The sequence below is a fragment of the Nansenia antarctica genome, assembly GCF_963989245.1.
Source record: "Nansenia antarctica genome assembly, chromosome: 5".
NCBI classification, from domain to species: Eukaryota; Metazoa; Chordata; class Actinopteri; order Argentiniformes; family Microstomatidae; genus Nansenia; species Nansenia antarctica.
In genome coordinates this window covers 26,252,198-26,324,286 of record NC_137690.1, presented here as the reverse complement: position 1 = coordinate 26,324,286, position 72,089 = coordinate 26,252,198, and the positions used below count along the sequence as shown (strand labels likewise).

The 72,089-nt window shown below is 42.8% G+C and overlaps 2 protein-coding genes across 2 annotated transcripts in view; both read left to right on the top strand.

Annotated features, from left to right (window-relative positions):
- The first annotated feature begins 28,366 nt into the window (after positions 1 to 28,366).
- On the top strand, positions 28,367 to 55,928 carry kank1a (KN motif and ankyrin repeat domains 1a). Its single transcript, XM_080532280.1, has 11 exons — positions 28,367 to 28,460; positions 40,698 to 43,352; positions 48,239 to 48,433; positions 49,466 to 49,574; positions 50,117 to 50,332; positions 50,468 to 50,555; positions 52,175 to 52,394; positions 53,555 to 53,697; positions 54,177 to 54,377; positions 54,603 to 54,701; positions 54,851 to 55,928. The coding sequence occupies exons 1-11, from the start codon at positions 28,424 to 28,426 to the stop codon at positions 54,911 to 54,913; spliced, it is 4,026 nt and encodes a 1,341-aa protein (XP_080388406.1). The 5' UTR covers positions 28,367 to 28,423; the 3' UTR covers positions 54,914 to 55,928.
- A 9,139-nt stretch (positions 55,929 to 65,067) lies between these two features.
- The window catches only part of dmrt1 (doublesex and mab-3 related transcription factor 1), a gene marked incomplete at both ends in the record, with an annotated part of 27,537 nt that continues 20,515 nt past the window's right edge, over positions 65,068 to 72,089 (top strand). Inside the window, 3 exons of the mRNA XM_080531522.1 lie at positions 65,068 to 65,283; positions 66,963 to 67,134; positions 71,153 to 71,316. Of these exons, the coding sequence (XP_080387648.1) occupies positions 65,068 to 65,283; positions 66,963 to 67,134; positions 71,153 to 71,316 (552 nt within the window). The remainder of the gene's footprint in view (positions 65,284 to 66,962; positions 67,135 to 71,152; positions 71,317 to 72,089) is intronic.

Here is a 72,089-nt window from a genome sequence, read left to right as displayed (position 1 = left end):
GGTGTATATTGTATTGAGCTTAGACCTGGATGGTGGTCCCTATTGTACTGCAGACACTATTCTTGAATTTGGAGATTTTCCCAGTGGTCAATGGGGTCTGTTTTATCTTGGAATGCGCTCTGCCTTCTTTTAATAAAGGATGAAAGGCTATGTCAAGCAACAAATATGAGATATTTCACTGGGTTTTTATGGAATTCTTGGAGTTCCATTATAGTGAATTTGGCATACCCAAATCAATTTGTCCACACTGTGGTATAACTCCACAGACTATTGTCCTTTAGTGCTTCTAGATGGCCAAAGCAAGCTGATAATCATCCCCAGCATCTAATTGGCTAATAACCCCATGCAGCTCCCAGGTGGGCGATACACATTGGTGATGGACGGGTTGAGGTAGTCATAACAACGCCATGTGCTTTAGAATAAATGTTCTCAACAGGGCTCTTAGAAAATGGCCCAGTGTGGTTTTTACTTGCACACTTCTCAAGTTCCATATCTAAACTCTATACTATAGGCTTATTTCAATAACATTCAGATATTTTACAGAGTGAAAATTCTTGTGTTGGGCCTAATTCAGAATCTTTTTCCAAGCTGTGGGGCAACCCCATGACTTGTGTGGCCAATCAAAATGTAGGGTGTCTTTCACCATCTTTATATTGTACTGTAACTAGCTCAGCTTACTTTCAGTCTCGACATTGGTCAACAACATGCGTCCCATGGGTTATTAGTTCCACTAAAACAGTATGGCGCTCAGCGGTTAAAACCAATGCAGCGACCGCCTGCTGTTGGATGGTGCATACATGTTAGTTTACAGGCACCTTGTGTTGGGTACACACGTGTCATCTCCCTTAAGCCCCTGTGGACATATGGTGGTGGTTTCCAAATTCACGCCTTGCTAAGAGAAGCCCCCTTCGCATGGTGATCAAAGGCTAGCCTCCACTGAAGGGGACATGTCACCTCTTTCTCACTCCCCTTTCTGCCATCTCTCTCTCTCTGCCTGTAAAGATGGCTCCATCATGGCTCCCTGTTTGTTTAGAGGAAATTACTTCCACTTTGCTGCTCAATCTGAACTGTTTGCACATCTAATGTGGCCTTGCTGTGGCTGCAGCTCGCTAATCCTCTACAGTGGAGGAGAAGGGTTCACTTTGGTCTGCATGTGGGAGGGGAGCTGGAGGGTGGGAGTTCAAATGAAGTCTAGCCTGATGTATCTTAAACTTGAATTGTACAGATGGAGGAAGTGGGGAAATTTATGGAAATGGCAATTTATGGAAAACACCACATAGGCCTACCAGCTTCTAACTATTAAGCTACGCTTTTTATGAGTTGTTGGCAGTCTGGATAAGAGTTCCTTTGATTAGAGTCCTCATTTGGTCTTATGTTATAAACAAAGTGTGACTGATCTAGCTATCCAGTGGGACCTCTCGGTTATAAATAAAGGATTTAGTTGATAACGATCTGTTCACGTTTGCATGTCTTCTCCAGTCTTTAATTTATGACACTAAGAATAGCCCCCCCCCACACACACACACACATCTTTCATGTTGCCATCTGTCTAAATAAGACTTGAATGACAGCGATATTTCATGGTGAGAATTTTCAATGTAAAGTATTTACAGTAGCTTGAGCCTTTCAACATATGGACTCCTAAACATCAAACCACTACTGTCTGGAAGACTTCATGAAAGTAAGAAAAACATCTCAAGCCTCCATGATACTCCTGAATGAATTTCAGTTCATCGGGAGAAACGGCAGCCTTGCTCTACAGTTTTCAAATGAACCAGGAAGCGCTTATTTCCATGATCAAAGCTCTGGCAGGACATTTAACAATCTTGTTAAATCTCAGCTTGCTGGATTTGCAAGATTTATAAAGTTTACAAATGGGATCTAAGATGGATTCAAAAAACAATTGTGCTGCTTCAATGGGGTGTTTCAAAATGCTCTTCGAATGTCTGATAAACTAGAACTAGATAACATAAAATTGTCTTTCATGTTGCATTAAAATAAACCTCAAGCAACTTATCCTGTTGTCACATACTATATATGAAATATACTATAGATGGGATGGATATGCCACACTGAGTGTTACGTTTTCATTTCAAACTGGATACCACTGAACTTGGCTCAGGGCTTACCTAGCTCTGTTCTGGTAGCACTCGTTGGTTTCAAACTTCGATGTTTGATGATATTGCATTGGGTAATTGGAGGCTAAGAAGTGCTGAGATTCAAATATCCTGAAATTCGAGGCTACTCATTTTAAAGGGTTTAATTTACTCAAAATGATTTACTCAAGGGTTTAATATTATTGCAATATGGGAGAAACTACTGCAATTAGAAAGAGACTTGAATTTAAAGAGATGCTACAGCATGTTATGCTACATTTCTTTTCATTATCATTGCTGTTTACAACTTGCAGATGGAGATAGACAAACCAGAGGGCTTAACAAAGCTAGTGAAATGCATTTATAGTTGAAGTTGGACATTTACATACAACGTAGCCCAATATATTTAGACTCAGTTTTTCACAATTCCTGACATTTAATCCTAGTAGGCTAATAAACGTGGTACTTTCAGGTGTTTGGAAATTGCTCCCAAAGATGAACCAGACTTGTGGAGGTCCACAATGTTTTTCCTGAGATATTGGCTGATTTCTTTAGATTTCCCCATGATCTGAAGTGAAGAATCACTGGGTTTGAAGGTAGGCCTTAAAAGACATCCACAGGCACACTTCCAATTGACTCAAATTATATCAATTAGCCTATTGGAAGCATCTAATGCCATGACCATTTTCTGAAAATGTCCAAGTTGTTTAAAGACAGTCAACTTAGTGTATGTAAACTTCTGACCCACTGGAATTGTGATAGGGAATTATAGCCTAAGTGAAATAATCTGTCTGTAAACAATTGTTGGAAAAATGACTTGTGTCATGCACAAAGTAGGCCTAGATAGTCCTAATCAACTTGCCAAAACTATAGTTTGTTAACATGAAATCTGGAGTGGTTAAACATTAAACTGTACATCATTTTCCCCCTCATAGGCTGGGTCAGGTCACCATGCTCCATTTCAGGCATGTACCAAGATGCTCAAAACCCTTGACAAGTTTGACACTGTAACTTATAAATAGTTGGGCTAAAAATGCTTCAATACCTTTAAAAAAATGTGTTTTAAATGTTTTACATCCACATTCCGTAGCGTGCCAGTGAGCTTTTGAGACACAATTGTAGCTGATCGGGATCAAGTTTTCAGCATCCCAGACAGGCCTAAGAAAAGCATGGGACCCCAGTGTCATTGTCAGAGCATTTGTGGGCGGTCAAACAAAGTGTTTTAAGAGGTCCATTGTATGTACTTTGTTAAGAAGGCTGGTTTTGGGAGCTTTTCTTAGAATCTCTGGAAAGCTGAGACGTTCCAGTAGTGTGGTAGGTTTTTGTGATGTACCTACTTAGACATCTCATGTAGCCCAGATACTGCAGGGCCCACCAACGTCCAACGAGCTCAAGGATGTTTTTAGACCGTTGTCCCTGAGAATTTGACTTAAAGATACAACTTGCTACTTTTTCATATTGAAATAGAATTATGGGCCTATATGTTGTCCATAATAAACAATATGTAGCTATCATAGAATGATTGTCCTTGACAAATACACATCACCTGAAATCTTGTCCGTGTCCATTCATGTTTAGGCTACATCTTGCAGGTCATGCACCCTGTCACTCTGGGCCGTATAAACCAATCACAGTCGACGAAGATGCTGGACAGCAGCTTTTTCTCATCCAAGATGGTGGATTGTGGTTGTTAAATTAGATTTGTCAACGGTTACTGAAAAATCTATACGATTACTGAAAGAAACCAACCGGTTTCAAATATATTTTGCTTTACAAACAATCGCTGGCTAGCCTGTCAGTAGCTTGGAGTTTTCAAGTTTGTGTTTGTTATTTTGCCACAGGTGACAATTTTTATCCTATATCAATATCCAATATCTAGGCCATCTCAATCTAGAATAGAACATAGTCATCTCCATATAAAACAGATCGAATTTGTGTTAAATGTTCCTGAATGTTTTGTGATTGTGTGTGTCCCTGAAATGTAAGGTCCTACACCCCCCTCAAATAATATGGTCTTGTGCTCTTTGTATCTTAGGGGCTTGGGGTGAGCAAGCTTTTGTCCACCCAGAGGGCTTGATAGCCTCTTTCCTTTGAAGTCTAAAGCCATAGAACTTAGAGTGAAGTCCATGTCAGGGACATCTGTCCAAGTAGAGGACAGGATTACATTCTCTGTCATCCCGAAACACCAAGACACTGCGAGCTCTTTCCAATGACTGCTGTTGTGCGATGCACAGTGAGATACAGTTCTTCTCTGACAATATTTAACTTTAAGATAAGTGGCCTATCCCCTTTTATTTTTCTTCGCATTCACTGGTAAGCTTTGAGTCACCGGCCACAGCTTTAGGTTGTCATTTGGCTCGTGTCACACCTGTCCATTCTCACCTATCCTTTCCCTCGTAGGGAAATGTCAAAACAAAAAAATGATAAAAGCATGTTTCGACTTTCATGTCATCAAAAAATACATTGAAACTGGGCTAGCATTGCAATGTTTTTAGGTCAACATTTTTTGTTTTGCTTCATAACAAGTTTGCTTTTTATGAAGATGAATGTGTTTTTGCAGTTGTTTTCCAGTTGCAGTGACCTAGTTTTCTTAACCTGAGGAAAGGAGCCGTATGCACTGTGTACGTGTTTAAACTCGTGGTCGGTTCTTGTCGGGGAGCAAACTGACTGTGGGGGAAAGAATGACTGAAGGCCCCTCGTTTTGCCGCTGGGATTACCCCCCCCCCCTGCTTAAGCACCAACATTGGCAATGTCAGGACCTCTCACAGAGACTTTTTGTTTCTCTGTAATGTTAAACCTTTTCTTCCATAGGCCATACTTCTGAGGGTTAAATCACATGCCATTCGTTTTGTAACAATCAAGGCCAACTCTTTGGATGCCACTCGCTTTTGACTATTATGAGGGGAAATACATTCTGCAATATTTGATCTGTGCTGTTATTCATATTATCTTGTGGTTTTAATGTGTTAATATTTTCATATTTGCTTTCATCTTTAAAATGTATACAACTACATTGGCATTACATAAATGAATTGTTGAAACCTTGTTTATAATGCTTGGTGGTAGGGTTAAGGTTAGGCTATGGAGTTTAAAATGGACAAACCTGCCAAAAGTAGCAATCCACCAAATGACCTTCTGAGTGAGCTGTCTTGTCCTGAGGGTCAATGTCAGAGCAGACAAAACATGGTAGCTTGTTTACAAACACCTGAGATGTGTTTTTTTAAGTAAAACACATGTATGATTATAACATTCATACGCTTTAGCCTCTGTTTCATATTGTAGCCTGCATTCAGACATCAAACAAAATGAACCAGTCCCGAAACTGCTATTTGGTAGTTTTCGGGACTTGAAGCTTCTGGGTTTGGTAATGTGCCTCTGTGAAGGAGGAGCACTCCATTCTTGGACAGCTGTCACCTTCCCACACAGGAGGTACACTGCAGGCTTTGTAGGCCTCTGCCTGAGTATCAGAACCACCAACCAGACCCAGGAAAATAAAACACCTTTTTATGAAAAGATGCCCCCCGGGAAACTTGGGAGAATCCTGCTTGATGGCTCAAGAGGAGTGCCAAAACGCAGAGGAAGTCGAGGTAGCGAACCCAATTAGTCTTCACCACCAGACTAGATCATTCCTGATCCATGTCAAAGGGTTGAATAGATGCAGAGAAATAAAGCGTCTGAGCATGAAGCTGCACTACATCTCTACCCTGTCATTACATAGCCTAGTTGATTTGAATGAAAAGCGAACTGTCTGGAAATGGCAGTCTAAATGTTAATGCCTCGTAGAGTGAACAGGACAAGGCAGGTCCAAAAAAGGTCTACTGGCAAATGCAACTGTCAGGCTGAACTGATAGTTAAGAGATTATAGGAACACTGATGAATTCACTATGTGGACATGTAAGAACTTAACTAACACAAGAAGAATGTGGTTCTTGAGGAGTCTTGAAGAAGTGTCTTGTATGGTGTCATGGGTGGACACTCCCCAGACCTCCTGCTAACATGGCTGCCGGGAGTGTTTATGACCTGGGGAAACGGGATAACTCGAGAGGCGCTTTGCCCACCCTAGCCACCAGAGCTCTCATGTTACAGTCTCCCCGCCTGCCGGTTGGCCTGGTCGGGTTACGTGTGTGTGTGTCTCTGTCTCTGTCTCTCAATGCCAGGTCAGTGTTCGGTGCTAAGCGGTCACTCTACTGCTGGGTTGTTGGCCCCACTAGTTGCTCTCTAAGAACTGTGCACTCAGCTGAAGTCTAAGATGCATGTGAAAAGTATTTACCATACTGATCCGAGAGAGGGTTGTAAAATGTGACTTGTGGCCAAATAAATCGGGGAAAGGTAGGTCATGTAAAGGAGGTGAAGACGAATCATGCCCCTACTATGCCTCTCCGGCCCGTCTCAGCAGACCTGAGCGGGCGTGGCGGTCAGTCTGTCTGCAGCTGTTGGCAGACCCTGCATTCTGACTGCCCGTCTCTCCATGAGTAATACCCCCTGACCCCCAGGGTGGATATGGCTCTGCAGCACAGCATTGGGAAATGTTCCACATTTTGACTTTGCTCACAAAGCATAAAATCCAATGTCTTAGCCATTTGTTCCAACAAGTACAGATTTCTCGAACGTTCTCTTTGCACCTTGTAGCCTATTTGCTGTTAGTTCTCATGATGTAGACGATGAAGTATGTTGGTATCTGGATTGATGATGGATTGTTGTTTTAAAACACACAGATGAGTTAACAAAAAAAGCTGCGTTAAGCCTATTGATGCTACTTCAATAGGGACAGAACATGCTTTTCACTTGACAGTAGAAAGAAAATGGTACAATCAACATACCTATCAGCCCTCGACTATGGGGACGTGTTATGCATGCAACCTCCTCCACATTGAAACAGAATCAGTCCTATAATTTTTATTACAGATCATATATTTCGTATGTTGCCTTTTATATCAGGGCAGTGGGGTGGCCGGCCCTAACCGCTAGAAGGATCCAACACGGGCTCTTGTATGTAAGGAATTCTCCATAAACATACTATCTTACATCCCTTATCACCTAGAGACCTAGCACTTATCAGACAGGGTCTCAAGAGTGGCTAGTCCTCCAGGTCCCACGTGTCTCCTCTGAGCTGGGTAGAACTGCCTTTAGTCATAGGCTAGTACTCCTCTGGCATAGAATTACCTGCAGGATGCATGACCTGCTGCTTTAGTATCATTGGGACCTTTCAGGAACCTGATGGTGGTCTAGGGGATAGTGAGTTGGACTGGTGATCAGAAGGTCAAATCCCACCTGGGCACACCACCACTAGTGTGCCCTTGAGTAAGACACTGCACTAAGTTACTCCAGGGAGACTGTCCCTATAATTTCTAATTGTTGGTTTGAATAAAAGCGTCTGCTAAATGGTTAAAATGTCAAATGGATTCCTCAGTGGAGGAGTGCTGTTGTTATAATTGATTGTTGTCTGTAAACAAAGACTAAACGGTTCATCAACAGCTTTTCCCCTCATAGCCATCAGGACTCTGAACGCCTCCCTCTAGCCCCCTCCCCACTGTCATAACCGACATGCATACGATTGTCTGTTGTTGTCTATTTATTTTATTTTCTGTCTGATGTCTATTGTGCACTTTTTTGTTTTTGTCATTTGTGTGCTGCAGAGATCAATATGCTGTGCCGAGAACGAATTCCACCGTTTTTGGTCGTGTGGCTAATAAACTATCTATCTATCTAAAAGAAAATTGCATTGCCTGTGTAAATTGTGTCCTTTTAAAATATTGATCTAGGCCTAAATAATAGTGATGTGTATTTTGTAACGAGGGCACCCTTGGTCTCAAAGGGACTAAAACATACCTAAAAAAAATATGCTTATCTTATCTTAGCTAATCATTTTGAGATTAGATTAGATTAGAATGAAGATTTGTGATTTAGTAAGATGACATTCCTTCAATGTCTACATTTAGTTCTGCAACAGTTCCAATTCCAAAGGAGCATAAGAACAATAATTTAATTAAACAAATGTTGCATGTTACACACAGGCTTTACAAATGCCTAATGGCCTAATATACAGAGAATATAATGTATTCCCCTATATCCCAAACAACCAACAGCCAGTGGAAACGTCCTCTATGCTCTTGGCACGTCTCTCATTAGCTTGATGCCTTCTTTGCTGCACTTTCATTTTGTGTACTGTACACACAACCCCTCCTGAAGAAGGTATTTTTCACTAAACTGTTGAACTGGGGCAGTAAATTGCTTCCTCTTGCGGTCAGCTGTGTGTTGTTTACAGTAGAGATTGACTTCCCACAGTGACGCCATTGATCTTTTCCTCACCATTTCCGAGCTTGCCTCAACAGGCCTTGTCTTCTGTCTAGGCTCTACGTTAGGAATGTTTCATATGTGTTGGCCTCTGCAGGGGAGAGATTTCATTAGGGAAACTTCCAGATTGTAATAACATGGAGTGGGACTGAAAATGACACTTGATCTTTCACATGCGTGTGTCCTTTTAAACTTGTGTCTGCACCCAAGATGCTCCCACTGTTCACCAGGATATTTGTAAATGGTTTGTCTTGTGACGTGTTACTTGTGTACTGTCTGCAATGTCATCCAAAGGGAGACTTCGGTCTGTCCATAAACAAAACAACTTGTGTAGCTGTTAGGATTGGATAGGGGTACACACATGGTTGTAGCTCCATCTTGCTCTCTAATGAACTGGATTTTTTTCCCATTTTACTAATATTGACCTAATTCTTCCAGATTGTAGGACGTGCGCGTCATTCACACCCATCCTTACCAGTATGAATCATGTGTGCAGTCATGGTTTGTTTGCTTATGTGAGCACAGGCTTCAGCAGCGATAATGACTCTTGACTCAGGTTTCTGTTTCCATAAACGGACTGGAGGGGGCGGGGTCACGGTCTCCCTGGCAACGGGTGTCTGTGTCCTCACGCTTCCTGTCATAGCCCTCGTCCCAGGGAGCGGCTCTTGACGGAGCACGCTTGGGGTGTATCTCAATAGACTGACCTGGCTTCCTACCTCCTTGATCTGCACTGGGATTTAATTAGCTTTCACCTGTCTGGTCCTGGCCTTTCAGTTAAGGAAAGGACTCAATAAAAGGAAGTCATATTTGATACTGAGATCCATCCATGATGTCCATGTGGCAGACTGACGTGTCACTGTCTGTTGACTGGAAACATCACTGTCTGTGTCTGTGTCTTCCTGTGTGCTTGACAGAAAGGTGAATCCAAGCCGTCCAACCTGTTTAATGCACTAGGTGAGGAGGCTTATGAAATCCACCAATCCAATGTTTTGTTTATTTAAAGTAGCAGACAGGCCTAAATGCAGCATGCATGCCTACGGCTGGGAGGAGTGGAGGAGGGCTGGATGTATTGGTTGTGGTTGCTTGTGGGTTCTATTTAGTTTGTCAATGCTAGGTAATAAGCGTTCTTTGTTGTGAGCATTTGTACAGATTTTCTAATGTTACACCACAAAAAAAAGCTTCTTTTTTTATTTTTTGTTAAATGTCTCACGCTTGTACGTCATATCTCATTAAGTTCAAATATTGATTTCCACTCTTGTGTATAGCCTTTCTTTGCATATGCAGTAACATCTGTCAGAACCGCTCCTCCATTGACCCTCCACTCACATTCAGGATAGGAAGGTTAACACTGGAACCATTTGTTTGTGAGAAGTCTTTGTACTAAATTGTTCCATAACTAAGTCAAAGTACAATAATAATTGTGCCCACACATATTGCATCTCTTCCCTTCCCAGTGGTCCTTGTCTGAAAGCATATTTACCCAGAGTAAACCAATAATGTGGCAGTGCCAGACAGATGGCTTCATTGCAGTCTCCTTACTTGATTAAGTGATTTCCAATCCAAATTACTCAGTGGTGATAAGACATCTATCTATAGGCCTAGCAGTTGCCGTTGTTTTGTTAATGCGTTATGTGTACCACAGTTATACTGTTATAGCCTACAAGGCCTTGTGTGGATCAGATCTAGTCTTTACTTTGTTTATTGTTACCTTGACACTTGATTTCCATTGGAAATGTATTGAAATACCAGTTATTGAGAGTTATAGAGTTACTACTATTCCTGAATTCACAGATTGAATTCATTAACTGGATGTTATGTTGTTTTTAAAGGGATGCCAAGGTTGGGGCTGTGACACTAACTTCATATCCCCTTATTTCTCATAAGTATGTTTTTCATTGACTTTTTTAGATGATAGAGGATACTTAAATTGACAACTTGATCAATCTTGCCAGTGATGAGAGAGTCTCCCTCACACTCTCAGCCATTAGTGGCTTGAAAGAAAAGCCTCCCTCTCTCATTAATTCTCCTGTATTTGGAACTGGGGTGTCCCCATCTCTAGCTTTGTGATCATGACACACCATTACAGCTTTACAGAGATCACTGTGTGGTGTTCACACAACACAACCTACCACTGTTCCCACAGTTCAGTGTCTCCTTGAAAATGGTTGGACATACATTCATATCTGACCAACGTACGGTTAGTATACTGATATAGATTTTTACTGGTATTGATTTAGTTAATGAATAATAAGTGATTAAAACCAGAATCAGTAGCATAATCACCAAGAATACCATAAAATCAGTCAGATTTGAATTACTGAAATTAAATTATCGACATTCACTTATTATACAAGTTATACAGAACCTGAAAGGGTTCTCCTTTAAGGAACCGTTTTGGGGTCCATGCAGAATGCTTTTGGGGTCTATGTGGAACCTTTTTGGGTTCCATATACTGTAGAACCCTTTTCACGGGGGGTTCAACATGGACATGGAACTTAAAATGGTCCCAAAGGGGTTCTTCCAAGGGACAGCCGAAGAACACAGGAAATACCTCATTTCATGCTCCAATAAATGAAGACTCATTGTTGTTGATTACAGTGGGGAAACCAGAGACAGCAAATCACACAAATAGTGTAAGTAACTTCCATTGAAAAGGATTACATGCATGTTGTACACTTCTCCAAGAAGGACATCAAGGGATTTAGGGGACTACACAGAAAACCACAAATGTCATTGATGACATTAGCCTAAATGAAGAGCTTCAAGGGCAGATTTATTTTTCAGTTATCATCCATTTCCCTTTTTAATGTTATCATTTGATACAATATACTCATGTATATTGTATGTTTCTACTTTTGTTTCCCTATTTTAGCTTCGTCATGCACAGAATTACTTTCAAATCCAGAAATGCATTTCTCAATTAGTTATTATTCTATTGCTGTCATTTTGTTGCCAGATGTAAATCCACTTCACTTACTGTATCTCAACAACCAAAACAATCAACAACCAAAAGAGGTACACGTAAAAAATCAAGGCAGATTTTATGGTCATTCCGTTACCGTCTTTGAATCTGCATAGTTCTTGTAGTAAATGTTTTTACTTTTTTTTTTTTATGTTCAGTGGTAACTAACTGTGATGGTGGGAACTAACTGTGATCACAGTAGAGAGCTCTATGGTGACCTCCTCCCTGACAACGAAGAACCTTGGGATGATCCTTGACAACCACTTATCCTGTGCGGTGAACATCACAGCAGCAGAGCGTTCCTGCAGATTCTTCCTCTATAACATCAGAAGGATATGTCCATTTGAAAAGTCACTCCTTATCTTCCATCGTAGACTGAAGCCTCAACCAAGGCTACACCTTAACTCCCTCCTGAGACATCTACATCCCTTCTCCCCCCCTGTACAGTTTTCTCTAATTTTAATCAAATACATCTTCCTTCTAGCATCCAACCTCCCCTGGCTTGAGCATAGATTACTTTTATCTGCTATGACTGGTGGATAGATGATTCACTTACTTAGTCAAATGTATTTGTTGTAAGTCGCTTTGGATAAAGGCATTTGCTGAATGACAATGTAACTGTTAGAAGTAGTCCTTGGGCATAGAGTTATACGGTTTGTTAAAGGTCCCATATTATACTCTTTTTCAACAAGTTACGGTCTTTGAGTTCCCCAAAACATGCCTTTGAAGTTTGTTTACTGAAAATACTACTAGATTAAGCATTCTAGCCTCTCTTTTTCCAGTTCTCGACGGGCTGTTTCTGTCTGTAGCTTTAAATGCAAATTAGCTGCTGCTCCCCATTCCCCACTCCGGAACTGGTTGTGGTTTTCCGGCCGTGCCTCTTTGATACTATGGTAACGGTTAATTTATTCAATCAATTATTGAAGAAGAAAGTGAAACTCATTACACAGAAAATGTTACTTCGAGTGTAACTTCTGTTGTGACATACCAAAAGTTTGTAAATACAGTATGGTGCCAAAAAGCGACATTTACCTAGTGAGTCTCAGTGTTTGTAATACAATGCAAGATTATATGACAGTTGACAGTATTCATATTTATCCTGGAACTGCAATGGAGCTGCAGTAGGGTCACTAATGCTAGTATTACAGTAACGCTAAGTGTATCTGTGGAACAAAAAGGTTGTATTAGCCTGTGCTTCACTTTACACACTGCCCAGCTACTACAGCTTTATGGTCTGAGCAAGTCAGCTGCTGGGTGCTAATCAAAATAACACAACTTTGCCAAGCAAAGGAATTCCTGCAGTTTGACCATTTCTTTTTCACATATGTATCGTTAAACAAAAACCCCTTTCACACATACAAGCTTTCCCAGTAAATTCCATGGAATTTACCTGGTACGGTATATGTGTCAACATGATTTACATGGACATTTTCTCAGGCAATTACCCTGGTCAGGACCTTGTAGAATTCCATGGAATTTAGAGAGCAGGCTTGAGTGTGAACAGAAGCCTGAACATTGCCTGGTCCAGTTACGTATGTCTGATGCAAGACGTTCTCACATGGAAGAAGTTAACCAATCACAGTGAGTAGTTTCTCACTTTTGGTTTGGTTGGCTAGTTAACTCACATCACATCAGCCTAAGTGATGAATTTAATTCATACTACTTCATTTCCAATAATATCATAAACGTTATTGTGGATCCTGCAGCCATGGGCGGAGATACTCAGATGGGGGGCGGTATAATTCGAATGAGACCTCGCTTTACGTAGGATGTGGCGGCAAATCTGAATGGCTTGTTGAATCACATGTTTTCTGAAGTAGGCAACAAAAAAACGGACTGGGTTGTTTTATTTCACAGTTTGTGTGTTAGTAGGCCCATCAGAGACCCAAATGTGTACATTGGTAAAGTGAGTTTTTCAAAATATGTGAACTTTAAGGTTTGTTTGTGTGGCATACGTTTGAAAGTGAAAAATCATTCTGTTGCCAAGGAATTGCCCCACAGTGACTTAAGACTGAATTCTCTCACTCAAGACCTGCTAATTTAAAGATGTATGAGAAATACGTGAACATTTGAAAATTGCAAGAAAAGCCCAACCCCCTACCCTTGTTTAGTGGGCAATCAGGTTCCTCACATCTCTGATCTGAGAGGGAACGTTGTTCGGGTGTCATAATAATGCCACTGTGTGTTTTCCCTGGAATGCTGCTATTGTAGACTCTGTCCACTGGGAAGTTAAAATGACTGTCCACTGGGAAGTTAAAATGACTCTGTCCACTGGGAAGTTAAAATGACTCTGTCCACTGGGAAGCTTGCCCCTCTCTCCCACTGGGACGCTTGCCCCTCTCTCCCACTGGGAAGCTTGCCCCTCTCTCCCCTTCGCTCCACTCTAACACAATACAATGCGGTACATTATGCTGATGAAGGCATGCTACTGTTTTCATAGCCTCCGACCCTGTGACCTCTAGCAGAGGAGGCCAGGGTACTGAATGGGCTGACACGGAAGTCATTCCTTAGTCCACAGTGGTTATAACTTCCTCTCTTTAGCAGGTGTTGAGAGTAGTTCGAAGTAGCCTAAAGCTTTGAATTTCGTAACATGGCTAGGGATTAATTGAGTGTATCCGCACCTGGATTTAACTTGGCCATGAACATTTCAAACCTCTCCAATGCTCAGAATATGCAGGCATGTTGTTGTTTTTTTAAAGGCCGAAATTGCTGATTAGATTACCCTATACCCCCATACTATTAGGACGATAAAAATAGCCTGTATCTTATTTTATCAGTGGGAAACCTCTACCTACTAGTCATATACCTATCCTGGGCCTGCACACTCTGGAAATGACAACACATCTGAAAGTGAACTTAACTTGATGCAACCTTTCAGTTTGGATGCTGGCCCCTGTTGTTGGGCTCTTGACAGGCTGTGTAATGGTACACAATACCTGTGGAACCAGCCAGCTCCATGTCTTTGTGATTGTTCATCCTACTCTGAATTGCTTTGTAGGATTCCTTCTACAGGCTCTGCAGCAAATGCTACTTGGCAGTGAATATTGAATGACATAAAGGCTATCCAAGACCCAAAGCACTCTTCGTTGCAGTTTGTATACTGGTGCCTATGTAACCTGAGGATTTGTCTCTTCATATAATGTCTGTAGTGCGAGTTGTCAACAAATGTTATGTCAGTCAATTCATGATTTTTATTTAAATTCCATTTCAAGAATGGATTCATTGTCTATTTATTTTTATTCTCAAATCTTAGCAAATCTCTTTAATGTATAGATGTAGCCTAACATGATGGAATTCCACCCAACTCTGTGGGTGACTGTTGTTGTCCCCCATACAAAATGAGCAGGGTTTTAGATGTCTAGAAAGGCTCTATATAAATGCAATCAATCAATTAATTAATTAACTAGTAAGGTGTTCTTTTCTTAGCCCTGAGCATTGTTGAATGGTTAGAAGGGTGATGGCATCCTCACTTTCATTGTCTTTACTTCCCTCCAGCTTTGACCTCTGAACCCATGTGGATTAGCCCTCCCCAGTCTCCTTGGCCCTTTGGAGCTCCTGAGAGGTACATCTAGGTATGACACACACACATACACACACACACACACACACACACCCTCTCCTTCTCACGTGGGTGCTGAAATTATGATTATATATCTTTTTTCCCATTCAATTGTGTGTTGCTTGTTTGCGCATAGTTGAAGTTAGCTTCAGTTTATGCCCTCATGGCTTCATCTTAGTCCAGTTCCTCATCTAATACATATTGGGCCAACTGGGGAGTTGCCAAAGTATCACACTGTAACACCTTTTGTTCACTGGCACCTATGAACACGTCTAGTATATATTCTTTTGGTATCATCAAATGCCCAAGATAAACACCACATTCTTCACTGTTTAAAATAATCTTGGGTCTCAGCTGACATTTCCGGCACTCTCCGACAAGACTACTTACTCACCCATCTCTCTTTACCTGGAAGAAATGATCCTGCTCAATGCCAAGGATCCATTTGCTCTTTTGAAGACTTCCTTTCGCTAGTGTACATGGGAAGACAGCGAGCCTCAATGTCAGCCTGCTATCTCTGTGAATGAAAAGCACAGATATCCCTGCTGCCACACTGTCAGACTAGAAGGCCTGTCATCACTTATCGTCACCTTGTCTTACAACAACAACAACTACACACACAAACACATACGCACTGTGATGACCCAGATGCATGGCAGAACATGTCATTCACAGATGTACGTGTCTAACAGCCCATTCCTGAATGGAACCTGGGGTTATTTTCCAGACCCGGGGCACCAAAGCCGCTCTCACAGCTCAACATGTCAGCAGTTTGTTATCACACTCCTTAATCTCATTACAGTGCCTTGCGTAAGTAAAGGAACAGAGAAGCATTTTTGCATCTTTCGGGCTATACAGTCCAAACCATTGCATTTTTAGATCAAACAGTTATGAGATACAAGGTTAAAATAAAGATGATCAGCTTTTATTTGATGTTGTTTGTTTACATATTGGTTTCACCATCAACAAATTACACCTCTTTTTTTATGCATAATCCCTTATTTCAGGGTACCCAAAAGTAATGGGACAGATTTATCAAATGTCCAAATTAAGCACTCATGCTTAATATTTGGTGGACAATCCTTTGCATGCAATAACTGCCTGATGTCTGAGACCCATTGACTGCAACAGACAAATATAAGGGTATATTCTCTGGGGATGCTCTGCCAGGCCTGTACTGCAGCCATCTCCATGGCTTCATTTCTTTTGCCTAAAATCTTATCAGTGCATGTTCAATTGTATTTGAAATCTGAACATTGACTGACTTGGCCAGTCAAGACTTTTCACTTTTCCATCCTGAAAAACTCTTGCTATGGCAATATGTTTTGGGTCATTGTTTTACTGTATGATGTAGCTCGATCCAGTGAATTTGTAGCTATTTGCTTGCACTCAAGCAGACACAATATTCCTGTACACTTCAGAATATGTTTTGTTGCTGCCGTCAGCAGTTACAATCATAAATGAAGACAAGTTAGCCAGTTCTAGTGGCAGCTATACAAGCTCAAACTTAGCACCATGTTTCACAGATGAGGTAGCTTTCTGTGAATCCTGGGCTAATCCTTTTTTCTCCAAACCTCTTTCAATCACTATGGTCCATAATGATATTAATCTGTCCAGAATTTTAAATTCGGTGCATCCCTAGTATGACACGTTTTCTCTTTCAAATCATTGTAAGTATGTTAACTTGTTAAATGTAGGAATTCCACGGATGATTTGACTTGTCAGAAATGTATCCCTTTCAATTCAAGGTCTCCCTCTTCTTACATTGTTCCTACAAAAGAGTTCTCAACCCAAGTGTTCTTTTGTTTCAGTAGAGGAAGCAATTCATATTTCAGTTGTCATTTAGACTTGGACGCTTCGGAATTCATTCTGGTTGGGAATGACGTGACCTGAGGGAGGCTTGGGGGACTGTCAATATGGATAGCGGAGCCCCATGGCCGGAGGGGGGGGGGGGTGGAACGAGGGAGGAGAATAGACCCGTGAACAAGATTTGGCCCGACCCCCGTCCCCACTGTCCACTCCCAGATGGATCCCATAGTGTTCCCCCTCTTCTCCTCTCTCAGGGAATGGTGGAACAAATCATTTAGCAGCCATCCTAATGGGATTAGTCCTCGCTTTCTCTTCCTTCCTTCCCCCCACCCTCCCTCCCTCCCTCTCTCTCACATGCTCTCGGCCCCCCTTTTGGGGCTCTATACCTTTTGAAAAGATGGAAGAGAAGTTGTTTACTATGTAGGGAATAAACTGATTTCCGGATTAAATGTGTGGATTATGAGATGGTGAAGAGTAAATTAGTAGTGTGTTATCCATGCATGGTCCTCCTCAAACTGTTTATGGAGTTGTGTGCTTGAAGGTGGCTGTGTTGCTTGGAGAAAGTATCCTGAAATGGGGAAAATTATTTGAACACCATGAATAGGAGTGGACTGTCACCCAGAAGCAAATCTGTTCCGCTTAATACTGTATCAAGTATCAACACATTTTAACAGCATTTATCTTCTGCATTGATCTAATTGATAATGTATCATTCATTCTTATCATTTTTTTAATGTCGTTTTTTATGAATATGTAAGCTTCACAATTAAATTGGCATGATGCTGTTACCTATAGCATTATTCCTACATCTTACAGTATTATTGTTTTTAGCCTGAGCGTAACACTGGCTTGGCTGATAAAGGCCAATCCGGATTATCTTGTCTGATATATCATGGTCCAATGACAGAGAAGCCACTTAATCATGTCTGGCGGTGATGTCACCTCGTTAAGTCTCCTCTCCATTCTAAACAATGGGCTGGCAAGGATAAGACCATGATAAGTGGCACAGGCCGCAGAAGGGGTTTGGGCCTTGTCTGTCTGGGAGGCTGGGGGATTGGGCTGGGGCTGACAGCTGGGTGAGGAGGTGCACAAATGGAGGTGGAAAATCCGCAGTTAGAGCAGGAGAAGAGTATGAAATGGGAGGGGAAAAAAGCAGTTAGTATGACTGATCATTTAAATAAGTACTGCCCTAGAAGATCTGATGTTAAACAACGTTCATCCAATATCGTCCTCCTTCCATTTTTATCTTTCGCTAGGACATGGGTAGGCTACTGGTTTTGAGATGTAGGTTTCATAATCAGCTGTGTCTGTTGGAACCATTTAATGTCAATGACTTATAATTTGAAAGGTTTTTTCATGGCACTGCTTTTGTTAACCACTGGCCCTTTCAAATTCAAGCTGTGCTTGGTTCGGAGATGGCGATAAACGGAAATCTTTTTTTCTTTTTTTTTTTGTCAGGCTGTGATGCTCATCTTGTGGCTTCACTGTTTCCCCTGAAAGCCGGGGAGGCTGGGAGATTTCACTCGCCCTCACGGTGATGCTAGGGACCCTTTGTTGCACTGATTTGAACCATGGCACAGCTGGGGATATGGCCTCAGGAGGAGACAGCGCAAGGGTTTGGGGAGCGCTGATTGATTTTGAATGCCTGTTCCCAAGCACAGTCTGATGCTCAGTGCAAAAACAAGCCTGCCCAGAGCTAGCTCTCCAAAACACTGTCATTACCATAACGGAGAGCAAAACAAGTCACAGTTGTTTTCAACAGGTTGACAAGCTTCTCAATAGTGTAGGTTGGGTGTCCTGACCTGAGCTTCCTTTGCTCTCTTCCTCTCCTTTCTTGGCTTTCATGATCACAGATCTGAAAAGACTTGAATTTTCTATGATACATTGTAGGACCTTTTTCTGGTACTTTTAACCAGAGGTAACACGGAGGGGGGGGGGGGAAGCCTCTTATGAGCATCGGAATGTCTCAACTCCGGTCCTGTGATACGTTCAGGATGGCACATTTATGTTTCATCCCAGCACTAACCTCATTCAATTAAACAAGGGCTTGATTGTAGGTTTGTAAGTAGCTAAGCATTGTAGGTGTGTAAGTAGCTCAAGCTAGAATACTAATGTGCAACCCCTTGGGGTAGCCCAGGCCCAGACCAGGCCCAGACCAGGCCCAAGCCCAGGCCCAAGCCCAGGACCAGAGGCGAGAAACTGATGTTTGGTCACAAGCTCTCGGGCATTCGGGACATCCTTCACCGGCCGTGTGCCATTTAGTCTCCACAGTGAGTCACTGCAACCCCAGGGGTCTTAGACAAGCCCAATGGCAGGCGCATACATTCTGATGATCCGTCAGTCTCTGGCTCTAATCCAGTGAAGAATGGCCCCTGACTCATTAACACCATTATTGGTCCAGCGGCCTGAGCAGTTTAGGCCAAACAAAAGCCTTCCCTTAACTCTAATCAAGACAGACAAGGTATGCCTATGCTCTGAAATTCCACAAAATGTTCACGGGTTGACATGGTGGATGTGGCAAACATGCCACAGAGGTTGTCGAGATGGACGCCCTTTTTAAAACCATTTCGGAGTGAGGTTTGCTTTCTTTTTTATTTGACTTTTTTTATTTGCTGCATATTTGCAACCTACCTCCCACAAACATAGAAACACGCCACAATGGCCTTTCTAAAAATGTTCACAGTCATGTCAACTGGGTGTAGTTTTTGCATTTACATCCAAAGTGACAGGCGAATTAAACCAGCTTGATTGTCAAGACTTGATTGTCAAGACTAGAGAAGAACATCACTGTTGTTATGTAGCTAGCTTGTCATTCAACGTTGTCTGCTACTGTTAGCCTAGAGGACGCAACCACATAGCTACTCACTCAATCAACCACACTGAGTGAGCTCGGTCAAAGCCCAGTCCTGTGTCTCTTTGCTTTAAACCCCTGCACCCATCTGAAAATGTTAACCCTCCCGCACCCGGCAATCTCTCGTCATTTTAATTAGCTTGTTCCTTGTCTGGCCCTGTGTCAAAGGCGAAAGGCAACAGAGGAGAAGGAGCTGGATCCTATTGGTCAGCCTACAAAAGGTCAGGAAAGTGGGCTTGTTTGGCACAAAAGCAAACATGCAAGCAAGTAAAGGAGGGAATTCTTCCCACAGTGCCTCTTTAACCGAGCTGGCAAGTGAGACGAAGAGTAAGCGTCTAGATGTGAAATGTGTGCCATAGATGGTGTTATTAGATTGGGACTTATCTTTATCTTTAGCATTGTAAGGTTCTTTGTTTGGCAAGTAAATAATCTGCAGTATCTGCATACAGTAACTTTGTTTAGCATTGTTTTGGTCTATACATTTAGGGGGTTTACCCTAACTTGAAATCTGTGTAACTGTTTCATTCAATCTCCCCATTCACCTTACTGCATTTGTGCAAAAGTCAGTTTGGCCCAAATTGTTTACTGAAATTAAGAGTGCCATAGCCTACTGCTCAGTGTGTAGAGCCAACCTGCCATGGGTTTGGGCCAGGGGAGAGCTGTAGAGATGGTGTCCCTGGTAGGAGTGCCCTGACTGGGGGTGGGGTGACATTTGCCTGGCGCCTCAGCCTCCCTGGCTCCACTCAAGAGCAAAACAAATAACCGGCTCCAGCCTGTCCTTGGTCAAGTGCAGGCCGGACAGAGCGGTCAGATAACAAAGCCATCCAGGGGGGAGGGAGAGAGTGAGAGTGAGAGAGAGCACAAGAGAGGGAGAGGGAGTAGAGTGACACAGAGCGCGAGAGAGGAAGAGAGAGGAGAGACGTACTCGTAGCACAAGAGATGGAAAGAGAAGAAAGAGGAGTAGATTGAAAGAGTGGGTGAAAAAAAAGTACGAGAAGGAAAGAGACAAAAGAAGAGAGACGTGAAGCGAAAGAGGCATGCAACAGACTGTCAGTGGTTGTGAGAGAGGCAGAGAGGAATCAGAGGCGTGCGCTCACACAACCCATGGACCCCTCTCCTTCTCCCTGTGTGGAGAGTGTGTTGGACAAGCCTATCCCTCTGTCGTGAGACAGGTTCAGAACTCTGCTGGACTCCACTAGCAGCTTTTGTCCTGCTACCTCTCCTCTGTACCACGGTAAGCTTTACAGCCTTCTGGAGGTTCATGAATAGCCATGGGTATAGATCTCCTATTCAAAAATGTACTGATTGCTTACACAGTAAGGCATTGTGTGATGGACAATTTTGTGTTTCAATACTCTCTTGTCTTTCTGAGATTATACTGTGTTTGAATGAGGTTTAGATGTTCTGTTTACTGTAGCTTCTTGATGGAAGTGGAGTGTTGTTTTGCTTGAGGTTTTGAAAGGGACTAACTTTGCAAACAATAATCAAGTTTTATGAAGTTAAGTTGTTGAGGCATCTTTTCCCCTAGATGGCAGTGTTGTCAGCAGAAGGAGCTGCTGTGTCTTTACTTGGAACTCTTAAGAAGAGTTCTGAAAAGGTTAATTACAAATGATTGGCTTACCATGATTAGTATTCAGAATGTTCATGTTTGTTCATTTCTTGCTTAACATATTGGATGTATTGTCCATGTTTGGCAGGGCGTGTGAATGATAAAGATTTTCCTAGATATTCCTTGTCGTAAAAGTGCATTCTGATTCAGTAAAGAAGTCAACCAAACTGGGGAGGGCTAATGGGGAGGATCTTTGTTCCTGTTTGATGGATTTGCAGTCACTGTCATGAATTTACCAGAACTGCACATTTATAACTAATAATAATTATTGTATCTATTCGAAAGACCACAGACGTTTTTTAGAACTTACAATGGAGGGCTGCAAGCTTATTGTCATTGGCTTCATTGTGCTGGCAAAGGACATCAAGCAGCCAGGTGAATCGTTTAGTTGAAGAAGTCTATCACACCCCTAGAACACTTGCTGCTTGCAGATATCCCTCTCCCCCTTCTTGCAGAATTGTTTGAAGTCTGACAGTAAAGCATGCTTGTTTCTTATTAATGTGCTCTACTTCCAGCAAGTCAGAGTAGGCCCTAAATCATTCTGCCTGAAGAATCCCAATCATCTCTTCAAAGAACTGCATAGATATGGAACAGAGAAAAAATATTTGAGTTCTTTCCCTTTCTCTCATTCAAGGCTTGTTATTGATCTGAATTGTTTGGGCCCTAGACTGTAATGATAGTCAATAAGCATGTGTTTCCTCGTATAAGGAAGGTTGTCAGCTGTGTGGTTCAGACTATTGGCTTTTCTGTACCAGGCTCATGTAATAGAGAAGCTATGAGTTTTAGGAGGCCCACTGCAGCCAGGCGAGCAAGATATGAAGCACATTCCTAAAATAGAGAAGAGGGGGCGCCTGAGCCAGAGGGGGCGCCTGAGCCAGAGGGGTGTCTGAGCCAGAGGGGGGCCTGAGCCGGAGGGGGGGGGGTCTGAGCCGGAGGGGGGGGTCTGAGCCAGAGGGGGGCCTGAGCTGGAGGGGGCGCTTGAGCCAGAGGGGGCGTCTGAGCCAGAGGGGGGTCTGAGCCAGAGGGGGCGTCTGAGCCAGAGGGGGCGTCTGAGCCAGAGGGGGCATTACAAGCCAAGTGAGTGCTCCACACTCCCTTAAGGGGGAGCAAGTGAATTGAGCTGAATTGTACTATGCCCTGTTGCTGGAGTAGTGGGTTACGTCCCATATCTACTGCAGACAAGTGACCACTTAGGACTTTGAAGAGAGAGAATTGAAGAGGAACAGGAACTTGCTTGTTAGATTAGAGGATCTCTGTGTTTACAATGATCTCTGCCCATGTGGAGTATGGGCCATATTTACTGTGCAGAGCCTCAACAGCCTCAACTCAAGGAGAGGCCATAATCTGTGTGCGTTCAAAAGTGAATGATGATAATCTGTATTTGAAATAAGCGTATTTGAATTGAAACTGCTGCCAAATTTCAGGAGCGGACCCAATAAGTATCCTCCTTCACCCTCTGCCACACACCCCTGTTCACTGTGACATGTGGTATGACCCCTCTCTTTACAGGAATAGTGCACTTGTTGTGAAGTGTTCTTGTTGCATGACGTGGCACCTTAAACCTTCACCATTTTGCAATACTGTGCATCTTATCTTCCAAAATGTGATTTAAAACGTATTGCCAATCAATTGTCAAATAGAAGACCTCCAAACATTCACTAACCACACTGTGGGAAAAAATCCCAAAAGAATCCCAAGAATCAGCTTTCCACAGAGAGATACCGCTGCATATGCTGTGCAGATGGGCCTTTGCGTTGCTCTGTAATTTTTGTGTGACTAGTCATTTCAGGCTCAGATACTCTGAAAAGCAAGTCAACATGGAAATTAGGCTAGTCTATGCCTAGCTTGAAATAAGAAGGATCATGTTTTGGAGAAGCACAGCAGGCACATTTGAAATCTATTTTCAGGGGCTTGATACTGTGTGTGTCAGAGGGTGAGGCAGTCGGAGTGAAGGAGAGACAGAGAAGTAAACGATTGAGTGAACGCATCTCTCCTTTGATACTAATTGCTATCTTAATTGAGCCTGGACCTTGTACCATCCCTGTGCTGGACCCTTGGTGGATGTAAGCACCAAATAGCTGAGAGGGAAAGTGATACAGGCAGAAATAGCCGTTGTGTGATTATGTTAGCAACAGTAGTCTGTGGTTAGATCTGAGTCATCTTCTGTTTAAGTGTTCATAGTGAGCTCATATATTAGATGGCCTAGATTCTGAATGCGTGAGCTCAGCTCAGTTGTAGTTGAGCGCATGTGCTTTCATATCAGAATTCATGCAGATATGGATCTAGATTGCTTTTTGAGTTTGGGGGAGTGGAGCTGTTCTGTCAACCAAGTGGATGTTCTAGTCTTTAATTTAGTATTAGTATTTCATGTTTCGTTTCATCTGACTTGATTCATACGGCCACGTCTTCCTTGGAACCACATTACTCTGGCATATCAGATAGACACAAGAACATTTGTTTCAAACATATTTTTAACTTCCCCTTCGACTTCTGTGTCTTAAGTTTCAGCCACTTGAATCAATTCCTGAAAATCGTACTCGGTCAAACGGGTAATTCAGCACTCCAGACCCTGCTGTAGCTCCTCTTCAGAACCAGACAATGTTTTCCTTCCTGTCCACTTGATCCCTTTAATGAGAAAGTGCTTTTCTGGAAACGGATGCATGGAAGAGAAGACAAAACCCCTTGTCCTGGCTGATTTTCATTCCTCAGCCTTATTCCTTTCTGTCGGGATAATTATGAGGCTTTGAAGCCGGGCCTTCTCAGCATGCTTACGGCGAAAAATCAAAGGAAAAAAGTCGCTCGGCCGCTTAGCTGGGCAGCGCACGGCCCGGGTCAGGCTGTGGCGTCTGCTGCCAAACAATAGTTAATGTGAACCCACAGGTGTGTCTGGGTTTTCTCTCCCCCCCCCCCCCCCCCCTTCTGTTTTTTGAGGCATTTGCTCAGCAGCTCCCCTTCAAAGCTCCAACGGCATGCGTTCTAATGAGGTCCAGATGCATGTCAGAGATGACAAGTAGCTGCCACTCACTCCATCCTCACCCCTCTTAGCATTAGTGTGCACGCTTACGAACACACACATGCTTACACACATATGCACGCACACACACCCTCACCCTATGCAGAACACAACTATAACAACAAAATAGTCCCTGCTGATACGAAGAGAATAAATTGTGTTAGCACTGGAGGCATTTTTCCCCACTATTAAAATAAGCCCATGGAGAGGGCTGAAGTCATCTAATTAGGAAAAACAACCTCTGTTCTCGATTCCTTTCGGAGGTCTGGAGAATTTTAGATTAGCTGATCTGTCTTGGATTGAACCTGGTAGCTATGGGAGTAGGCTATGTGCTCACAATTTCATTGGATGATACATTCCACCCTCCCCCATTTCTAATACGAAGGCACACCTTGTAGGGTGAAACATTTAGCTTGTTAGCTAGTTATTGATTGCAGAAAACGGAGGCTTCAAGAAAGATCGATCAAGTGCCATCACAAAAAGGTACCTGACCTACTGCATTTCCTGTGTTATCTTGTGACCTTAGTCACACACACATGAGCACACCGATCACAGGTCGCTTCGCTGGCTTGTGGCTTTGTTCCAATAGTATACTTACGCCCCTCTCCAGAGGAGGCCAACCTGTAGAAGCCAGTAATTATGTGTCAACAGTATGGCATACAGATGTGTATATATTTGTTTTGTATTATATTTGTATTGCTCAGTTGTTCTCAGTCGTCTGTAAGTCATCTCCAAACAGTGCATATTTAGTTATTGCTTTAGGCTGTTGCTGTCCTCTGAATCTTAGAGCTCTCTAGATTATTCTGGATCTAGAATGAAATGCAGCACAGGGTGTTTTGAGTTCTGCATCATCAACTTGCCTTCATGCCACACCTCTCAAGACTTTGGGTCTGTGCTTTTAGTGTGTGTGTCTGTGTCTGTGTGTGTGTGTGTGTGTGTGTGTGTCTGTCTGTGTGTGTGTGTGTGTGTCTGTGTCTGCCAAGGTCTGTTGTCCTCCACCACATTCTGCTGCAGGCTGCTGAGCCATGTCATGTGACTGACTGTGTGTTCACACTAGGCTGCCCCTGGCCCTCAGCGCCTGGGGAATGCTTGGAAGTGTTAACCACCCTGTTGAGACATTCAGGTCTTTCTAAGTGTTCGACATCTCACAGCAGTTCAATTTCATTCCTCTTTTGTGTCCCGCTGTAGCACAGATGTTCAAAGATGAGCTATTTGCTGACAAGATGTTGTGTTTTCAGTGGGTTATGTGGCAGCCAGGACATATGGGTTTTCAACAAGTGACTGAAGAATAAGTGATGATTGTGACTTTGAAATTAAAAATAATGTTTAAGTTGTTAACAGATCTGTCCCCTGACTCCCCATGTAACCAGGAGCTTGCAAGGTCTGGCAGTCACTGACATGTGAACCTGCAGAAGCCATACCACACGTGTCAGACGGAGGTTGTTTATGGCGACGCCGTCCTCAGGAGTGACTTGTTGTTGCTCGTCACTGACACCAAAACCCCCCCCTCCTCCTCTAAAGAAATACGGAAGTGCCCCTTTCCTTGGTTCCCATGTTTAAGGACATACCTGTCTCTTACATAAACACATTGCAGCAGTGTTATATAATAGGTGTGCCTCAGGGGTTTGCACTGGGGCTTTTTGGATTCAGGTTTTAGTATGTCTTTGTTTGCTTTATCTGTCTTCACCTTCAACGAGAGGCTGGAAGAAAAAAAACGACAGCGAGGTCTGCTTTGCACTGGTTAATCTTTAACTCATCGAGAGAATTCCTTGTGTACTATTGTCTGGCTCATTTGCTACTTTTTCCCCAGTTGAAGGTCAGTCGAGGGTGGAGAGAGACTTGAGTTGTTTACGCTGTTTGCCCTACGCTACCTGGAGGCCTGGTGTAGGGTTGTGACTGCCCAAACAGGCTAAAGGGCTGTTTCCTCTAATAGGACCCAGATCGTTTGGCTGTCATCTGAGGAAGTTGGCTAATCTTAGCTTGTAACGGTGTAACCCATCCCTCCCTCTCTATAGAGGCAGGCTTATAGGCTAGTTGTAGTTGTCTGGGACGTGCAGATTCACTCTCTCCCGCTACCTGTATGCTGTCGTGAGTTAGAATGAGAGTGACAGGTAAGCAATGGGCATTTGCAACATTTAATCTGGAAATGTGACAGTGTACACAGGAGGGAAATGCTTTGTTTTGATAATTGTCTAAATTGATAAGGGATGCACCTTTTGTCAATAATCCACACATTATTCAATGAAGGCCAGGATAAGTGAGCAAGTTTATTAGTCCTCTTGTCCCATTTCTGTTTGTCAAGGAGGCAATAGCATTGCAAAGTGCCTAAGTAATAAAACATGTATGTGGCTAATGTAAGTGCATTCAGTCACTCTTGAATGCGTATCTATTAATTTGCAATGTCAACTTTATACAATTTGTTGCAAAACATGGCATAATGCAACTAAAAGCCCCCTATCGCATATAAAATAAAAAATAAATAGCATTGTCATTTACTGTGCTTATGTTGATGTATTTAAACAGGATTCTTATTTGTCCATTGTGAATTGGAAGTAAGGATTGACGTAAGCCACATGCCTGTATTAAAATATCAAGGTACTTATTAGTTATTAGTAGATGGTTGATGATCGCTATATTTACTCATGCAACTGGCTCATGTTTGCATAGACTACTTTGAGCTGTTATATTTTTGTGCCTTTTTTTAGGTGTTACAATTTTGTGCTGTTATTTAAGAAATGTGATGTAGAGGTGTAAAGCAAATCCTTAGTCTAGAGAAGTGCTTGTAGTTACTGCTAGCTTGTAAATGTTTGGCCAGGCACAGCAAGGATAGGTGACAGGCTAGCGTGAGAGGCCACAGGCCAACGTTAAGGTCCTCCACTCCCCCTCCTCCTGCAGGTGTGTGCACAGCCAACCCATGGAGCAGGAAACCCTGGAGATCGTTGGTCAGTCATGCAACGTGTCTGTACTGTGTGTGTGTGTGTGTGTGTGTGTGTGTGTGTGTGTACTGTGTGTATTCTGTGGTGCATGAATGGCAGTCATTAGCCGTTTTCCGACAGTGGTACCAGTGTGTGCCATGGCTTACTAGCGGCCATCTAGTGCTCAAAGCCTGGTGCTTCGAGCCTCGTGAACAAGCCTGTATGAATGGCTTGTTTACCTTCTGCAGTTCATAAGGTGGTGAACAATATCGAGACACTAGGATCATGTCAAATCCTCCGGTTGTCCGGCAGGTTCTGTTAACGTAAGCAGTTTGTGATATTTGTATTAGTAAAAAACGCTATTCCAACCAATTATTGTAGTAGTGTGTGTTAACTTGGGAGTATGCTTGTCCAGCAAGTTCGCTAGCCAACTAAAGCATGGATGATTGGATGATAAGAATATCCCACCCTCACTCTAGACCTGTTTGGCCTCATAGGGACCGGGGGAGTAGTAATTGAGGGGTATAGGAGATGAGTGGAGGAAGAAATCTGGGCTTAATTGAGATGCCGTCTTATTTTGAGAACGGACATGAGACCCGTCCCAGGCCGAGCCAGCTCGTTGATGAATGGTTTCTAACTCTCACCAATGTTCATATCACAGCTATTATTAGGCGGTGGCCATGAATCTGCGTCTTGTTTCCTAAGCTCCTTCAAGGAGAGAATGCCTCCTTTGTACGTGGTCATAATGTGTCCATTTAAATTACTTTCACACACAGGACCTCTGTGCTCATAAATGTCAGATGTAAGCACACCTGTGGAAAAGCAGGGGTCTGCACTGATTGCTGAATTGAAGTTGGGCTTCAGCTTTTACACTAAAAGCTTTTGTGTTTGTGGTCATTTGACGAAGTTCAAGATCATGCAGGGTGTTGTCATGGACCATGTTTACATGGACAATACATATCGATGTCAGGGTCTTTTAGTTTATCCACTCTTATGGCCCTCAATATAAGATATATTAAAAATTCTGTTTATGCACCCAGTTGGGAACGTGTCATGTGTTTTTATTATATAATGCACTGTCATTAACGCACTCCCTCAAGTGAGATGTAATGTCCATCACCTAGTTATAGCCTACCTAACAAACATTCTGTATATTTGCATTGAAGTGTGGTTTTTGTGTCTCTGATTATTCACAGTTGTCTTCCCCTGTGTTTTGTCTCAGTTTGCAGGCTGCATGGTAAGCTGGACTTGATGCATGGCATTTGCATGACCGCATTAAGTCTTGGTGTGGGATTGAGAGCACGCGGCTGCAACCATGGCTCAAACCATGCACGTTAATGGCAATGGCCCAGGTAACAACCTCTCTCTTAATGTTGTCCCTCTTTGTGTTTAACCACAAGTGATATTCTGATAAACAAGTTGTGGAGGAGTTATATCGGGCAGCCAATATAATGGCCTTCATGAACAGAAAGAAAGCATTCGTGTCTAAAGGGGCACTCTGTAAGCATCATATTTATTACATATAAATATATGTATATATATATATATATATTAGATATGTAAGAAATATGATATGTGACATTCTACACAGGAGGGAAATGCTTTGTTTTGAAAATGGTCTAAATTGATAATTGAGGCACCTTTATCAGTAATCCACATTATTCAATGTGTTACAGTAAAAGTGAATGGGATGTCCAGCTAAAGCTTCAAGACTAATAACAAATGTAGTAAGAAATAACAGCTTTTCCTCCTGATGGCAGTTGGTTAAAAGGATGTGAGATCCATGCATACATAAATATACACTCACACACATTCTGTATGTATGTATGTATGTATGTATGTATGTATGTATGTATGTATGTATGTACAGCCTACCTACACACGCACATACAAGTACATGGGGAAGTCCGAGCACAGGGTCTGCCCTAGTTCAGTGCCCAAGAAACAGTTCATGCCTTCCTCCAAGAGCACATTGGCAGTGGTAGGCATCCAAGATATGATGCCAGCAACCCTCCTCTTCCGGTTACGGGCCCGTCCCTCTAACCTCGGGGCTTCCTGCCGCCCATTGTGTTGATTACAATGATTCAACAGGACAGAACTACCACTGAATGAGTGGACCATACTGAGGGCCTGAAACCAGATGGAAACATGGTGTCCCGTGTCAACCTTCTGCTACCTCGTTCCCTGGTTGCCATGTCATGTTCACATAATTGTCAGTGTGTGACACCTTAATACGTTTTCCATCCCGAGGAGCTGCTTGTGAATAGACACCTAATGGCTGCTGTCTGTTCCAGGAATAATGTATTCTTGTCACGGCTAAATAAAAAGGATCTAAAACAGGATACAATGGAGCGTAATGAGGATTAGGTGTTAGGTTTCATGCTCATCTTGTTCATAGTTGTTTGAATAATGTGTTGCCCTAGATGATTTCCCCATTGTTTTGGATTTAGAGTGGTTGATCAGAAATTTGACATTATCGAAGATCCGTTATTTTTGTTTCACATTATGTCTTTCTTATTAAAAAATGTATACCGGTACATATGTTTTTAGGGCATTTCTGCTTTATTGGGATAGAGACAGTAGAGGTTGACAGGAGGGAGAGTGAGAGCCAGTTTAGCCTGTCACAGAACACACACCTGCAGGCTGATTGCATTCCTGGCTAGACTAACCGCTGCTTTGACAAACAAAGTGGAGGCCAGTTGCAGTCTTTGTTTAGTTTGTGCCCACAACCCCCACCAGGGGACATGCGTCTACTGAGGGCAAGATGGATCTTCTGTCTTGCAGTTCCTTTTACTTTGAAGGTCTTTCTACATGGTTAGCTGGGAAGTGTCTTCAGTGAGAAGTGTCTTCTCTGTCAGTAATATTAGTGGCTTGTGTTGGCAATAATGACAGGGTTAGCAGGGTTATAGTGGTGCAACATAGCCTTAGCATACCCCATGTTGGTAGCAAAGGTTCCAATGGTCTTTTAACTTTCGACTCAGAATGTGTTTGTTCTACATTCTTGAGTACAGCGTTGGTCTGGGACAAAATGAAAGCTTTAGATCTCAAGTTGAATTGGCCACTCTCTGTTTTGATCCTGCATAGTGGTGAAGGGAGATTTAGTGCTAAATCTTATTCAGTACTGCTTTAGCCCAGTCACCTGTACTTTAGCTCAATGCAATTTAGGTCACTAAGAGAATATAATAGATTTGTTTTTATTTTTAAAAAATGTACATGGGCTTGGCATGGGCTCTATAGCCAGCCATGGCCAGGACATAACAGGTTGGCAGGGGGAGATCAGGCCCGCAGAACAGCTTGAAGTCCTCTGAAGTTCTCTAAGGGGACTGACCAGCTACTTCCCAGGATGCCTGCTGTCATCACCCGTGTTCGCACAATGTCCAACGGCAGCCCAGTCTACGGAAGGTGTGTCTGCGAGTTTGCGTGTGTGTCAGTGTGTATGCGGCTGTGTGCCAGGCAAACTGACAGGGCACCATGCCTGTAATTCTAAAGTTCTAGTTTGTCTGCTTTCCTTCACTCACTATGACTGCCATAGTGCTTTCACAATGTCTGCGGTGTTCTTTTGCTGAACCCCAGAAAAGACATTCAATCAAATTTGTCACTGCACTGCCAATATTGGAGGATCCAGTAACATCCAGTTTCAAACAGTTGCATTACAGTAGGCCTATTCACTCTTAAAACGTTCCTTAATATGCGTGGACAATATTGGGTAATTTGAATATCCGAATATTCTTTCTGTCCCTTCCTCAAGGCAAATGAACTAGAACTTGATTATGGATGTGCCTACAGTTGTACTTTGAGCCAGGCTCAGGGTTTCCGTTAGAAAAATTTGCCGCCGGACATCGTGTCCGGGAAGATTTCGATTTACCGGACAAACGTGAATTATTCCGGTCATCATATTAAAATATAATAAAAAAATTTTTTTTCAAAATCATATTTTTTTTTCTCCAAATCTAATATAGCTGTTTGTCGCGGTGATTACTGTTGTGTAGCGACCTATATATGCCATTTAATGTCTATTTCTCATCCGATACGATTAGATGCGAGCTATATAATAATATAACATGATTCGCATGCGCGCTATGCCATTATGTCCAGCGCTGAACGGGCGCCTCACTGGGAACTGAACAGACAGCATCGATCAATGAACGGACTCCACATTACGTTAACTGAAGTTTGTTAAATTGTTTGGGATTAATGTGAGTTTTCAATTTTCTCTTTCCAGTTTTACCCTTTTTTTAAAATTTTATCAATAAAACAACGTCATTTCTATAACCAGGGGGGTGTTCCATCGACGTCGCTGGAGGAAAGTCTGGGCTTGTTTTGACAAGTCTCGCGAGATCTATCAAGATATGCCTGGATCTTTTTAAGAGTCTCGCGGGACTTGGCGAAGTGGGCCTAGGTTTTCCTTTGGCGACGTTGATGGAACACCCCCCAGGTCTCGCTGGTTGGGAAGGCATTTTCGTTTAGCTGCCTGTCAAATCATACTTAGGGGATAGCCCTGTAAGCTCATACGGGTCTGTATGTCGTCCTGAAGACCGGCTGTTAGATCATATAGCTGAAGTTTGTCTCCATCTTACAACACTACTTTACATTGTTAGCAGGCTCATAAAACAAACCGTGTTAGTTGACTAGCGATGTGTCATTGATTTTCGACAACGCGGAAATGTATTCACATTTTTCGAAAGAAAAGTCAAAGCATTAGAACGTAGAACGGAACATCGCACGCGCGCGGAAAGCCACCGGCCCCGATTTGGCCAGAACTTTTTTTTCCGTCAGGAGATTTTCTTTTTGTTGCTTGAATCCCTGGGCTCCCCCGCACACCGTGATTTAATTCGCACACTGTCTTAGTGTAAATGTTGTCCGTTTCGTTTGTTATCCTTGTTATTGTGCGATAAAGATAAGGCTTTCCGCTTCGGGCCACCATTTTCAGCTGGGCACCGGACACACACACTCGTGCACGCCCGAGAGAGAAGGACCCGCCCCCTTTGGTTAGCCTATAGGCTGGCTGGAGGGGGCGGGTCCTTCTCTCTCGGGCAGTGTGTGTGCGTGGGTGTGTGTGTGTGTTTGGTGCTCAGCTGAGAATGGTGGTGATTATTTTCACCGGACATTTTGTCCGACGAGTTTTCAGTTTGTCGGACTTCAACAAATGTTACCGGACAAAGACCGGTAATTACCGGTTAACGGAAACCCTGGCCAGGCTACAGTCTGACATTGTGTCAGAGAAGCGTTACTGTGTCAACACAAACACAACATGGCCTGTTGACCATGGCTCTTTAGTCCCCTTTACAAAAGCCCAATCATGTCCTCCCGAAGTAAGTACAAAAAGTAGTGTACAAACACTAAAACATAACTATGCTTCAAATGAGCATGGATGCTCAAAACCCTTGTATTGTACTGTATAAAGGCACAATCTGTAGCTCTAATTTCCTGGCAAAAGTGTGTTGTTGTTTTTTGTTTTGTTTTCTGCCAAGACCCAGCCCAACATTTCACAAACAATTGTAGGGGCAAGTGAAAGTTACAGATTGTGCCTTTAACTCAATCAGGGATGTTGGGTCAACCCACCGCTGGCAGCTACAACTAGAATTTTTGTGGCTCCTGTTCTTTCCCTCTGAGAGACAGGAATCTGGATTATCCAAGCGCTTTTTAATCGGGCAGGAAATAAAATTGTGGTTTCACAACTGTTCGCCCTCATTTTGATTTTACTTTGGCTGGTGAAGGACGACATTAACTCCATGCTGTGTATAACTGTCCACTCAAGCTTTTAAGCAGTGAACAGGACGTTGGTTCACCTCTGGAATGGGGCCTGAAACGTCATACTGTTTTTTTACTGTTTGAGAAGGAAACTTAAACATTTCCTTTCGCCTGTGTCATCGTATTGGGAGTCTGTTGTTGAGACTGCTGAGAGAAACTGGCACGGCTCTGCAAGGAGGGTGAAAAATGCTCTTGTTGCTCTCTCTAACAACAGACATTCTACACAGACCCTTGCTACCAGAGAAATCGCTTGGAATGTACAGTGTGCTGTTCTTATTGTCGTGTTTTGCTTCCTGGATTTTAATGAGAGCGGATGTATGTCAGCAGCGCATTGAGCTGATGAGGGGAGGAGGGTTGATTAAATGTTAGCTAAATGTTGGCAGACACTTAGTAGGCTGACAGGGCTCCAGCGGGCAAGGTCAGGAAATACCAGGCTGGTGTGTGAGAAAAGGGCCTCTGTTTGGAGGCGTGTGTGTGTGTGTGTGCGTGCGCGCCTCCCTGCCTGCGTGGGTGTGTGCCTTACAGCAGTCTCCTCAGCCCCATGCACTACATAAAACAGTCCTATTTTTCCTCCCTTCAGCGTCACACATAGCGTGAGTATGATACTGACTTATTATACCTTTCTCAAGAGATCTGGAGGTAGGGTAGAATGGTAATAGGATGTTCCCATTCCAGTTACACTATGGAAACTGGAGAAAGGCATATGGGCGAAAGGTCTCTCAGGTTAACTGTATTGAAGTTGCTGGGGTCAGATTGTATGGTTTAAGAATATACTGTATCTTGTCAAAGAATCTGTGAGACTTATTTATAGTATACTATGTTTTACAGCATACTATAGTCATGATGCAGGATCTATGAGTTAGCTGGTTAACTTTCCTAAATGTTCTGAAATAACTTAATAGTTTGGGAGTTCATATAGAAAGACAGACTTGAGATGTATAGTATGACAGCCTTGACACTCCCAACAGCCCATGTTCAGGTTGAGCTTTCCTAATGAATCAGATGTACAGTAGAGTATTTTCATGTTTGTTTATCAAAGGCAACTTCAAGTAAATGTTTACGTTTTCCATTGATAAAGCAACACACATCTCACACATATCCAGTGCCCTGCATAAGTATTGGGACAGTAAATACTTTTTTCTTCTTAGCTCTATATTCCACAAGTTTGGATTTAAAAACAATTAGCCTACCGTACTATGCGGTTAAAGTAGAGATTCTCCGTTTTTATTTGATGGTATTTGTGTACATCTTGGTTTCACCCTTCAGAAATGACACTGAACACTTTTATACATCGTCCCCCTATATCCTGCCTTCTTCAGTTGTTTGTTTTGAGGGCGTCTTGCCTAAAATATTCTCGTCCCCCTATATTCCGCCATCTTCATTTATTGTTTGTGTTGAGGGCTTTTTGCCTAAAATATTCTCATCAGGAAATTGCATGTTCAATTGAATTTAAATCTGACAATTGACTTGGCCAGTCACAACCCTGACAAACTCCCTAGCTGCTATGTTTTCTGTCATTGTCTTACTGTATGATGAAGTGCCCCATTTGCGATTGCTATGCTCACCAGTTTAAAAAAAGATATGTTTTAATGATGTTCCAAACAGTTGATTTTGGCAAGGTTACGGTTTTGGCTATGTTTCTAAAAACATTTTCCCAGATTTTTCAGCCTTATAATGGCTTCCTAGACTTGATGTGTCACTGACACATCTTTGGTCCTCATGTTGACAGACTGATGGCAGACTCCAAATGCAAAACCTTGAATCAATACTAGATGTTGACGGCTCTCTTATGCTTACAGAAATGTGATGGAACTCACCTGACTTTCCAGAAACACTTGTCAAGCCAGTTGAAATAGCGGCACTATGTATGAAAAGTGTTGTAAATGATGAAACAAATATGTACACAATTACTTTCAAATAAAATCTGAGAATCTTAACCTCATAGTAATTATTTGATTTCAAATCCAAATGTGTGGAGTATAGAACAAAAATGCTTTACTGTCCCATTACTTACACATGGCACTGTATTGCATTGACTTGCATGCTTGAGGTTGTATTTTCAGTAGGAACTGTACCTCACTAAGCAAATGACTTTGTTGAAGTAACATGACAGTTACAATGAACTTGTAATATGGATTATGTTATGGACTAATGCTGTTATGTATTTACTGCATGCTGAACCAATTTCACCTGCAGGGATTGGCTTTCTAGGGTGCATTAAGCTGTTACACCTGAAATTATAGCATGTAAGATTAAATACATTTACTAGGGAATCGTTTTTCACAAATTCGCAACTATTTGCAATGGTGAATGAATGTTGCTGAACTGAGCATCCTTGAGTTGTGACTCTACAGTAGTTAACTGATATGCTTGTTCATATACAAGCTTGATCTCCTTTCTCTCTCTGTTTGGGACCGTCTAAGTTGCCATAAGGTTAAAAACGGGGTTAAAAGCTTTTTGTCGGTTCTAAATTTAAACGTTCACAAAAGCAAATGTAACATGAGCCGAGCCCACAATTGTTTATTTTTCGTCTTTTGTCATGAATTTATCATCAAGGCCAAACATGCCTGTCTGTGTTTTATTTTCATTGTAAACATGGAAAGGATTCCTCTGCCCAAGGTGACTTATGGCCCTCGCGGAGGAATTGAATTGAAGCAGTAATAGAGAACAATTGAAAATAGCATCATAAAACATGCTGTTATAACAAGACCAGAAAAGGCTGGAATGTGCAAGGGGATCAAAACAAAATACCACGTCAAGGTGAGTTAGGCCAGTTTACGAGTCCAGCATAGGAGTGGCCAAATATGAGAGAGAACATCAAACCTCAGCCAGCACTGACTATATTTAGAAAACGGCTGCTTCTATTGAAATTGAAATGTATAGCAAACATTGTACAGACATTTAGAGACTGGTACCATGTAAGTTACACATAGATGTCTTCAAGGTGACTGGTACCATGTAAGTTACACATAGATGTCTTCAAGGTGACTGGTACCATGTAAGTTACACATAGATGTCTTCAAGGTGACTGGTACCATGTAAGTTACACATAGATGTCTTCAAGGTGTGGATGAGTGACTACGTTGTCAGACTACTGGGAAAATCCAGATGCATTAATAATTACTCAACTTTAGTGACATGCATCAAAACATCTCCACAAACAATGCAGAGTGAGGACTTGGCAATAGGTATAATGTGTTAATACTTATTATGAGCAATAGTCATATTATAATAATAATTATTGTTATATAGAGTTCTTTTTCTTTTTTTACAGTTCAATTTTAGCAGTTCATAAGAAAACAATGGCAGAAATATGCTGACAAGGCAAAAATCGATATCTGTATAATTACCTGAAATGATTTCCATTGATTGAATTCCATACATTTTTCTTCTGTGCAGTTACTATGCCAAATGAGAATTTGACATTGTTCAATGCACTTGTTGTGACAACATGATCATCCACTGAATTATTTTGTTACACTATTTAGTTAATTTACAAAAACAAAAAGTAATTATTTTAGTTAGCAACTGTGCTAATTGACTGATATCCAGCCACTTCAGTAAGCACTCGGGTAACAATGCCAATAATATATAATAAAAATCCTTCTATGTATATATTGCTCTGGAAAACCAAATTACACAGATTTTCTATTATTTTGGAATGCAAGGCTGACACACATCTTTGGCGCTGTATCGTTGCATTATCTGAGGAATATGTGCCGATACAGATATTTCTGTAAAAGGTCAACATCGTCCACTAATATCGGTGCTCCGGTATCTGTCGCACTCTACTTAAAATTCATTCTGGCTATATCATACTGTAGTGCACTATACCTGTTAGCTCAGTGCTACCTTTGACCTTTTAGTGTCTGAGCCCATTATGCTACATGGGTCCCCCTGTGTTTGCTCTGCATATGCTTGTGGTAAAGTAGGCCTTGAGAGAAAACAAGCAAGATGGATTACTGTGTGGTATGAGTTATATTTTAGTTGTTTCCATGACACTGACATTCTATTTGATTTGTTAAACTCTCGCCACACTAGGCCAACTCTTTCCTCCACATCCCTCCACATTTTAACGTACATTTTTTAGACTAGGGGTGTGAACAGGTACTCGAGTGCACGAGTACTCTAAAATCCTAATTAGAAAATATTGTCTTTAGGGTTACGTCACGGCACCATAACATTTTCATACCGTCAGCTGCAGTTTAACAACTATATGGTGATCAGTTCAGGTGGGGCACTTTAAGTCTAATGACGCAGCTGTCCGTCAGGTGACGTGGACAGCTCGTTTCACACATAATTTAAAGACATTCATCACATGTTCAAGCAGCCACATTGCAACACTCCACCATGGTTAAACAATGTGACATGATCACTGGCTATATGAGTAATATTTGTTGTTCGTCCCACTTACAACCTTAGCTTCCACCCGCTCGGTCGCTCTGGATCTAGCCTACCTACAGGGTGGTTGGTAACTTCAGACAGGGAGCTATAGAGAGCGGAGCCATCCAATTCCGCCAAGCTGAAATGTATTAGTATACAGACGCTTCCTGTATATTGATGGTCTCTAACCAGCCTAGGTGGACTTGTTCAAAAGGTGCACTTTTATCACAAGTAACATGACGACATAGGTATCTGATCCTTTTACAGGGAGTTGCCTCTATTTCTAGGCTACATGATAGATAGATAGATAGATATACCGTAATCAATATTGAGGGAAGGAGGGCTATTAGTCATCACCACGTAGATAACACCTATCTAGCCCCGTCACATCTGAGAACACTGGGACAGGGGCTTCATGATATATATTTATTTTGACTGTATTTTACTTAAAAGGTGGTAGTTGAGGACATTGTTTTTTGGATTGTTTTGTATTAAAATGTAATGTTTATCTCAGGGGACATTAGTTAAGCCTTCTTGATTGTTAGTAACACTAATGCAGTGTGTCTCTGGCCCTCTTTGTTGGAATATTGCTGAATGGTCCATTAAGTTATTAGCTAGCGCAACTTTGTCAGTGCTCAGGTGCTATTTTTAATTCAAGAGGTCCATGCAGGAGATGGACCAGACAGCACCATTCTCTGGTAGAGAAAAGGTTACGCAACACTGTGCTACTGTATTGTGTAATGTCGGTCAGATGGACAATGCGGTAGCTGTTTTATTATTGTAGCTGCTCATAGGGCTCCAGTCATCGTGGCCTGTATCAGCCACTGTTGGCCCTTAGTCACGTGTTAGGTGTGTGACCTTCTGCTTTTCACACGTTAGTTTTCACAGTGAGGTCACAGCTCTGCTCTCCAGGGTCTTTCAGCCTGGTACCAGACAGTCCTGTCCGGTGTCACTCCTCCATGACATCCCCAGTGTTTCTCTTTAGCCAGTGCCAGGGGAGCCATCTACCCAAGACAAGTGTGTGTGGATGTGGTGACAGATAATACAGAGCGACCCTTGTTAGAATGTTAGTTGCAGCACAGATTAATAGACCAGTTGTCATGTTGATGGATCCCTCTATAGATTTTAAAGGGGCAATCTGGGATTGGTAGGCTCTACATATATTTTTGGACTTTTAAATCAATGGTATATAGCCATTCAAGTCCATTCAAGAATTCAACTTATCAATGCCTTATGAGCTTAATTCAACTGTCTTACCCCCCCAGAACCCAACAACATATAAGCTTGTTTAACAAACACTGTATAGATTTGAAACATGGTTAAAACTATCTTTTTTATCTCATGAGTGGTCAGTCCTTGCATTCATAGCTCTGTCTATGAATTTGAGAGTGGTTACATTTCTCCAGCCCCATCCCATAGCTGGTTACCAAAAGAAGGGGCAGGGTGATTTTTAGGTAGATTTCACATGTCCTCTCATTTTATGTGTTGTACATAGACGATTTGTTCTGTGTTTTAAAAGAAGAGAATTTGCAAGCAAGAATGTCATTGTACAATGACAAACTTGATATTTCCCTGAACTTTAAATATCACTGTTTGTAACATGCAGCTACACTGCATGTATCACAGGCATAACATGAGTGTTAGTATTTTTTCTCCAACTTATTTTAATGTAGCCTGGTTGCAAGGTGTGTGTGTATACACATGTATGTATGTATGTATCTCAAGAACAGAGACTGTCTTTGTTTTTGTAATTGACAGAGGTACCTGCGATTAAATAAGGGGGCTCCTGTTTTGGGTAGAGAAGAGCTAGGGTGAAAGTGTCACGTGATTGGTGGAGCCAATCAGCCTATAGCAAGCCTGAGCAGTGCTTGGCTAAGTTTACACCAATAGTGGAATTTTTTCCCCCTTATGGAGTGAAGATTGAGAAAGAGCGCACACAGAAAGAGCAGTAAGCTCGCCCCTTGCAGCCTGTTCTTATTAGCTCTCAAAGTCCGTCACTGCAGCCAGAGAGAGAGAGAGAGAGAGAGAGCGAGGGGGAGAGAGAGAGAGAAACAGAGACTGCACACCCGTTTGACTGAGGTAAGTGGAGCTTGAACAACGAGGCAGTGAGGTTTTAACACCAGGCTTAGCCATGTAATTCTCCCTCTGTTTTAACTGAATGGAGGAGATTCAGCTGAATGTTTGTCAGAGTAGTATGTGGTAGGAGGTAAACACTGAGCCGTTTCCCCCCCCCCCTCCATGTTTGCTTTAGTCTGGAAAAGTTCTACGGATACCAAGAAAATGCTCTTTATGTTTGGCCAGCACAGTCTGAATGTGTCATCTCCTAATGGTCTGGAAAGTTGTTTGGCTCCCTGGGAGCGGATCCCTCTTCACTGACGAAAGGCATTTTCTATCCGAGGTGTGGAATTTGGACTGTGATATAAGCAGCTTTGATGGACAACCCTGTACAGGCTCATTTTTAAACGTCTCTTCTCCTTTTCTGGAAAGCAGTGTTTCCATGTCTGGGGGATGGTTGTTTTTTGTCTTTTGACAAAGAGTTTGAAATGTTTCAACATGTTTGAAACATGTTTTTTTTACCAAATGGATTTTGCACAGGGAAAACAATTGATTTTGTGTGTTTTGTCCCTCTCCCTCTCCCCCTCCCCTGATCATGTTCTTTAAACCCATGAGATTAGTGTTTGTTCTGCTTCTGTTCACTCCCTTTAATCAAAAACACAACAAAATCCATTATAGCTCAAACTATTATCATACAGTGTTGGACTAATGTCAATTGCCACATTTTGATTCCAGAGGGCTTGTTTATTTTCTTCACAAATTCCAGAGATGTTTTGCGAGAGCCACAGTTCTTCTCTGTCTCTTGTACCTTACAGCTCATTGTTTCTGTCTGACTTGGTTTCCTCTTGCCAAAATGATTAGTACTTTTGGTTGTCTAGCAGGGTTTTGTGAAACACTTAAGTCATGTTTATACTCGCACCAGCAAATGAAGGTGATTGTTTGTGGTTAAGGATACACTTCAAGTTCCCCATTACCTGACACCAGGACTGTTTTGGAGAATATGACAGAGATCTATCACTTACTGAGTCATTTGGTAAATCTAATCAAATTGGTTATGTAAATAAAATAAAAAATATTCTTAATTTGTTAATGCTATTCATGTCAAATGTAAGTACTTTATCTGGATTTATTCACTGCTGCAGATATGAATTAAATTCAGGGTAATTTGGTGAAACAAAGCTGATATTCCTTTTCTCAGGACTTGTTCTGTAAGCAAGCAAACATTATATATGATTTAACATTTAGAAAACATTTATTGTTTTAGAAGGTCCCAAGATATAAGCCTCATAAAAAAAGAGTGAAAAGAGTTCTTGGGAAATGGTATGACAGTTGTTTCAGTACAGAGTTTCTGCACTGTCTGTTTCCACAGTCTTAATGTTATCCTTTTTGTCATTCCGCAGAGAGAGGAGAGAGATGCGCCAGCACAGAGGATGAGAAAGACTCTGTGGCCCCCTACTACCTAGAGACCCCTTACGGTTACCAGCTAGACCTGGACTTCCTCAAGTATGTGGACGACATTGAGAGGGGCAACACCATCAAGAAGCTGAACTTCCAGAGGAAGCCCAAAGTGGCCAGACCTGTGGCGGTGCCTCGGGGCAGCACCGGCAGGGGCAGTGCTCACGCCGAATGGACCTCCACGGACTCCCTGTCCTCCTCCAACAGCGACGAGAGCAAACAGTCCCCAGTGTTCTTTGCCTCCAGGACACAGCCCCCTCAAACACTCACCCCAACGCTAACCCCCACCCTGAGCAGGGCAACTCCCCTCTATGAGGCCCAGCCACAGGGCTACCTAAGCATCGCAGAGCCCAAACAGCTGCTGCCACCCCCCTCCCCCCGGGTTGCCCCCCGCCACAATCCTCAGGTGGAGAAGACCCTGATGGAGACACGCCGGCGGTTGGAGCAGGAACGCCTCCTCATGCAGCCCCCCACCAGCGAGCCCCCAGCCCCCCGCCGCAGGCTGGCCAGCTTCGGGGGCATGGGCTCCAGCAGCTCCCTGTCCTCCTTCTCAGGCTCCCTGGGACCCAGCCAGATCTCCCCCAGCTCCCATGCTTTGGTGCCCAACGGCCACCTGCCCAATGGGGAGTACAACCCATACTTCACTTCCTCCATGGGCAGCTCCATCCGCCATAGCCCCATGAGCTCAGGCATGACCACACCAGTGACCAATGTGAGCCCACTACACCTGCAGCACATTCGTGAGCAGATGGTGGTGGCCCTCAAGAGGCTGAAGGAGCTGGAGGAGCAGGTGAAGACCATCCCCATCCTGCAGGTCAAGATCTCTGTGTTGCAGGAGGAGAAGAGACAAATGGCCAAGAACCAGAACCTTGGCCCTGCTGGTGGCTTCCGCAAGCGTTCCTACAGCGTGGGGAGTGCCGACCAGCTGGAGTCTTCAGCCCCCATCCAGAAGGAGCCGGAACTGCACATTGTGGAGTCTGAGGTACAGGAGCAGAGTACACAGAGGCTGGAAGAGTTCCGGCGGCTGGCGTCTGAGATGCAGGCTCTGGAGAGGCAGACCCAGGACAACAAAGGGCCAGAGGGCAAGCACATCCTGGACAGTGTCGCCCAAAATCAAGCGCACCAGCGTTCCATCGCAACAGGAGCCGACGAAAACATGAATGATGTAACAGTTGCCCAAAGAAAGCCTATAGCGACAACGGAACGACGGGATGTTGGCGTGGCAACAGAGCGGCAGCAGACGCGGAGCACTGGGGTGGGCGTGACGGAGGCCATGCTGGGCGTGACCAACGAGGCAGAGACGGAGATTGAGTTGCAGCAGCAGACAATCGAGACTCTGAAGGAGAAGATCTACCGGCTGGAGGTGCAGCTGAAGGAGACCACACACCAAATGGAGATGGGCAAGCTGAAACTGGAGCTCCAGGCAGCTGGTAGCTCCAGTAGGAAGAAGGCCGACAAGGGCTGCATGGCCCGGCCTGACACCTACAGCACTGCGGTGGAGGCTAAAGTCCAGACCCACAGCCAGGGCGTGGGCAACCACCTGGAGTTCTCCGATGCCAGCACCGGAAAGACCACCCAGATGCATGACATTGGAGTGTCCAGCCAACCAGACGTACGCCATGCTTCAGTGGGCCCAGAGGTGCCCATGGAGAGGTGGGTGGTGCGGGAGAGAGTGGAGGTCAGAGACCAGTGCATCGGCATGCGGATGGAGATGTGTCACCAGAGCATAGGAGTGGAGCTTAGTGTGTGCGAGATCGGAATCAACACGGAGGAGTTGATGGATGGTTTGGGTCTCTGTAAAGCAGAGGCGGAGCTCCCCAAGGAGTTGAGATCCATCGGCTGCGGGGAGTGTTCCGTGGACGTGACCATCGGCCCCATCAAAGAGCTTGTGTCCCGGGGAACTGACCCGGATCTAGTGAGCAAAGTGGACTTGGGTGTCATGGTCAGCCCAGAGACTGCGTCCCAATACACTAACACGGTGGCGGGAGGCCTGAGCAAGTTCACCAACACGGAAATGACAGTCTTTGCCGACTCCTGCACCAACACAGTGTTGAACACTAGTGAGAAGCACACCAGCACGGTATTGACAGAGACCAGAACAGTCGCCGTGGGGGAGGGGCTTGTGAAAGACGTCCAGACCACGCCAAAGACACGCTCTATCGCCGTTGGTACCACAGCAGAGGTGGAAGCAACCCTTGATACTGCCAAAACCAAAGACTGTGGGGTGGGTCCAGTCAGCATTCATCAGAACTTCCTGGTTGGCTTAAAAACCAGGAACATAGCCTGTGGCCCCTCCCACGCAGCAGGCAATACGGCACAGGCTGTACCACCACAGTCCCAGGCGGAGGGTGGGGCAGGACTGGACCATTACATTGAGAGGGTGCAGAAGCTCCTGCAGGAGCAGCAGATGCTCCTGGCAGAGAACTACAGCGAACTGGCAGACGCCTTCGGCCAGCCCAACTCCCAGTTCGGCTCCATCAACAGCCAGCTGGTCAACACTCTGTCCTCCATCAACTCGGTCATGAAGTCCGGCAGTGTGGAGGAGCTGCGGAGCGTTGACATCATCAAGCTGCAGGCAGACACCAGCACTGCAAGCAAAGGTAAGCCACATGGTTGAGTGTATCTATATGATGTCCCACAACCTAGTCAGTGTTTCCTCTATATGCATTTATTGGTGGCGGGCCGCCACGAATGAATTTGCTCCGCCACCAAATGATTCAGACAGTCCACTTTGATTCAGGCTGCGCAGAAAGGCAGCGAGTTATTATGACCGGAGAACTGAAAAAAAGCATGTGTCCCTGAACGCTCCGCCAATCACTGTGAGTAAACTGACTCTGAGAATGTCCTCACGTCACATTTTACCGTAATACCCTATATGTTGGTTGAAGTGCAACATCTCAGCTTTCAGGGACAGTTGGATTTTTTTCGATAGCACAAACCGTTTAGAAATTACGGTAATTACAATGTCGGGTGCGGATTTGTGCCGGTGGCGGTACATTCGGCGCAGAAGTGGTATCTATACCAGATAAATAATAACCATTTGCTTACGTAATTTTTCGTTTGTTTACATAGTCTGAAACTACAGATGGTAAGCTTTCAAATGATGCGTCATACATTGAAATCGGAAAAAAATCAAGACGACACGAGTATATGAATGTTTGTTTGTATCATGTTTTGCTCAAGAATGGTGACTGCTAAACGCTGCTAGCCTAACGTTTCGTTCTAAAACGAAAGTATTGTAACGTCCCCACTTGGACAGTGGTTGAAATAATGACAGATAGCTTCTCTCATGTAATCTGTGCGTTAAATTGTAAACTATCTCATACACAACTTTCTTAGTTCACCCGAGCTCTCTCTCCCAACGGTCTCAATAACACACACAGCATCACAGGGGTGCATTGGCACACAACACAGTAACAGTGCGAACATGAACATGAACTCAAGCATTAATGAACATTAATGAACAGGGTTGTTCTATCTAATTTATTATGTTTGTGTTATGCTAATAAATGTAGATCCACACAGGTATACAAACTGAGATCCGTTTACTGTCAAGTGCCATTCATTCTGACAACACACACACACAGTCGTAAAGCTCTAACAGAACGTGACGTCGTAAAGTGCAACAAAGTGCTGCAATGACATACTGTCGTACATAACAATATTGGTATTTGATCACCTTCTATATAAAATCACCTGCTCGGCTTTAATGACTTAACCGCTATTTAAGAAATTATATTTGTTTTCGCTTGCATGCGTTTTATGCACGCGCACGCGAAAAAAAATCGGGCGCGCGCGAAAGACGACCACCCCACCACTAATGTGAAAAATCCTGGAGGAAACACTGCTAGTTATCATACATCAAACTGACATCATACCAAGCTGTCTTGCCTCCTCCTCCCCTATATTTTGCAATAACAACATGGTAGCCTGGTGATACATTGATTAGAGACATGCCATGTTATTTGAAATATATTCTTATGTTATGAATGCAGACTGGGAACACTTGCAACACAAATGTTAACACACACACACACAATCACACACACTGAACAAAAATACTTCCAGCCATAACTGTCAAAACCAATCTGACAAACATTGTTTGGGCCCCATGGGACTTTGGTAAGAATGTGCAGATTTTGAAAAATGACTGCTGATTTCTTCTTGTTAATGTCAGTTTGTACTTTGCCCTTTTGCATGCCACCAGGATGTTAACCCTGAGTAACCCTGATACATTTATCTTCCCTCTACTCTCGTTAGCATTGATTAAGGTAAACAATAGGATTTTCTGCTCAGACATACAGGTATTAGTGTTACACTGACCATGATGTCAAGTCTAACCCAACAATTATTTGGTGTGGTGGGTTTAGATTTAAAAAAATATATATATATATATTATCAGGATAGTGAAGTTATCTGCACTACATACCTTCTATTCAGCATATTCTGAGTACAATTTTATTGTGGTGTGCAGTCCTGTTAAAAACAAGCCTGCACCACTGGTAAGAGCTGGTAACAGAAGAGACAGTGCCACTGGTCATATGTAAGCCAACGAAATGGCTGATGTCCAAAAATCTATTTTTAATCTGTGGACCCTAGTGCCACTCAGTGAGGGCCAGGGGGAGGAGGGTGGCGGGGATAAGATTTGTAGGGTCGGGGGTTCAGAGTGTCTGTATGTGTAAACTGATGCCTGATAGGATCCGACAGGCCAAAGTTATCTCTGACCTCGAAAAATGCAGTGGGGCTTTGGACCTGAACCAACAATGAGCTCATTTCTTTTCGGAACCAGCAGCATGGACTAAATGGCCACTTGTTGTTTCTGTCTCCCCCCCCCTCCCCCCCCCCACAACCGACACACACACACACACACACACACACACACACACACACACACACACACAACTACTCCCCCCCCCTCCCTCCATTCTATCCTGCTAGCTGATGCTGATTCATAAGTTGTTATGTAACACATGGTAGTCCTAGTAGCCATGTGCAGGGAGCTTGATTCTAGTGCTGAGTTACTTGTTTGGGGACTACCTACTTGTTTGTGTGTTTTAAGTTTGCAATGATGTTTATGTCTTTATAATGTGGGCTTGGACAGTGGCTCGTTTCATATAAAAGACCGGTACATACACTGACATAACATTTGGGGAAACAATGTGTAACAGCTGTGTTAAGATGCTATTATTAAACAACGTGTCTAGTAAATATCATAAGTTATTATTGCACAATAGCATAACTTAGTAGTGGGTTGTCATTTGCAGCAGGGTTCGACAGTGCGACTGTTTTGGTCGCATTTGCGAGTGAATATATTTCTGTGCGACTTCGAAATACATTCAATAGCACCAGTGCGACAAAAAATAAAAAAAAATAAAAAATAAAAATGAACTACTGTCATGCGCAGTCAATCTTATGTTCGTTAATAAGATCACAGCGCATCTAAACCAATGCAATCCTTTGAAAACAGAAGAAAAAAAAAACAGACACGTGACCCGCAAGCACAACAAGCGCGCATTTACATTTGAAAATCCTGTCAGAAAAAGACCGCTGTTAAAATGAATCCGATTACGGCATACTTTAGCAAGGCTAATGTTAGCACCGTTCCAGACAGAGAGGAGGTAGAGGGGGGTAGTGGAGTCAACATTACAGCTGGAGACGAGAGTGACGAAGAAAACAGAGACGGGGAAAGCGAGGAGGAGAGCGCCCGGTCAGAAAGTGTGTCAGGGGAGGGGGAAGGTCATTATCCACGCGGTGATAATGGCGGTGCCACTGCCAACGCGAAGTCTGGTCTGACAAAAGTGACAAAGGTCTACAGGTACAGTGCCGAGTGGCAAACATCTTTCCCGTGGCTGTTGCTGAAGGAAGGGAAGATGTATTGCAAGTGGTGTGTCGCCCACATGAAGTTAGCTGGAAAGACCGCGTTTGTGTCAGGAGACGCACAGCTGAAACGCGACACAGTGAAAAAACATGGTCTGTCTCGCAAACATGTGAAATGCAGGGAAGCTTTCATGTCAGCTCAGAACAAGCCCCTTGAGAAAGCTGTTGGACGACAGAAGGCTAGCTCCAGTGAGGAAATTAAAAGACAGCTCAAGTTAAAGTTTAACATCGCTTACTACTTGGCAAAAGAAGAGATCCCATTTATTAAATTCCACAAATTATTCGCCCTTCACAAGAATAATGGCGTTGAATTAACCTATCCAACCTATAGTAATGACAAACGATGCGCTGACATGATCGGGCAGATAGCGGATGCCATGAGAGAAGACCTTGCTGTGAAGATCAATTCCGCACACTATCTCGCCTGGGCTTAATTATTTATTTATTCATGAATCATTTATTAATAAATGAATATTCTTACTTCCCCTTTACATTGTGTGAGTCTCCATTTTTATTACGGCCAAACGCCGGTTATGATAATTCTGATATGTTATGATTATGATAATTTGTTGTCGTCATACGAAAATTGCGCAATTTTCATTGTGCTACTGAAATTCTTGGTGTGCTACTAATTTTTTTGACATGGTAGCACAGTGCTACCTGGGGAAAAGGTAAGCGTCAAACCCTGGCTGGTTCTGTAAATTAGTCAAAACAATAAAAGAGCACGGTCAATGTTTCCTGTTGTCAATAGTCTGTCCAACTCAAAATATTGTGCACCTGCATGCTTCCTTGGATGAATTACGATTAAAAATAGACTGGGTGGAAAATCCGAATTTTAACATGGATATAAATTCCAGTGGTAGTTGGTCAGATGTTGTGGCTGCCAAGACCCAAAGTGCTTCCAGCCGGCAGCCTTTCTTCAGAGACGTTTCTGTGGACAGAGATCAGAGGATTGAACCAGTTAGGTGTTTTCATCCTAATCTTAAAGAGGGTCTTGTATTGGTGTTGTCCTTGATTACCCCCGGACCGCTTCTGTATACAAGTCTGTGAAAATGACTACTACTGCAGTTACGTTTTACATGACATCGTCCCACACTTCAGAGTAAATGATAATTCAAATATTTTTTTTAACCAACTATTTTTTTTAACCAACTGTTGTTATTACTGTCTTGAGGATATGATAGGTCTGAAATGTTTTTAGCTACAATTGTCTTTCATCATATTCTTTAATGTCTCAAGTATTTAGCCTACATGAATAAGCGTGCCATCCCTCATCATGTACATGCACAAGCAAGTCTTTTCCCGGGACATTCCGTTCAATACCAAGACCCTCACATATCCGAAACCAAAATGCACTGCTAGTGATTCGGTGCAAATGTATCTGCAAGTCATTGATAGACATGTTTTCTAGCTCTACACATTTTCAACACTCATTGCTAGGGTTTAGTTTTCCTGATCAGGTGGTCATCAGCCATATCCATTGGCCACTACATTGGTGTCTGTCTGTCTGTGTGTGTGTGTGTGTGTGTGTGTGTGTGTGTGTGTCTGTCTGTCTGTCTGTCGGTCAGTCCCCTGCCTTAGTCTAACCAACCTCTTCTCATTGGTTCAGACGGAGGTCAGCTAGTCCAGATGGTCAGTGGGGTCAGCTCCCAGTCGGTCACAGTTCGGACAGAGGTCACCCAGACGGAGACGACGGTGTCCTCCGCGGCCTCGTCTGATGACCCCAGGCCGCCCACGCTGCAGCAGCCCAGCCTGGCCACGCAGAAGAGCCGCATGGACCAGCAGATGTCCACCGCCCTGCACGGTACCACCACACAACCATGAAACAACAGACTAGCGCAACACTTCTAGAATCTTGATAACTCTGACATTGAAATACGCGGGTGATTGCCTGATCGGAATGGAATTCTTCCCACACAAATTTGGTAACCAGCATCAGGATGGTAAAAAACAATTCCCCCCCCTCCCTGTATTTTGTGGCATGTGGGTCTGTGTTTCAAGAACATGCAACAGATTAGTCTCCCTCAGGCCCTGAAGCAACGCGCCCACCTGTCAAAATATAGGAAACATGGCTAATGGCTCCATTGCTATACAGTTCACACGTGTGTGTGTGTGCGTGCGTGCGTGCGCACACACACACACACACATGCAGAAACACACACACACTTCTCCCCCAGAGCAGAAAAAGAGGCCTCTCCGTTGGGGCAAGTTGTTGCAGTGTTAGTGACTGCTCCTGTCTCTCAGTCTGTGCTGGGAGAGCTGGAGGTTTGGGCTGGTATTTGGCTCTGCAAGGCCTGTACTTAAAATGTTTGGGATAGCTCTGGGTTTGTTCCCATGCCACACAGACGCAGAATGATGGCTTTGGGAGGAACTGGCCCAACACACTTAGTGACTACTTTATGCCCTCCTAGTTGTTAAAGAAAGAATTGGTGTTCTGTATTCAATCATGTTAGATAACCTGCCACCAAGTCTATTCAAATTGGTCATTGGGAGTCTAAAATTCATTACGAGCTAATGTGAGTGTGCTCGGCTTATAAATGAATTCCTAAAAATACATTGAGTATTTAGCATTATGAAGCTACTGACTTGATACGACTTCTGTAATTGCATACTACTTCTGTAATTGCATGCTGTCTCCATGCCATCTTAATTAAAGCTTGTGATGTGGACAAGCCACTATAGATTCCCACGAGTCAATATACAGTATGCTAATACAAGTTGATCATGGTGAGTCATTTGTTTCTGATAGCATTGATGTTTAATAGCAATGTATTGACATCACTTGAGTCATTAGCGTCGGTGGGTTCCTCTCAATCTCTCTCTCTTCATTCCTCAGGGCAGCCGTGCAGTCAGAGCACCCTGAAGTCCATCATGAAAAAGAAAGATGGCCGCCAAGGATCTAATGCTACCAAAAAGAACCTGCAGTTTGTAGGTGTAAATGGAGGGTGAGTGTACAAGGTTTTCACAAATCATGACCGGCACCAGTGAAACGGTTTATGAATTATGCATTTTTAAGCCACTAGATCAATTTGATATCTATTGTATTGATATATATTGTTTATCTATTCTACAGTTCTTTTCAGTTGCACACTGCTTAGATTGGACATTGATATAAATGTGACATTTATGAAACACTTTCATGTGAATGATGCTTAAAGTGTCCAATCACCGTATTCACAGCTAAACATTTTACCATAGACAACTAGTGTGGGTTGCTAATAGAATGTTGTGGCATTTAAATTAGGATAGATGAGTGTAACAATCAGCTGACAATGTTCTTAGTTTCCCAAATAATGTATTGAATAATGCTGGGCATGTAGCATTTTTAAAAATCTATTATTTTAGGTTTGAAAATCATACATATGTGCAGGTAACTCAGTAGCAGCAACGTTTTTGACATCAACTTCATGTATGCTACTGAGAAAAACATTGGGGCATTTGCTTAGCCTGTGCTTTTACTGAGTTTGTCGCCCCCTTTTGGTCACAGGTACGAGACAACGTCGAGCGATGACTCCAGCTCTGAGGAGAGCAGTTCCTCAGGATCAGAGGATGAGGACGAGGAAGAGAAAGTGTATGGAGGGGAGGAAGTGTTTGGGAATGAGGAGGAAAGGAGGAATACAGAGGAATTCCAGAACGAGGGAGCAGTGGAAGTGGGAACGAGGGAAGAGGAAGGCGGTCAAGAGAAGCAGGAGATGAGAGAGAGGTAGGTGGGAGGTGTCTGTGTGTCTGTCTGGCTCAGATAAGGGTTGGGGACGGGATCAATTCCATTCTAAATGGAATTCAATCAAACTCTGTATCAAACTATATTAGATGACTAAATAAGTCTGTCTCCTCTCAGGCATGAGCTAAGTGAAAAGATGTTGGCGGCGTGCGACGTGCTGAAAACCCACCTGAATGATCCCAAGACTTTGACCAGCAAAGATGGGGTATGAACACTTTTTTTTACCTACTCATCTGTCTCTCTCAAAAGATTTCCCCTCCTTGCCCCTTTGGCTGTAGTTTCGGATTTGAGACAAAGCTAGCTGGTGTTTATTATTATTATTAACATTTTTTGCATGATTTGATTAAGGTCATCTTATGCAACAATAGTTGTTGTTTTTTTCAAGCTTTTACATTGGGACAGTAACGCAGCACAGAGCTATACTCGGTTTGAAACATTCAGATAGAAATGCAGTGCTACAGAACAGACTTTTATAAAGTGAAGCAAAAACCATACCCTTTCTTTTCTCTACTTGTGACATCCTGTACTTCCAATTCTCCCTACTGCATAAAAAAAATAAGAAAATGAAAAACGAAAGAAGGAGAGACACTCATGTTACTGAAAAGTGGACGTTATGCCCTGGATTCAATCCATTGCATGCTTTTTACAGCAGTGTTTCCCAAATGGAAGGAGTTGACTCTTGATTTAGAAATTGGCAGTCATGCCGTCAGAGCGTTTGATGCCATGGGATTGCTGGTTTTCAACTGTGAACTGCAGAAATCTGCTCTCTGCAGTGAATTTAACCCGGGGCCTAACTCTGTTTTCCCTCATCTCGGGCCTCTTCTTATGAACATCTCTTGGTCCAGTCCAGTCCTCTCCATTATCCAAACATGGGCCATAGTCCCTGTCTCACACCACACAACCGCCAACAAACAGGGGCTCAAAAGCCCCATTCCTGTGAGGGGGTTTTCCCCTTGCATGCCTCTATTGTACACTGCGCCAAAGAGGTGATGGGGGGGCTGTGAGGCGCTGTGCCCACCGCAGCGGAAAAGAATGTTGGGTCGACTGGGCAGAAGAGGAGGAGAGCGGACATCATCAGGGCCGGGTGTGTTGACCCTATGTCAGCGCCCAGACACGTCCAGCTGTGTGTTGGCCAGGCAACAGAACCCTGTGTGTTGTCTTTTTCATCTTCCCTTGTCAGAAATGGGGCGATGGAGAACTACTTTGATCTTTTCATTCTTCTACTACTGTTTGTGGCCAATTGTGTATACAGTAGGCCTACAATGCTGGTGTTTAGTGTTGTATTATCCTTCAGCAACCCCAAGCTACCCCCTTCACTGGAACGTTCCTGAGAATCTCCTATTCTGAGAACATTCAGAGAAGTTGAGGAAGTCTATGTATGTTCTTTACAAACGCACTGAAAATGTAGTGGGAACCAGATTTTTGAAAACTAATGGGACTAATGTTTATTTTCACATAATTGGAACGTTACCTAGATTTAGGTTGGAAGAGCGTTCACTGTTTGCTGGGGAATATGCCTCTACGAATCATGTCTGCTTTAGACTGTTTAGGTCAGGAGTCCCCTCACCAAGCTACATATTTATAGATTGATAGAGAGCTGTGGAGTAACATTTGTCATGATAGGGTGCACATGCAAAAAGTTTATTCTTGCTGGACTAGACTTAACTGTGGGCTAACCTTGTTGCTCTCTGGACTAGGCTTCACTGTGGTCTAACCGTGTTCCTCTCTGGACTAGGCTTAACTGTGGGCTAACCTTGTTGCTCTCTGGACTAGGTTTAACTGTGGGCTAACCTTGTTGCTCCCCCCACCCCCCTTTACCCAAAGAGAGCCTGCCTGAACACAGTGCAGCACGAGTGGTTCCGTGTGTCCAGTCAGAAGTCGGCGCTGCCGGCCATGGTGGAGGACTACCTGGAGGCGTTCCGCGCCGTCTCCCCTGCCGTGCTCCGCCACGTGGTCAACATGGCCGACGGCAACGGCAACACGGCGCTGCACTACAGCGTGTCCCACTCCAACTTCGACATCGTCAAGAAGCTGCTGGACGCAGGTGAGGGCGCAGAGAAGGGGTAGGCAGGCTGTTTTTGCAGACTGTAACAGAGTTTACAGAGGTCTTGGTGATTAAGTTTAGTTTGTCCTTCCTCCTTCCCACTGCACACTAAAGACCTCATCCGTGTTTCCTCAACCCCTCCTCCCTGTCTAATCCCACCCCCCCCCCCCACACACACACACACACACACACACACACACACATGTCCTTGCTGGTCTTCAGTATTCCAACTATCTAAGCGTGAGGGCCTGCTGAATGCTGAACAGCCTATGATGAGGTCCTGGGGACTCTGGAGTGAGAAAAGCCTTTTGTGTCGTTGTTGTCCCCAGGCCTTTGTGTCACTTTGCTGTCTGACGCCCCCAGGCCTCTGGACCTGGCCCCCAATTGCACCCCCCCCCCTCCCCCAGTGAGCTCAAGTGTTTGCCTCGTTCTCAGAGAATTACCTTGAGATCCAGACACTGTGTGGAATTGTACTTTTTTTACAAACAAATTTCCCATTCACCATATGGTTATTGTTTATTTACTGACTAACCAACATTCAAATATGGATAGCATCATAGGAAGTCAAAGTGCTCCATTGACACCAATGCAAAAACCTTTCTTAAATTTGACCTGTAGATAAAAAAATGCTATATGCCTGGCATTATACAGTACTTTCAATTCGGGATATTAAGAACATTGTCAGCTGATTGTCACACTCATCTATCCTGATTTAAAAAGCCACAACCCGCACTAGTTGTCTATGGTAGAATGTTTAGCTGTGAATAACATCATTCACATGAAAGTTATATTTTTGCACATGGATCTCAAGTTGGATTGTTTCCTTCATTCCTTCCCTACTCCCAAAGGTTGGGTTAAACAGCCTGCCTGTGGAGTCACATACAACATCCTCCCCCATCGCCCACCGCCTTTGGTTCAGACAATGAAGCCCCTCTTCCCTCTTTACTCCTCCACCCACCCATCCCCTCCTTTAGTCTGAGGCCTTTATGTTGTAGAAGTTGCTTTTTATTGTTTGTTCTTGAATTTCATGTGGTACACAGTCTAGTCAACATTTTTCATGTAGTACACAGGAAGACACCATCCATCTCACACACACACATAAACACACACACACGCACAAACAAACAATCGGTCTTACTCATGTCCTCCGTCTGTTCCAGATGTCTGCAACGTCAACCAGCAGAACAAAGCCGGCTACACCCCCATCATGCTGGCTGCGCTGGCAGCCGTGGAGGCGCCCAAGGACATGCGCATCGTGGAGGAGCTCTTTAGCAAGGGCGACGTCAACGCCAAAGCCAGCCAGGTCAGTGGGTCGTCTCAGGGGGGCGAGGGGGCGTGGCATCATGACACCGTGGTGCTCTGCACTGATCTCTGATTCTCCACCCTTCTTTCTGAAGCGTACACCTCTCAGTACACTCTCCTGAAAGGGATTTAGCGTTGGATCAGTGAAAACATGGGCTAGAGGGAGGTTTCCACCAATGTATGAGGGGGAGACTGAATGAGTGTATCCTGATCAGGAATAGAAACGGAATTCAGGGGTCAAACCTGGGCCCAGTGGAATTTGTATTTCTCAGACTTGTTGTTGCCAGCACGTTTAGGTGACACCTTAAATGATCCTGATGACATGAAAACACATGTTTTTCAGGTTTAAAGATTGAGCTATTAACATACTGCTTTTACCTATCCAGTCATAACCACATAGATGCATAGGGTCAGGTGTAGGTGTGTTTGGTGTTTAGGTCCCTGTGTCTGACCTCTCCCATGGCGTCCTCCCTCTCTCAGGCTGGCCAGACGGGGCTGATGCTGGCGGTCAGCCACGGGAGGATGGACATGGTCAGAGCCTTGCTGGCCCAGGGGGCGGAGGTCAACGTGCAGGACGACGAGGGGTCCACCGCCCTCATGTGCGCCAGCGAGCACGGCCACGCCGAGATCGTCAAGCTGCTGCTGGCCCAGCCCGGCTGTGACGCTACGCTCAGCGACAGCGTGAGTAGGAGGGTGGACGCCGCAGGGACACACACACAAGCTCACTCTGTGTTTTATCTGTGTTCATTCTTTGTTTTGGTCACATTCCCCTTTTCCTGCAGAGTGGTTATTCTGTTCATAACATATCTATCTGTTTCAGTCTACTCACTCATTCATGGGGGTAGATACCGCGCCTTAATACTACACACATACACGTGATAACTCTCTCCCTGTTTCCCTCTCTAGGATGAGAGTCATGCCCTGTCTATTGCTCTGGAAGCAGGACACAAGGACATTGCAGTGCTGCTGTATGCTCACGTCAACTTTTCCAAAGCCCACTCGCCGGTGTGTATCCTGCTCTTCTCACTCAGAGCTGCTGGATCTACTGTTTTACTGAAATACTGTTTTACATAGGGTGACTTAGGCCTCTATAGCTATTATCAGTTGTATTTGTATTCTGTTTTGTCTTATTTGTTTGTGTGTGTTGGCTACAGGGGACTCCCCGTCTCGGCAGAAAGATGTCCCCCAGCCCAACCAGAAGGGGCATGTTTGATTAGGAGCCCCGTCTTCTACCACAAACCGTGCGCTGCTATTGGTTCATATTCAAGGACACCCATCACGACAGCCCGCTGAGGATTCCGATGACCACCAGGCACTATGGCTGTACAACCCGCCACCCCCCCAAACAATCTGCCGATCATTTGGTCCACCCACAAAGACTCCCTGGGTTTTATTTTTACATGGACACATCGATCTGTCTAGGTGAAACGTTATTGGTGATTTCTTTTGCTCTCTCTGAAAAGGCCAAAGTGTCCTTTCTAAACTGAATGTATATAGAAGTGCATATTATGCCTGAAATATCACCAGTGTCTATCTGCAGTGGAGGGAAGGATTCAGATGTCCACACCACAATGTTGCATATAAACAGAGTAGAGACTATATATCTGTGTTAATTCCTTTGTGTTCCTGATAGGTTCAACTTTCAGTTCAGAGTTATATCAGAAAGCGACACAAGAGCATGAGGACATTATCATCTTCCATCACCATTACCACCACAACAGAAAGGTGGTACATAAAGTGCTAGATTCAAAGGAATGCCTAGATGCCCTTTTCACCCCTGAATACAGCCTTTCATTCTAGAGTACTAAATGTTCCTTGTATATATTGTTTGCCTCAACTTCATTGGGCATATATATGTGTACACCAATCTCTGTTCACTACCCAAATGGATAAATGCATCAATATATCTTATCTAGATTGGATATGAATTCTACTTTTATACAAATCATTTGTATCTATTTAAAGAATCACAGTATTTTGAATATTTCCTATTACTTCTTAATGTTACATGAAGTTATATATTTATCAAGGTATAGTTTTTAATGCAAATATAAATGTATTTCATTGTATATATTGTCTTTGAGTAATTAGAGATGATAGATATTTTGCTTTTGTCTTGTGTAATATTGCCTATGTATAATAGACTATCCTGTCCTAGTATTTGATAAGGTACTTTCATCTTGAATTGAAGTTTGAAGTGCCTGCGACTTGCCATATAACAATAAACTTCATTCAAACGACAGTGTTGCCTTCACTCATTCTTCTCTGGCTCACCCCTTTTAAAGGCAGACTCCACACTTTCATCACCATACACAATGGGGCAGCTATCTATTTACAGACAATATATAGTATTGAAAAGACTGCCATTATTGCCTCCTCGTTCTATTTATGACACACCCACACTTCTAATCCCCACAAATTGTTATCATGGCACATTTTAATGTTATGCTCTGTTTGAATACTTAAATGCTTCCAATGCTCAGCAGCGATCGCCTCAAGGAGGGGAGACAGGAAGTCATCGGTAAGTATGACCTTGCTCTGTTGTGTTGCATAAACTAACTGTATTTATATACCTAACTTACCTTTGTTTTTGTTTAGTTTTTTTTTGTCTCTGGTGCTACTGATTTTCAGTTGACTGCCTCCCTCTACTGGTGTCATCTGGTATTATAACCACTGATCCTTCCCCCATGGACAGATCTTCCTAGACTATTCTAATCTAAGCCTTTGCTTCACCTGAAAATCTATTTCTCTCTACAAATGAAATTGCGGCATCATTTTACTTTGAAAGCACTTCCTTCATGTTTGTATGGTTCGCCTTATAGCATGTAGAAGGTGCAATTACAGGCCTATTCTTCATTTGTCCTTCAATGCATCTTATAGAGTCATAAAAAGTAGATGCAGGAAAGAACAAAGAAAATGTTAAATCATATTGTGACTTGCATGTACCTAATGTTATTACTGCAGAATGCAAAAGTAATAGGAGCTGTTAAAAGCCATGTTGCAATTTTGTGGAGTTCCGCACTGGTGGCCTTGCCTTTGCTGTTTATCTGTTGGCAGTATTTTCTCAGGAACGCCAATGGTGCATGGAAGTTATTTGCTGTGGTTGATGGAAGGGCTTGTAAATGCTTGCTTTTTAATTGGCAACATTTCATATCCTGCACTTTACTATCTGGTTTTAATAGGGTACCCAAAGGTAGCTTCCCACCTAATTTGTAGGCATATAACTCCAACATATCTGACTTAGTAGTATGCAGTTAGGAGTATAGGGCACTAGTTCCAGTTAAACTAATGTTAAACTTGTTATATTAGGGCATATAAGAAAATAATGGATAGAAATAACACTTGTGTTTAAGGACTATTTTACTTGTGTATCAGGCAGCCATGTGGTCTGAGCCCTGACTGAGCTTTCCATCAGTGTTTGATAGTTCTTGTCACACTTAGCTTGATCACTCACCATCACTGGGTGTGGTGAATACCAGTTCCAAATGGTTGGCCTGATTGGCTTGTTTCTCAACAGGCATTTCTCTTACAGGCAGTACCTACTGTAAGAGTATTGTATGTATTATGTATGCAACAGCAGCATTTTTTATGGGACAAAGCAACACTTCAGCAATTCTGCTTAACTGCAGTGGAAGTCCGCATCAACTTTTGCTTAAGAATTAATTGATGATCGTATGCCAGTATCCTGAGTTACGGTTCTTAACCTCACTTGTACAGTTTTTCTTTAGTATAAAGGTGCAATCTTTAATGTAAACAACAACAAAACGGTCTCCCCGCCACTTTTTGGGGAAACAAAAATGGCTACATGGTAATATACTGTATATACAATGGGGGAAATAAGTATTACATTTTTTCAACATATTTCCAATGCAGCTATTCACATGAAATTTAGACCAGACCAGAGTATTAACTCAATAAAAGACACAGCTAAACAAATTGTAACATTTCAATCCATAAAAAAGCTATATGTTCAATGTTCAAAAGTGCATGGAAAAAAGTATTGAACACAGTAAGAAAAAGCACTAACCCAGCTCGACTAACTAATGAGTTCTCCTACCTGTGCTAATTACAATCAGCTGGGTTAGTGCATGTTGGTGGGTCAGCACTCTTTGAAAAAGTGTTTCCCACCTCTGAATGCGAGTAAACAAATAATTTGTCACCAAGCTTTCCTGCAAGAAACATCTCATGATGGATAGAGGCAAAGAGCTCAAGACATTCACAACAAGATTGTTGAGCAGCATAGTAATGGCACTGGTTAGCGACGGATTTCTCAACTCCTAAATGTTCCTATAAGCACCATTGGGGCCATTATCCACAAGTGGAAGGAACATCACTCAACCATCAACCGACCACAGGAGCTCCTCGCCAGATTTAACTTTCAGAAAGTTAGTCAGAAGAGTAGCCCAAGAGCCAAGGACCACTTGAGCAGAGCTCCAGAAAGACCTGGAAACAGCGGGTGCAGTTGTCACAAAGAAAACATTAGACATTGCACTCCACCGCCATGGTCTCCATTCGCGATCACCCCAGAAGACTCCATTACTGAAGAAAAGGCATGTTGAAGCTTGTTTGAAGTTTGCTACAGAACATTTGGAGAAGCCTGTAGATTACTGGGAGAATGTAGTCTGGTCAGAGGAGACAAAAATCAAACTTTTCGGCAACATTACAACGTGCTATGTTTTTATAATCCTAAAAATACCATACCCACAGTGAAGTTTGGAGGTGGAAGCATCATGGTATGGGACTGTTTCTCTTCATATGGTACTGGTCAACCCAAATTATCGAAGGGAAGATGAATGGAGCCATGTACCGGGAAATTCTTGAGAAGAATCTGTTGCTATCCACCAGGATGATGAGGATGAGACATGAGTGGATCTTCCAGCAGGACAACAATCCAAAACATAGGAGACTCTCAATTGGTTCAAGAGGAAGAAAGTAAAGGTGTTGGACTGGCCTAGTCAATCGCCAGACTTAAATACAATAAGAAATGTGTGGAAGGATCTGAGATCTAGATTCACCAGTGGGCTCCCTGGAATCTTCAACATTAAGACCGTCTGTGTTGAAGAATGGGCCAAAATCCAACCTGATCACATTTTATTTAGTTTTTTTCATACAGGAAGCGTCTTGAAGCTGTCATTAGAAACAAAGATTTCCCCACTAAGTACTAAATACATTTCAGTTAGCGTGTTCAATACATCTTCTAGTGTCATTCTCCTTTATTGTATATCATGTTTTTATGGATTGTGTGTTACAATTTCTTTGGCTGTGTGGTTTTATTGAGTAAATACTGATGTCTGGTCTAACTTTCATGTGAATAGCTGCAATGGAAATATGTTGAATTAAAAAACTGTTGATCTGTTGAATACTTACTTCCCCCAGTGTATCATTCATTGTATATGTTACGGTACATGTGGGAATCGGTACATATGGGAAAACTAGGGTTAGGGTTAAGTGCTAGGATGCTAGGGTTAGGGTTAGGGTTAAGGTTAGGGTTAGGGTTACACATGCCAGCATGTACCAAGTCACCCTAGCACCTAACCCTAGTTTTCCCACATGTACCGTATTCCCACATGTACCCAATTACAGAGTCACTCAAGTCTTGAATGGGCCAACATTTTCCCAGACTTTTGAATTGCTGTGACTCTCATTTTCAGGCCCACAGAATATTCGGTTTGCTGACTTAAAATGCTGCCATCTAATGATGCTTTAGAGGTCAAAAAGCTAACCTTAGTAGACCCTTTAAAAACCGTACAGAGTAAGCTATATAAAAATGATGGTAAATGATAAGAAACTGGCCTTTGTTTCAGTATATGCACCAAATTCCTTTGATATTGGCTTTTATGACTACTTAACTAAATTGATGTTTGATCTATCTGATTTTGGTTTAATAATAGGGGGTGACTTTAATGCTGTATGGCTACACACGATGGACAGAACTGGGGTTAACGAAGGGAGAGAGCAACACCTGGCGTCCTCTGCACTAAGGAAATGGGCTAGTGACTGTGCTGTGGTAGATGTCTGGCGTTCTTCTAACCCCTCCGTGAAAGAATTCACTTGTTTCTCATCTCGACACAGATCATTCTCTCGCATAGATTATATTTTTATATCCAAACACCTGTATGATAAGACATCAGATTTTAATTTACTTCCTATGTCCCTCTCTGACCACAGGGCGGTCTTTGGCAGAGTAGCGATCTCCTTGAAGCCTAAAAGGGCTCCTCGCTGGTGCTTTAACTCCACCCTTTTGCAGAATGAATCATTCCTAAAGGAAATGAAGGAACAACTTGATGAGTTTATTGTAATTAATAAGCCATCTGTGGATGATCCTGGTATTCTCTGGGATGCGGTGAAGGGGTTCATTAGGGATAAAACTATTGGTTTTGCCTCTAATCTACACAAATCCAGATTAAAACATATTCAAGACGTAGAAAAGAAAATTGCTGAACTGGAGATCACAATGACTCCGCATGTTACCCCCTGAGCTAGTTCTTTAGAGAGAAGTGTTATTTAAAGATCTTAACCATCTTCTCAGACATAGAGCTGATTTCCTCATTCATAGAACTAGACAAAACCATCACTTGCACAGTGCACAGCCAAGCCATTTACTAGCCTCAAAACTTAAAACCAATGAACAACTAGCAAACATCTCTTCAATTAAAAGTTCTACAGGTACTTTGTGCACTGATCCAACAGAGGTTAACAATAACTTCTGGGCATTCTACTCGGCTCTATATACTTCTGAGATTGATTATAATGTTCAAGCCGTTAGTTCTTTCTTGAACCCCTTACAGCTCCCCCAGCTTTCCCAAAATGACTCCCTTGATTTAGTTTCTCCTATTACGCTATCTGAACTATACAAAGCTCTTTCATGCATGAATAAAGGCAAGTCACCAGGGTTAGACGGTCTACCACCTGAATTTTTTCTGGCCTTTTGGCCCCAAGTTGGCCCCTTGCTGTTGGGAATGATTCATTCTGCAATCAAAAATGGCTCCTTCTCCAAAAACAACAATATAGCTATAATCTCTTTGCTCTTGAAAAAGGGGAAGGACCCTACTGACTGCGGAAGCTATCGCCCCTTGTCAATTTTAAATACAGATACTAAACTGTACGCCAAAGTTCTAGCCTCTCGACTGGAACCATTTATGACTACCTTAGTGCATGAGGACCGAACAGGCTTCATTAAAAATCGCCTTGCCTCAGACAATGTTCACCGCCTTCTCCATATTATTGACTCTTCGAATATTACTGATTCAGCAAATGCTATTCTCTCACTTGATGCTGAGAAAGCCTTTGATCGTCTCGAGTGGCACTTTTTATGGGCGGTTTTACGCTATATGGGCTTTGGAGATCATTATGTAGATATGATAAACTACTATATTCCAACCCGACAGCAATGGTTCTGACAGGGAACACATGCTCTAAACAGTTCCCAGTATCCCGCAGCTCGCGCCAGGGTTGCCCTCTCTCTCCTTTGCTGTTTGCCCTATCTCTGGAACCTGTGGCCCAGGCCGTTCGCCAGTCAGTCACCCATGATCCTATTACGGTCCAGAACACCAAACATCACATATCTCTGTATGCTGATGATATCCTTCTTTTTATTCAGAATATCCCTCAGTCACTTCCTCACCTTCTAAACATCTTTAATAATTTTAGCCGAATTTCGGGTTACAAAATTAACTGGGGAAAATCAGCTCTATTGCCACTGAATGCCTCAGCTAGACAGTTAGATATCTCACTAAACATCCCAGTGGTCCAGAATATTAAATATCTAGGTATCACTATCTACCCCTCAATTTCAAACACAGTATCAATTAATTATAAGAATGTGCTGAAGGAGGTAGAATCTGATCTACAAAGGTGGAAAACTTCACCCCTCACATTTCATTCCCGTATCTCAGTTATTAAAATGAATATTCTTCCACGAATAAACTTTTTTAGTTCCATGCTCTCTCTAGCCCCACCAAGTGGTTATTGGAAGAAACTACACTCTATCTCTTCTCATTTTATATGGAGGGGGAAGAAGCCCAGACTCAAATTCTCAACCCTCCAGAGGCTAAAAAACGAAGGGGGATTGGGGCTACCAAACTTCGAATGGTATTATTGGTCCTTTGTGCTGCGTCCTCTCTCCACATGGTTTGATTCGGCTGCTCGTGTATCTTGGCGCCCCTTAGAGGAAAACATTGTCCATCCTCATAGGTTACAAGATGTAATATACTCTAACATTTCTATTAAACAGTCCAAATTGAAATTCGGCTCCATCATCACTGAATTAATCTCAGTTTGGCGATGCGCAGAAAAGTTCTGCAAAATCTCAACCAACTGGTACTTCCATTCGCCTATATTTAAAAATTCAATTCTCCAGTTGGGAGGGCGTCCAATCTAATTTCCCCAGTGGAGTGACGAGGGAGTTCACACATTCTCAGATTTATTTGGGGCTGAGGGTCTCCGCTCATTCCAAGACATTCAGAGAAACTTTAATTTACCGGGTACGTCCTTTTTTTTCTACCTTCAATTACGTACAGCTATGCGCACATACGGGGTACCCTGGAATCAGTGGAGGCTGGTGACTTCCAGAATTGAGGAGGCCAATTTGTTTCCGCTTGCTCGCTTCACTCGCGATGGAATGTTCCCTGTTCTTCTTATCTCTGAAGAAATGACATTGCTGTAAGTCTATGAGCCTGCCTGGTTATTAACTCAACTTTTTTTTAAAATATATATTTATATTAAATATATTGAATAAAACTACATTTGATAAAGAAACTGTTACTTATCTTTTTTATATGATAAACTTGATTAAATTGATGATTACATGTTGAAGCTGTAGAAGAAGAATGAAAAATGTAGGCTAAACAAAATTGTTTTTTAACCACATAATTATCAAATTCCTGCCTTTTACACATGTTCACTGGGCATTTATATTACATCCAAATGTCATTTCTCAACTTAATTATCAGGCAGGCTCATAGACTTACAGCAATGTCATTTCTTCAGGCAGGCACATAGGCTAAGCTCTGCACAATGAATTCCATCAATCAGAACTTTCTGATTGTAGCTTACACTCCAAATAGTATGCCTTTGGCCAGCACAAAGACAGATAAGAAGAACAGGGAACATTCCATCGCGAGTGAAGCGAGCAAGTGGAAAAAAATTGGCCTCCTCGAAATCGACTACATTAAAAATAAAACTGTTCAATAAATCCTAAATGTTGTCTACCTATTCGATGTATAAATCGCGCCAGAATCTCGCCGACTTCTAGATCATTTTAAGCAAAAGTATTTGGCCAAATGAGCTATTATTTTCAGGGATAATAGCCATGGGTGTTCTAGACGTGTCCTGCAAACGTTGACAGGTAGCCACTATGGCGAGTGTTTCTTTGACTGAAGTGACTGGCGAATTCTCAAAATGGCTTCATGTGATTGGACGAACAAAATGTCAATCTTTCAGCCCTGGACTCAATGCATGATGAGGCCAGGCCTCCTCTGCCCACCCATTTTTTGTGATTTGGCCAATCACATATTGCCATGAAAAAAATTGCATTACATTGACTTCTATGAGAAACCACTTTCCTGGGGAGGCCTGGCCTCCCTCAATACAAACGGATAAAAAAATCAAGATCAAAAATCAAAATCAAGGACCCCAATTGAAATAAGCCAGTGGCTTTCTTGGGTTTTTATCCTTTTAGTTGACCTTGTATGTAATATGTACTTTCATGTACCTACTTCTGCAAATCTTCTAATAAAGTTTTCAATCAATCAATCAAAACAGATAGGGATTCTGGCCTGTAGGTGCTTTACAATTGCAATATTGGGTTTTAGCCATGGAAAAATTCAGATTCATGAACAAAACGGAAATAATATTAATATAAAAACAATTAAAATGTGTTTTTTGTTAAATAAATAAAAAATATAATTATTGCTTTTTTAAATCTCTCTCTCTCTTCTCTCAAATTATTGGGGAGGCCAGGCCTCCTCCACCTCTATGGAGGAGCCTCCACTGCCTGGAATAGCTCATTAGACATGCATCCATTTCACATAGCATTCACCAGACCCAGGGGTCAGGTCTCAGCTCTTTACTCCATCCTGGTTAAGGCTTCTTTAAAACCATTACACATTGACAGAGTATGGAAAGACACTTTATCACACAATAACTTAAATTGGCAATACATTTGGCAAATCATATCCCTTTCCTCCAGAAATCCCAACCACCAGGTTATCCATTTACATTTTACTCATAGGACATACTTCACTCCATATCTGCTACATAAAATAAAGACCATACCTTCACCTAACTGTACTCTTTGCACCCGAAATACAGTTGGCACCTTTTTTCATATGGTATGGGAATGCCTGGGAGTGGCTGATTTCTGGAGGACAGTTTGTGATGCATTGTCCCTGATCCTGTCCAAACACATTCCACACTCACCAGTAGTCCTATTGTTAAATGACAGTTCAAACCTAGATTTAAACATCAAACAGCCTTACAGCAGCCAAAAGGCTTATAGCTTGCAGGTGGAAGTCACCCCATTTCTTGACCACGCAGAGGTGGATATTAGACTACATAGACATAGCCAGCATGGAACACTGGATAGCCAACAGGCATCATGCAATTTCGGACAATGTTTCATGCTGGGACCAAACTATAACCATCCTCAAGACACTACTATAGGCTAATCGATTTTTTTTTTTTTTTTTTGGGGGGGGGGGGGGCTGTGATTGGGTGGGGGGTGGAAGGTGGGGGGCTGTGAGTGGGTGGGGGGCGGGGGGCTGTGATTGGGTTTGTGGCGGGAGGGACATGTGTGGGAGGAGGGGGAGGTAGGGGACTGCTGGGTAAAGGGAGATTGGGAGAGGGCGGCGGGAGGTTTCTACTGGATTTTTGTTATTCTATTTCTCTTTTGTTCATTTACATGTTACCACTCCCTTGTACCATTCCCTGAAGAAAAATCAATTAAAAATTGATCACAAAAAAAAAAAAAAAAAAACGTACAGAGCTTCACGGTGTCTTTTGTGGTAGGGTTACTAAACACGCACGTTTCAATAAATGACGTGCGTCATACAATCTAGTGCTGTGCTTTGTGGGGATAGGAGGGTCAACTGTAGGCCCACCTCCCACACGGGGTGGAATGTTCATCTCCATCCGCCAAAGTGTCCAGCCTGGAACGAGGGGACAGTAGGCACATTAGTAACCTTGTATTTTTTTTTTCTTCTTCTTTTCCTTTCCTTTCCTTTCATTTCTACATCCTCTCACAACATTAAGAGCTAAAGTATTGTCAGCTATTTGCACCAGTTGTCGTTCGTGTTGCTGGAGTGCCTGCGTTAGTCCAGAACCATCTTTTTTTAATTCAATCTTTTTGCAGCAAGCCACAGCCATCGCAGAAATGAGCGACGATGACAAGCGACTTTTGACATGTGCGGCAGGGCCCCTGCCTCTGTCTCCCGGCAAGAAACCACCACGAATGCCCAAATGCTCCAGGTGCAGGAACCACGGCTATGTCTCACCATTGAAGGGACACAAACGCTTTTGCAACTGGAGAGACTGCCAGTGTCAGAAATGCAAGCTGATTGCAGAGCGACAGAGAGTTATGGCGGCGCAGGTGACTCATTCATTCTGTTCTCTAGCTACTGTGTTAGCTCTCTTAAATGCAACATTCAGTCAGTGCATTGAGCTATATTTATTTCGTGTATTTCGTTTCGAAGCTGTAAACATTTTGTGTGTTCTTTCTGTTTAAATTAATGCATCATCCTCAATTCAGCTGTTCTTCTTACTATCTTTATTTTGAGAGACAGAGTTGTGACGTGTGTGGTGGAACTACCAGGCCCTCACAGAACTAACGCGAGCCAAGCCGACCATAGATTACTTTTGACTTTGTGATCGTCAGTCTAGGTTTGTTTTGTGTTTCATAGTTGCTGTTTTGTATCCTATTGAGGTATACTTTGTAAACAGTTGATCACATCAGTGAAGTTAGCCTGTTTGTTGACAGACACATGGATACAGAGTGGCCTAGCTATGGCTCCAGTGTTAGTAAATATCCACGCCGCCCTGCTCTGTCTTCCCGCGGGATTTCTCACAACTTCTTTTTTTATGTTGTAGTTATTCATTTACATTTTACATTTACATTTTTGGCATTTAGCAGACGCCTTATTCCAAAGCCACTTACAATCAATACATTTGAATACTAAGCATGTGAATCAGCAATCCACCATTCGTTGCAGGAAGAGTAATCTAGCTCGGGCCCGGGGCCATTGATAGAAGGAAAAACCTTCTCCCTATCGCCTTCTACTAAAACCTTTTTTATTATTATTCCAATCCGCTGCTGGAAGAAGGCCACAACAGACAGACCGGGGTAGCTACCACAAATGAGCATAACACTTGTTTTGCAATGCAAGTCTTATAACAGCAAGTACAGACGCTTTGTGTCTTATATTTAACAAACTGATCAAATCTGTATCCTAGTAGCTTATTTTGTACACCTACACTCCCCTGCAGAGGCTAACCGCAGTAACTAAAAATGTTTTCAAAATGGGGCTATAAGTGAAATGTCACTTCTCAATATCTGTTTTATCTTGTGACAAAGTTTCAGAGTTCAATCTTCCTCAGTGCTCAATCAGTGCACTACCACTAATCTACCTACCTACGACGTATCTGGCTGGATAGTCAAACAACTTTATAGCCATTTTCTCTCTGTTTCACTCTTTGCGTTGTTACTGCGGTTAGCTTCTGCAGGGCAGTAGGCTATAGTAGGTGTATAAAATAAGCTACTAGGATACAGATTTTAAGTTTGTTAAATATAAGACACATAAGCGTCTGTGCTTGGTGTTATTCAGGCTGCTACATTAAGGCTTGCATTGCAAAACAAGTGTTATGCTCATTTGAAGTGGTAGACCACAGGTCTGGCTGTTGTGGCCTTCCAGCAACGGATTGGAATAACTACAACATAAAATAATAATTATATTATACTATTATGCCTCTTACCAGATTAAAACAACTGGAATGATCGCCTCATGCATGCCTAAATTACGTAGGTATCTTTTATAGGTAGGTATGCTACTGGGGTTGAAATATATCTACATAAACATTCCAGTTGTTTTAATCTGGTAAGAGAGGCATAATAGGCCTACTCATGCTAAACCAACCGAGTTGAGCTCTTTTATATTATCTTTCACATTTTTGTATATTATAAAAGTAAGTGAAACATCATCATTCAATCCAATTACCCCTCAGTACAGTTGTGTATGTAGGACACCACTAACTACCAGTCCTTTTGGCTGCTAGGTGGCTCTGCGTCGTCAGCAGGCTCAGGAGGTGGAGATGGGCATCTGTAGCCCAGTCACCCTCTCCAGCTCAGAGATCGTTGTGAAGAACGAACCCACAGGAGATTGCCTGTACTCTGTGGGTGTGAGGTCCCCAACAACCTCCAGTGCCAACACTTCTCCCTCCGGAACAGGTATGCACGCACGCACACACACACACACACACACACACACACACACACACACACACACACACACACACACACACACACACACACACACACACACACACACACACACACACACACAAACAAACACAAACACAGTTTTGTTCACAGTGTGAACAGTTGGACCAGTTTCCCCAGACACAAATTAAGGGTAGTTCTGGACTAAATAACATTTTCAATAGTAAAGTATTGAACATGCATTTTAGTCTAGGATTAGGTCTAATCTGTGACCGGAAAACAACCCTAAATATCTTCAGAGGTGAATGATAAGATGATTCAGAGAAAATATTTAGCTGTGCTTGACTGAGTTTGCCTAGTGCAATGGACCCAATGGAATACAGTAGTCCTATGTGCAAACCCCATCTGGCACTCCAGACAGGTTCAAACAAACACTCAAGTATTTGAAAGGTGAATAATTAGATTTTTAAATAGCACTATAGGGTCAAAGAGCTCAAAACATGAAATTAGATTAGATTAGATTCAACATTATTGTCATTGCAGAGTACAAGTACCAGAAAACAAAATGCAGTTTAGAATCTAACCAGAAGTGTAAATAGTGATATAAAACATCATATAACAACATGACAGTGATAGTGATGTACAGTATGACAAGTACGGTAGTTAGAGGTATATACAGTTATGAGTACAGTTAAGGTAGACATGTGCAGTATGGAATGTACAGATGTATAAATAGTGGCTATATAATATATAAGGAGGTATGTGCAATGTGCAAAAATATGATATTTCATTTCAAACCTTTATTTAAAAACTCGATAGGCACTGAGGTCACCCTCATTTACAGTGACGTCGAGTGTACAATAGAATAGTGATCATTAATATAGATGGGCAAACAAACAGTTAGCAAGACAGGATTAAAGGGGAAAAAAAGAAAAAACTAAAAACAATTGCAATTATTGGAATACAGTTTTTGCATCAGGAGTTTAAAGGTAGAGGCAGAGGGGAGGACCTCCAACCGGAGAGTTTGCTGCAGAGTGTTCCATGTATTAGGGGCATCAATAAAAAAGGCTGTTTTGCCCAGGTCTGTATATGTGCAAGGCAGTATTTGTAAACAGCAGTAGTGTAAAGGGTAGTCTAATTGAGTTTTCACATTGACCAGGGGTGTGTGCAACCAAGCAGTAGTTAAAACCAAAACATTAAAGCTAACATTAAGGTTAAGATTGTAAACAAAACATGCCAAGTGGAGTTCTGAATATTAGATGTGTCAGAAAGGATTGTTTTATGTTAATCAATGTTGTTAAATTATAATTTAACATCAAACTGTTTGGAAGAAATGGTGGATGATACTACAGTTGCGGTGGGACATTATTTGATAGATATTGGCACATTCAATAATAATAGGGGACTTTCACAATGCTGTAATGCTTTATCTGGCTGTCAAAAGTTTCACCCAAAGATTTTCCCTAGAAGTATATGGGAAATATAACGGCAAAATCCTACACACACATGACCGTCAAAGAGAAATGAAGCTCATTGGATTAATTGTAGTTATGTTTCATATCAGATGTTACATGTACATATTAATTTACAGTCTCAGGGTAGTAACATAATCCATTGTGATAAAATAGTTTCTTTCACCTCTATGTTGGCAGGAATTAGATCTGTGGTTCAGAATTCTCTTGTTAGAGTCAATCGTTTTGTTGGTTTCATGGTCTGATATTGTTTTACGTGTCAGACACTTGAGCTGAGGGTTTCCCCCTGGCAAAATTATTATTATTATCAATGAAGTTACTTTGACTCTAGTAGTTATGTCTTGTAGTTATTTCAGGCAGACCAGACTTTCATTTGAGTGTTTTCTGAAAGTTTAATTTGACCATTTGCACTACTAAATAGTTTCTTTTTAGTCTGTTGTCCACCCATTGACCAGAAAGTGCAGAAACCTCATGAGAGATTAGGTCAGGACAAAAAAAAAATCACTGTTGAATGACGACCTTTCGATACAGCAACCAACATTAACACAAGTCTTTGTCTATTATTGCAATGTCCTCAATTATAAATTCCATGTTTTGGGCCTATTCCAGTTTAATTAATGAATTGAAAGGACCCCATAGAAAAGTATTTCATTTAATTAATGTATTGTGTTGGCTGAAATTAAACGAAAACATTTAGGCCTACCCCAAGTCCCAGCTAATCTTAAAATAGATTGTCCATATGAAAAAGTATGTCTCAGAAATAATTGTTTCTGATTTATCTCTGAGCTGTGGACCTCCTGTTTCACTGTTTGATAAAGGCTTATTTGTCACTTGACCATTGGGTGATGACAGGCACCGCCCAGGGTGCTGACCCACTAAACCTGTCATGACTGCTAGAGGAAAGAGCCCAGAGTTTGGACAGTCTGTGCCGACACCATTACCCCCACACTATGCCAGGGAGGGATACCACAATACAATACAATACAGCTAGTCAGATGACACCAGTTCCCAGGCCTATGTTTAAAGGAAGAGGGAAGATTGAGGGGAGGAGGCATTGAGGGAGTGGGGAGTGGGCGCATCATCAACCTAACAGCATTCCATCACTCCAGAATGAGCACATCATAGGTACTGGTGATTGTGCCAGGCCATCATTTGATCGCCGCCTGGCAAAAACCGCAGGGTGGGAGAGAAACAGGCTGTTCCTGCTGGCCTGATAGGGGCTCCCAGGAGTGGAATACCAAGCCGGTCAAGGCTGACTATGTGTGTTGGTGTGTGAGTGTGTGAGTGTGTATGCTTGTGTGTATGTATGCTTGTGTGTATGTATGCTTGTGTGTATGCTTGTGTGTACGCTTGTGTGTGTGTACACTTGTGTGTGTGAGTGTGCGCACCCTTGCCACTAGATCCCTGGACCAGTGACAGAGAGGACAGAGGCATGGAAAGGAGTAGAGTACTCAGTGATTCAGTGATGACAACAGTTAGTACAGGGACAGTAATCTCTCGTTTGTAATCTCTCTACTGTGAAAGGCGAAAAGGTCAGGAGAGGGCTTGAGAAAAATGTGACCTTGTTGTTGATATGAAATGGACAACAAATGAGTAATGTTGATATTGAATATAATATTGATTGTTCTCTTTTTCTACGTTCAACAGAGTTAGATTGGTTTTATGTTAGGAAACTAATAAAGACACATAACATTTAGGAAAAGGTTATTTCCACAATCTCTGTCACCAGTAGATGGTGCTACTGTGTACACCTACACTGTAGTAGGCACTGTTTTAGGTGTGAGATAAGATAATCATCAATGATGAACTGCCAAAAGGTCCCCCTGCACTTGCCATGTTACATTTTAGAACCTTTATCTCTAAATGACCTGCAATTGTAGTAGTGAGTGAGTGCCATTTTTTCTCAGGTAACCTGGACCGTAGCTACTTCAAACTACCAACTTGAATTTGTTGGGCGATAACACAAGTATCCAAATTGTGTTGCAGCTCCCTGATATACTCTCTTCTAAGGAAAAAAACGATCATGTGTAATGATCAGGTACTGTCAGGAGGAGACAACATGTGTGCGTGCCTGGACAACATGCACAACTAAACAGTGTGATTGCTATTTTGTAATGATTCAGTATTGTTGCAGTATTATGAGTATTAGTATGTAGCATTGTTTTATATATGGAATGAGGAATAGTATCAAACACATGTGACATCCTCATTCCCTTCCATGAATTACAATGAGCCCATCCTCCAATTTCAGGCTATACCAGCCTCCCCTGGCTGATACCATATATCTACAGAAACACACAGTTATAGCGGAACACTTGCATTTGCACACTTCCACATCCAAGTTTTTATATGAATATTATATGAGCATATAACAACACATTCCTTATCCCCATCATGAGGTGCCACTAAATAATGAAAACCTAATCCCGCCGGACTTGAAAAGGACTTTGTATTACACCACATACAGCTATAGGATCCCAAGAAAGTGCCTTGTTGGACAAATAAAGTGCTGTTTGAATTTAATTGAAGATTGACCCAAAGTCTTCCTCCTCTAGGGAGCCGCTCCACACTGTCCCCCAGCCCCATGGCTGCCAGCAGGGGGCAGTCTGATGGCACAACCGACCTGGTGGTTGATGCCTCCTATTACAACTTCTACCAGCCGTCCCGCTACCCAGTCCCAGCCTACTACAGCAACCTCTACAACTACCAGCAGTACCAGGTGACTAAACACACACACATACACACACACACACGCATACACATTAATACAACACGTCCAGGTGACGAGCAGCTGCTGCCTGGGGAGGTAAGTTTCTTCACTGCCAGACCTAGAGCAGAGGTAGACAGCTCCAGTCTAAAGCAGAGGTAGACAGCTCCAGTCTAAAGCAGAGGTAGACAGCTCCAGTCTAGAGCAGAGGTAGACAGCTCCAGTCTAGAGCAGAGGTAGACAGCTCCAGTCTAAAGCAGAGGTAGACAGCTCCAGTCTAGAGCAGAGGTAGACAATCCAGTCCTGAAGAGCGGCAGGGTGAGCAGGCTTTTGTTCCACTTAAGCAATTAAACAAACAATTCAACTCATCAATGAATTATGGCCTTCAATTGAATTTACTATATGATGTATTTTACTACATAAGCAGGCCCCTTGTGGCTTGTTGCTTTATAATGCAGGGTGTCGTGCTGCATCAAATTACATGATGATTTCTCTAATGCACTCATACCTTTCTGGTCTGTCTGTCACTGAATTTCAAAACCGGAAAACTTGGAAACCATCTATTTTGTATGCTCCTTGTGTGGTCTTATAGCACTCATTTACAAATAACAGTCAGTGTACAATAATCCTAATAGTATAGGTCTTATTTAGGTCTCTGCAAAAAAAACTGCTGCTGGTCTCACACACACACACACACACACACACACACACACACACACACTCATGTCACCCCCCACGCACCGCCAGCACAGTAATACGTTGATTAAGTGGGTTGGGGGATGTTG

Excerpts from the sequence above, each read along its gene's own strand:
- kank1a (XM_080532280.1), top strand. The coding sequence starts at position 28,424 with ATGGCTCAAACCATGCACGTTAATGGCAATGGCCCAG. Across the intron at positions 48,434-49,465 it reads GATGTCCACCGCCCTGCACG|GGCAGCCGTGCAGTCAGAGC; the intron begins GTACCACCACAC and ends TTCATTCCTCAG. Across the intron at positions 50,556-52,174 it reads CTTTGACCAGCAAAGATGGG|AGAGCCTGCCTGAACACAGT; the intron begins GTATGAACACTT and ends CTTTACCCAAAG.